This window comes from Sceloporus occidentalis, unplaced genomic scaffold (genome assembly GCF_023333645.1).
Source record: "Sceloporus occidentalis isolate IW3139 unplaced genomic scaffold, rSceOcc1.0.p SCAF_8, whole genome shotgun sequence".
In the NCBI taxonomy this organism is placed as follows: domain Eukaryota; kingdom Metazoa; phylum Chordata; class Lepidosauria; order Squamata; family Phrynosomatidae; genus Sceloporus; species Sceloporus occidentalis.
Genome location: NW_028316988.1, coordinates 19281592 through 19342539, shown reverse-complemented (window position 1 = coordinate 19342539; position 60948 = coordinate 19281592). Strand labels below are relative to the sequence as shown.

The 60948-nt window shown below is 44.0% G+C and overlaps 4 protein-coding genes, 1 long non-coding RNA gene and 2 other non-coding genes across 10 annotated transcripts; 2 read left to right on the top strand and 5 right to left on the bottom strand.

The window, feature by feature from the left end:
• The first annotated feature begins 281 nt into the window (after positions 1–281).
• LOC149308115 (divergent protein kinase domain 1B-like) lies at positions 282–9631 on the top strand. 3 transcript variants are annotated; one of them, XM_089535104.1, is made up of 6 exons: positions 309–353; positions 1239–1439; positions 5528–5662; positions 6446–6553; positions 7513–7689; positions 8260–9631. In XM_089535104.1, the coding sequence occupies exons 2-6, from the start codon at positions 1386–1388 to the stop codon at positions 9070–9072; spliced, it is 1287 nt and encodes a 428-aa protein (XP_089391230.1). In that variant the 5' UTR covers positions 309–353; positions 1239–1385; the 3' UTR covers positions 9073–9631. The 3 variants fall into 3 exon arrangements, with proteins under 3 accessions (XP_089391234.1, XP_089391230.1, XP_089391233.1); XM_089535108.1 differs by lacking the exon at positions 1239–1439 and having other exon boundaries at positions 282–353; XM_089535107.1 differs by lacking the exons at positions 309–353; positions 1239–1439 and adding an exon at positions 2725–2982.
• Positions 9632–10043: 412 nt separating this feature from the next.
• On the bottom strand, positions 10044–17554 carry LOC149308112 (uncharacterized). The gene is made up of 6 exons (XR_016282122.1): positions 17485–17554; positions 16110–16168; positions 15180–15285; positions 14657–14720; positions 13395–13444; positions 10044–10857 (listed from the first exon to the last, which is right to left on the bottom strand). It is a non-coding gene; the product is annotated as an uncharacterized LOC149308112 (long non-coding RNA).
• LOC149308114 (small nucleolar RNA SNORA17) lies at positions 14380–14518 on the bottom strand. Its single transcript, XR_016282263.1, has one exon. It is a non-coding gene; the product is annotated as a small nucleolar RNA SNORA17 (small nucleolar RNA).
• On the bottom strand, positions 15948–16080 carry LOC149308113 (small nucleolar RNA SNORA17). The gene has a single exon (XR_016282264.1). It is a non-coding gene; the product is annotated as a small nucleolar RNA SNORA17 (small nucleolar RNA).
• Positions 17555–18827: 1273 nt separating the features above from the next.
• On the bottom strand, positions 18828–24503 carry LOC149308111 (small ribosomal subunit protein uS2m-like). Its single transcript, XM_089535103.1, has 4 exons — positions 24444–24503; positions 22601–22720; positions 21524–21653; positions 18828–20492 (listed from the first exon to the last, which is right to left on the bottom strand). The coding sequence occupies exons 1-4, from the start codon at positions 24469–24471 to the stop codon at positions 19949–19951; spliced, it is 822 nt and encodes a 273-aa protein (XP_089391229.1). The 5' UTR covers positions 24472–24503; the 3' UTR covers positions 18828–19948.
• Positions 24504–25777: 1274 nt separating this feature from the next.
• LOC149308110 (uncharacterized) lies at positions 25778–29480 on the top strand. Its single transcript, XM_089537021.1, has 3 exons — positions 25778–26385; positions 27267–27345; positions 29060–29480. The coding sequence occupies exons 1-3, from the start codon at positions 25877–25879 to the stop codon at positions 29246–29248; spliced, it is 777 nt and encodes a 258-aa protein (XP_089393147.1). The 5' UTR covers positions 25778–25876; the 3' UTR covers positions 29249–29480.
• A 245-nt stretch (positions 29481–29725) lies between these two features.
• LOC149308109 (protein phosphatase 1 regulatory subunit 26-like) lies at positions 29726–37816 on the bottom strand. Of its 2 annotated transcripts, none has more exons than XM_089535101.1 (2): positions 37477–37816; positions 29726–35547 (listed from the first exon to the last, which is right to left on the bottom strand). In XM_089535101.1, exon 2 carries the CDS (start codon positions 35491–35493, stop codon positions 31846–31848), a length of 3648 nt encoding a protein of 1215 aa, XP_089391227.1. In that variant the 5' UTR covers positions 35494–35547; positions 37477–37816; the 3' UTR covers positions 29726–31845. The 2 variants fall into 2 exon arrangements, with proteins under 2 accessions (XP_089391227.1, XP_089391228.1); XM_089535102.1 differs by lacking the exon at positions 37477–37816 and adding an exon at positions 37284–37365.
• Between the last annotated feature and the right edge of the window lie 23132 nt (positions 37817–60948).

The window sequence follows — 60948 nt, the reverse complement described above, 5'->3', positions numbered from 1 at the left end:
CCAAAATGACTTGGAGGCGCACAATATGTGACAAAATGACTTGGGATTTCCTTTCAACCACCCCCTGGAAGATTATTGTTTGGCCAAAATGGGTGCCTTCTCCCAGTCTCAGCCATTGGGCCTCCTCCTCTGCAGACTTTGGAAGGCCACTTGCCAGCCAAATGGCATCTTTTTTGTTCCTTGCAACCAAGCCACACACAGCACAACTTTCCCACGGTTAAGAGGGGCATGTGGGAAGCTTGGCACTGGCCTCCTTCTGGAACAATGGACAGAGCCATGGGAACAAAGGCAGAGCCAGCTGGGGAACAGCTCTGTGTCAGATGGGACAGAAGGGCAGACATGATCAAACATAGGTAGGAAAGAACCAAATCTGTATGCGCACGTATGTGTGTGTATGTATACGTGCACACACATCTATACATACACATACAGGAAACCTGGCATGGCTTCTTTGCCTAATGAAGAAACCAGTAGAGCTTTGAAAGCTTGCAACATGTACTTTGTGCATTTTTGTCAGTTCAATAAAAGCATCCGTTTTGTGGATTTGGGATGTTATTGTACTAAATTGAGGCTGTCATTCATGTCTGTCTGTCTGTCTGTCTGTCTGTCTGTCTGTCTATCTATCTATCTATCTGCTCCTTTGCCTAATGAAGAAGCCAGTGGTGCTTCAAAGGCTTGCACCATGTATTTTGTGCATTTTAGTTGGCCAATAAAAACATCCCTGTTTTGTGGATTTGGGAGGAGGAGGCATGCATAGGGTCTCTCTATCGGAGGGCAGAAAAGGGGGGGAAGGCGTCTCCTTTAAGGCTTGCAACCGCTGGAGAGGCTGCTTTCCAGCCAGGCGAGGAGGGCTCTCTGGACCATGAGGCAGCAGCATCCTCAGCTGCATCCTTCTTGGATGGAGGGGGCCTTTCCTGCAGCCTGGACCAGCTCAGGAGGAGGCTGATGCTGCTGATTCTGATGCTGCTCTCCCCTCTCCATCCCTTTTTCCTCCTCCTCCTCCTCTCCATCTTCTCTTCCTTCCCTGAGCCATTGATCCAGCCTTGGCAGCATCAGCAGCAATTGAGCTAAAGCTGCATCCTTGCTTCCCTCCCCCCCCCTCTTTTTTTTGCTGCAGAACACAAAGAGGTTTTTCCTCTTTATTTTATTTTTTGGAAGGGGGGGGAACCTGGAACAAAGAGATCTCCCTCCATCTGCCTGCAAGGAGACGCCCCCTTCTCCTTCCTTCTCTGCTGCAGGCAAAGAAGAAGAAGCAGAAGCAGATTTGCTGTGTGTGTGTGTGTGGAAAGACAGCCAAGATCTCCCCAAATCTCCCTCCTCTTCCTCCTTTCCCACGCTCCCCCCTTCCATCCCATGGTTGAGGGGGGAGCCCAGCCCAGCCCAGCATGAGGAGACTGAGACGCTTGGTCCTTTTCTGCCCCTTTTCCAAGGGCCTGCAGGTAAGAAGAAGGAAGGTATTGATCATCTTGGTGGTGGTGGTGATGATGATGGTGATGATGCTGATACTGGAGGAGGCCTAAATGCAAGGGTTATTCCCAGTTAATTCAGACACTCCCCCCCCCCCCTTTTCCAGGAATGGGAATCAGGTTTTTGTGAGTGCATTTGAGTCATTTCCATAAAGAGTGGGATTGATGATATTGAAATTGATGATGATGATGATGGGGATGGAGACCTAAATGCTAGGTTTAGTCCCAGCTAATTCAGATCCCCCCCTTTGGCAGAAATGGGAATCAGGTTTTTGTTGTTGTGTGCCTTTGAGACATTTTTGTAAAGTGAGGGGGGGTTGATGATATTGATGAGGATGGGGATGATGGAGATGGTGGTAGTGGAGGCCTACATTTTAGAGTCAGCCCCAGCTGGGCAGTTCAGACCCCCACAGTCCAGACCCTCTAGGAATGGGAATCAGATTTGTTTTGTGGTGTGCCTTCAAGTCATTTCAGATGTATAGTTTAAGAGGTGGAGGGGATTGATGACATTGATGGCAATGATGTGGCTGATGATGGGAGTGGAGACCTAAATGCAAGGGTTAGTCCCAGCTGGGAAGTTCAGACCACCACAGTCCAGGCCCCTAGGAATGGGGATCAGGTGTTGGTTGTGGTGTGCCTTCAAGTCCTTTAAGATTTATGGATGAAGAGGTGGAGGGGGGGATTGATGATATTGATGGCAATGATGATGGGAGTGGAGGGCTAAATGCAGGGTTAGTCCCAGCTGGGCAATTCAGACCCCCACACTTCAGACCCCCTAGGAATGGGAATCTGTGGTGTGCCTTCAAGACATTTCTGACCTATGGAATAAGCAGGGGAGAATTGATGATATTGATGAGGATGAGGCAAACCTTATCAAGGAGTTTTCTTGGCAAGGTTTGTTCAGAGAGGGTTTGCCCTTGCCTTCCTCTGAGGCTGAGAGAGTGAGACTTGCTTAAGGTCACCCAGTTGGTTTCATGGCCCAGCCGGGATTCAAACCCAGGTCTCCAGAGTCCTAGTCCAACGCTCAGACCACTACACCATGCTGTATGGTTGTGATATAAATTGTACCCAATTAATGTGTGTGGGGGGGAAGTATATCATTAAAGCAAATGCTCATTTTTAGTGATTCCGAACTGCTGAAATCCTCTTTTCTACACAGCTAGAGCCAACATTGGTTAGATCATTGGACTGTGACTCTGGAGACCAAGGTTCGAATACTGGCTCGGACATGTAAACCCCTTGGGAGAGTCACACTCTCTCAGCCTCATAGGATGGCAATGGCATCTGAAGAAACTTGCCAAGGAAACCCCACGATAGGTTTGCACAAGCTGGAACTGACTTAAAGGCACACGGCAACAACCTTAAACGTATAGGAGCTCTGTCCTTTATTTAGCTTGGCAACTTTATTTGGAGCACGCAAAACATTCATCTGCAGCAGGGGAGCCAAATGAGAGTGTCGCCCTGTGAACAAGAATTCTGCTTTCGTAAATGACATTTCCTTTATTTGGAGTGCAAGGTAAGCTCCACCATTTTGCAGAGGACTACCAGTTTTAATGGAAGCCTTCTTTTCCATTTCCTAATAGTAAAATGGTAAAAATCATTGCCCTGGCCTTCCCGTTCCATGCAAAGATATGCAAGGGTGCTGTGTTGTTGTTGTTGTGTACCTTCAAGTCGTTTCTGATTTATGGCGACCCTAAGGCAAACCTATCACAAGGGTTTCCTGGTACGCTTTGTTCAGAGTGGGTTTGCCATTGCCTCTGAGGCTGAGAGAGTGTGACTTGCCCAAAGGGTCGGACTGGATAGTCTTTGTGGTCTCTTCCAACTCTGTGATTCAGTGCGTTTACATGGCCAAGCCAGGATTCGAACCCTGAACTCCATAATCCAAGTCCAACCCTCAAACTGCTGCACCACATTGGCTCTAGGATGCTCTTAGCTCTCAACCCAGAAAGCTTTTCTGTCATTCGCTCAGGAACTAATACCTTCAGCTTTATATTTCTCCAGATTTTTGGAGGACGGAGGATTTTGTAGTTGTGGCCAGGAATCTGAGATGAACCAGTTTTAGTTTTAAACCCTAATTATTATTATTATTATTATTATTATTATTATTATTATTTTGTTATGGAATATATTGCCCTTCTATTGGACCATGTTGTCATTTAGCAAGCTGTAAGGGGAAGACCAAAAGGTGAGGCATCCATTCAACCTGTAAAGCAAATTCAAATCAGGTTATTATTCTAATGCGGTTTAATCAATTCGATTTTGAGGAGTTGCATTTGTTTCCTGGGGTTTGAAAACCAGGCTTATAATTTCCATCAAGTAAGTCCTGATAGACCCAAAATGACCATTACATAATTCTGATATTCCAAGTATAGCCTTCCATACAGGAGGGCTAAATCTCCTCTTGGGAATAAAAAAGCCAGCTGGTCTCTTGGGGGAGATAGATACATATATGAGAATATGATATTTTATTTGTTGTGTGCCTTCAAGTTATTTCCGACTTTCTTGGCAAGATTGCTTCAGAGGGGTATTGCCATTGCCTTCTCCTGAGGCTGAGAGAATGTGACTTGTCCAAGGTCACCCAATTATATATATATACACACACACACACACACACACACGCATGCCCACTGGGGGCTACAAAAATAGCCCTATGATCCCAGGGGCACACACACACACAAAAGCCCTGGGGTCCATATGTGGTACACAGGCTGAACTTTACCCACCTCTGCTCCATATGCGCAAAGACAAAAGTCAATTCTGTGGCTATTTCAGGTCGGTCCTCGGTGACATTGGCCAATTTCCCATTGCATAACTGAGCCCATCTGATCCTCTAGTAAGCAGAATCGGAATTTGGAGCAGACGCACTGAAGTCAGTCCCTTGTCCTCCAAAGCACTCTGTTGGTCATCTTTCTCCATATCCTCTTCCAAATGCAAAGCAAAACTGTCTCTGTCTCGAGCTCTTTTTTCTAGCCAAAGCAGAGTGTTTTCACAGCAGCCCTTGAATGCAATCTTTGGCTGTGTCTGCACTGCAGAAATAATCCAGTTTGACACTGCTTTAACTGCCAGGGCTCATTGCTATGGCATTATGGCAAATGTAATCTTGTGGTCGCACAGAGAAGGCTAAATGTCTCTCAAGACTACAATTCCCAGCCTGCGAGTATGGAAAAAAAATGTGAATGGGTGAATGTATGTTGGAAGATTGACTTTGTATCTTTTAATTGTTTGTTTTCAATAAAATTATTAAAAATGAACAAAAGCCTACAATTCACACGCGTTGAGCCGTGACAGTTAAAGCGGTGTCAAACTGGATTATTTTTGCAGTGTGGATGCTGCCTTAGAAGGGAATGTGGTTCAGCAGAATATCCAGCAACTTGGGTTGTTCTGTTTGGGCATGCAGGGATTGAAATACCCCTCTCTACAAGACAACCACATTGCTCTTCATTGCCAGAATTTCCAGAGAACAGAAGGTGGGTGATCTTGGGTTGGAGTTTGGAAAAGTTACTTGAATAGGCCCAAACCACGGTTGGGAATCTTGCAGCTCTCCAGATGTGGAAGTGCAACTGTTGACGTTCCTCACTATTAGTTATGCAGGGTGGGGATGATAGAGCCAACTCATGGCGCAGTGGTTTGAATGTTGGACTATGACTCTGGAGACCAGGGTTTGATTCCCCACTTGGCCATGAAACCCACTGGGTGACTTTGGGCAAGTCACACTCTCTCAGCCTCGGAGGATGGCCATGGCAAACCTCCTCTGAACAACTCTTGCCAAGGAAAACCCATGATAGGTTCACCTTAGGGTCGCCATAAGTCGGAAATGACTTGAAGGCACATAACAACAACTGGGGCTGATGAGAGTTGCAGTCTAGCATCGCATCTGGTATGGAAGAGGCCAAAGCAATGGCAATTAGGATGGATGAAGTGCATCTCAACAGCTTCTGGGGCCAAGGCACGATGGAGTAGTGCTTGGCCGCTCTTCTCTCTCCAAGAAGCCAGATACCTTTATTTTTGTCCCCCTCCGGACATATTTGCTTGAGCCCTTAATTAATTTTTCCGTTTTGCAGAGCCGTCTTCCTGGCATCAAGGTGAAATACCTCTTCTTTGTCTGGCTGGGCATTTTCATTGGCAGCTGGGTGGTCTACATGCATTATTCGTCCTATTCGGAGCTCTGCCGGGGACACGCTTGCCAGATGATCATTGTGAGTTTTCCTCTCGTTTGTGGTTTGCAGATGCATCTGAAAATGGTGGGAACTGGCTCATTAAAGTCAATTAACTGATACATTCACTAGGAATTTTTCTAAAGGGAAGGGGTAACTTAATTACATTTATGTTTAAATCTAATGGATTGACTCAAGTTGGACTTTCAGCATTTTAGAACCGAGGTATTAATTAAGCGATTAATTAAATGACAGACAGCACTAAAGAGCTGGCAATCTTAACATTTCCCAGTTGTTACTTTTAAATAAATGCAAAAGATTATAGGAATCTTGGTTCAGGATGAGAGTAGGATAATTTAATAAATTCCAAGGCTGACGGATCTTAAAAGAAGAACTACTAAGAGCATCTTGGAAGGGGGGTGGTTCTTCTTTGAATAATAATAATAATAATAATAATAATAATAATAATAATTATTATTATTATTATTATTATTATTATTATTATTATTATTAAACAGTACAATTACAACTATTTGAATCAAGATTTCTACATTAGGTGCTGCACAGAGATTTTTTAATGTGTTTTAGGACCCTGAAATTTGAAGCTTTTAACCTCAGGACTGGGATTAATATGGGGATCAATCTATCTTTCTCTAGCCCTCCCTTGCCATCCATAAGACTTTCAGCTAGACAGAGGATGAGGACCAGAAATAAAAAAGGACACGCTGGGCATAAAAAGACGTGGTTAAAAAAAGTCTTTGCTAGACATTTGACTACAGTAGGCTTGTAATATGCTTTCTTTCTCTTCCTGTCTTTTCCTCCCAGTGCGATCAATATAATAAAGGAATAATTTCCGGATCCATTTGCAAAGACCTTTGTGAGGATCACACCTTGGTGTTCCAGCAATGCCTCTCATCCTCTCCCACCCAACAGGTAGGCGGATGGCATGGGTAGGTGGTACATGGCCTTCTGGGTGTTGTTGGATTGCAACTCCCAGCAGCCATATCCAGCATGGACATTGAGGAGTATGGGAGTTGCAATTCAGCAACATTCTGTGATCCCCAAGATTCCCAGACCTGGCAAACTAGGATGTTCGGACCGAAGTTGTCACCAGTAACATTTTATTCCACGCTGCATCTGCAATGCAGAAATAATGCAGTTTGATGCAGCTTTAACTGTCATGGCTCAGTGCGATGGAATCCTGGGAACTGTAGTTTGTTGTGACACCAGAGCTCTCTAAATATCTCTCAAAATGACACTCGCAAGACATTTAGCTTTCTCTTTAGCCACAACAAACTGCACTTCCCAGAATACTCTAGCATGGAGCCGTGGCAGTTAAAGTGGTGTCAACCTGGATTATTTCGGCAGCATGGATGCAGCCAAAGAAGAGGCACATTGTCAAGCTTTCAAAATGAGGGAAAACACCATCAGGTTTGGGAAAACATGAGAAGATGGTGCCATAGGGAAGGGGATGTGGCCGTCCGGGGAAGATGTAGAAAGGCTGGATTCAGATCCAAGGCTTGAGGTTCTCCATCCTGGTCCAAAAAGTTTGTGGAAGAGAGACCTGGACACTGAAAAGACAAATATCCATGTGGCAAGTACAGTGGGCCCTTGGTATCCACTGGGGTTTGGTTCTAGGACCTCCTGTGGATACCAAAATCTGTGGATGCTCAAGTCCCATTAAATACAGTGGCATAGTGAAATGCTGTCCCTTAAAAAGCAAGTTTTACTTTTTGGAACTTATGCTAATTTTGGACACTTTCAAACCATCGGTAATTGAATCCATGGATGAAAAATCCTTGGGTACAGAGAGCCAACTGTAATTTTAGGTAAATGTTAGCTGATTTTGGCTGTCAACCCATAACCAGCCTCCTTCCTCTTGCTCCCTGCAGGTGTACAGCGGGCTCTGGAAGGAGAAGGGAGTGATCATCAAATGTGGCATCGAAGAAGCCTTGAAAGCTGACGGCAACCCCGAGTCCGCACCCAGGAGAGACGTGGTTCTCTTCAACAAGCCGACAAGGGGCACCTCCATGGATGAGTTCCGGGAGATGCTCTTGAATTTCTTAAAAGTGAGTCCGTTTTGCTATTCTGTTGGCATGGCAGGTTGGGTTGTAGAGTGTGATGTAGAATCTCTGCCAGTGTTTTTTGTTGGTTGGTTGAATTCTGTTGTAAGCTACCTTTGAGTTCCAAAAGAAGGAAAAGGCAAGATATACAGTGGTCCCTCCACATTTGCTGGGGCTAGCGGTGAAGGACCCCCGTGAATGTGGGAAAAAATGCAAATAAAAAAACACTGTTCTTTTTAGCTGAGAAAACAGCTCTCTAGTAATCTCCAGGTCCTCCAGTGCAACTCTGTGGTCAATGTCTGCCAGACGGTGTTCACAGAATCATGCTGGAAGACCTGCAAATGCCTAGAGAAGTGTTTTCTTTAGGAACATCTAGGTTCTCCAGCACAACGCTATGGTCAGTTTCTGGTAAGAGTTGCACACCTAGCGATTCCTAGACAGAATATATTAACCAAAACTGCAAATAATCAAATCCTCAAAAATCAAAAATGCAAATGTAGAGGGTCAACTGTAAATCAATACTGTAATAATGATGATGATGATGATGTGTATGTTTTGCTTTGTTTATTTCCACAGTCCACTCTTGGTGATCAGACCTCCTTGGGAAACCTGGTGAACAAAATCATTTCTGTGGCCGATGTCAGTCACGATGGGAAATTATCTCTTGCAGAAGCCAAGTCCATCTGGGCTCTTCTTCAGCTGAATGATTTTTTATTGACCCTCTCTTTGCATGAGAAAGAACACACTTCCAGACTCCTGGGGCATTGTGGGGACCTGTACATCACCGAGAAGATCCCGCACACTTCCCTCTACACCATGGACATCCCTCAGTTTCTGCAGCCGCTGTTGCCTTCCGCCGTTCACCGTGTTGTCCACCAGTGGTTCTCTCCAGCCTGGCCACGACGGGCCAAAATCGCCATCGGCCTTTTGGAATTCGTAGAGGAGATCTTTCACGGGACATATGGGAACTTCTACATCTGCGACGCAGGCTTCAAGAACGTGGGCTACAACGAGAAGTTTGACTTCAAGATGGTGGACCTCAGGAAGGTAGCCACCGAGATGACAATCCAGGGGTTCCTCAAGGGGAGGCACTGCGAGCAGAACGTGGACTGTACCTACGGGAAGGATTGCATGGCGCCTTGTGACAAGCTCATGAAGCAGTGTAAGAGTGATGTGGTCCAACCCAACCTGGCCAAAGTCTGTGCATTCCTGCAGGAGTACTTACTCCATGGGGTGCCAACAGACCTGAAAGATGAACTGCAGAAGCAGCTGAAAACCTGCACGACTCTCAGCGGCCTGGCAAGCCAAATGGAGGTGCACCACTCGCTTGTGTTGAACAATCTCAAGACGCTGTTATGGAAGAAAATTTCAAATACCAAATATTCATAGGGATGCAATCAGGAAAGCATAGGGATAGGTGGGGTAGAGAACTGGGTGAACAAGGATGCTGATGGATACACACAAAGACCAACAGCTCCTCTCATTCTCTTCTTGCTGCTTGGCAAAACAATCAGACCCATGAAAGGATCAAGGAACAGGAATAGGGCCAGAAAACAAGGTCCAAAAGAGTTGGCATACAAGACAACTGTAGTAGGATGGTCAAGCCACAGGCTGACTTTGGATGGACAATTGGTTGGGCTGTGCAAGGCATCTGCCTGTTTAACGGGTGCTTCTTGTCTTGGATAGACTTTATGATGTCAATAAACAGTTTCACTCACTGTTCTTCCTACTCAAAATTACTCTACGGCTACTTATGCTTCTTTGCAGCCTTCCAGGGGCACAATGATAGCAAAGCAAAGCATGTTTACCTTACAGTAATTCAGACCTAATTGCAAATGTTTTTATCCCTAAACATTAGGGATAGACTGAAGTGATCTATTCCTATAGGCCTCAATTTGTGGTTTGCTGTTTTCTGTCGAATGTCAGGGAGCAGGGGAGATGACTGCTTTGGGTCCCATTTTGGGTGCATGGATGGTTTGCCAATGACCTCCCTGAGAAGTCAAAGATATAGCTGTGTTACTTGTAGAATCAGTATGCAGACATCTTGTACCATCTTTGAGACTAACTGAAACAAGTTGGCAGCATGAGCTTTTGTAGACTTTAAGTCTACTTTCTTAGATGCATTTAGAGCAGCGGTTCTCAACCTGTGGGTTGTGACCCCTTTGGGGGTCGAATGACTTTCACAGGGGTCGCCTAAGACCATTGGAAAACTAGATACTAGAGGCAGAAATTATATGGAAACAATAGTGATAGTCTCCTACACCCTCAAAGGAAGAACAGTCCAATGTGTTTCAGGAGTTTTTATTCAAAACTAACAATACGCACATGTGAAATGAAATCACCAGTCAGGAAAACCTTGCATAAGTAAATGAAAATTTATTTATGGTACTCTGGAGACTGCTTGATGGTTTCTTCCAAAATGCATCTGGGGTGACTTTTGCTTTTATGATTCCCATTCTGTTGGCCAACCTTACAGATCTATGCTGCTTTAACATCCTGGAGGCAGCTGGTGAGGAAAGCTTACCTGTTCTCCCCACCTGTTTTACTGTTCAAGCATGCTCAATAAAGAATTGTGGTGGCAGGTGCTATTTACCTGGCTATGGTAGGATCAGAGAGAGTAAAATCCTGCTTTTCCCCCAGTTTAGGCACTATTTTTTGCCTGGTTTACTGCAGGCATACTGCTGCAGCCTGACACTAAAGGTATGTTTTCCCCAGGACTACTTCAACCACCCTCCTAATGCATTGCTGCCCTCCAAAAATTCAAGTTGACAGAGGAAAAGGATGCAGAGACAAGCAAGTACTGGGCAGGTATGAGAAGACTTTATAAAGAGGGAATCATCATCATAAGGGGCTTTATTGACTGAGGCATACCAATTGTTAGGTTACTCCACATCTGGAGCTGGGAAACTGCCGTTTTTTGGGGATGGGGGTATCTTCCAAAATTTATGAATGGCCATGGTCACCAGTGTTCTGGGAGGTTAAAAAACAAAAAGCAGCTTTTTTCTAAACATCAGATTAATCTTAAAACGTGTCCAAAGGTAAGACATAAAACTGCTGTTGCAGAGTTAACACCATCAGAAATGCAACACAAGCACAGTTTCATTGCAGAAGACCGTCCATAATTCAGTGGCTGCGCCTGTTTGCTCATTGCAGATCATCTTGCCCGTGTCATGCCTGCAAAGAAAACCAGGTCCTTAGCTGTACCAAGAGGCCAACTGCTGATTTCCCTTAAGGGGATATTTAAAGCAATAAATGAAATGAACACAGGCTCTGGGGAATTTTCCCATCATCTTGAAAGCACATTTGCTGACAAATTGGAGGTTAAACTTCCAGCTTTTTACAATATATGCAAGCACTCAAGAAGATTGGATAAAGCCTCCTGTTCCATTTGCCAAGCGTTTTTTTTTAACTGTCTCTGCTCTTAGCATTTACAAATAGTTTAATCTCCCATGGGCTTATGTGAATCTCATGGATGTTCTCTGGGGAAGCTTGCATACAAATTCAGGACCCAAACACTACCAAGTCCTCCTTGGCACTAAAAGTGTGTCGTGCCTAGCCAAATATGTCAACTTAAGATGCTTCTCATAAACATTAGGATTAAAAAGACAGTACAAATGGCTCAGGAGTAATCCTCTCACTTCAACCGTGCAAATCTATTACAAGCAGTGACAGTTCACAAAGAACAAGAGTGGGTGGTCTACATACTGCTGGGATCTACATACAAGACCCCCAAAATATGGAGTCTATATCCACGGATTCAATCATTCATGGCTTGGAAAATACACATACAAAAAGCAAACCCTGATTTTGCCATAAGTGACACTTATATTCCATCATAATGGAACTTGAGCATCCAGATTTTGGTATCCACACTGGGTCCTGGAACCAAATTCCAGGGGATACCATGGGCCCACTGTACGTCTATATATTAATTAGTACTTATAAAATAGCCTAAAAGGGTACCAAAAAACCCTGTTCCTACCCAGATAAATATCCTGGAGTGCTAAGACTTGAAGATATTTAAGTGGAGTGTTGATGTTAATGTGGCCTGTCTGGTTTAACCGCTATCATTTGGGAGCTTTGGTTACCAGACATTGATAAAGCTGACCCCAGATAAGACCCAGAATTAGCTGATAAGCAGCAAGGACCCTCGGTTACTTGGCCTGAGAGATAGGGGTGGAGAGTCAAACCTGTTTCAACACTATTTCTAAGATTCAATGGTACAACACAAACAAAAGTGATTCTTTTGTGAGCAGAAGCTGACTTGGTGTTTATACACCTGACTAATAATTGCATCTGGAACATCTCCCTTCGAAAGACAGAAAACTCACACAGCCTTTTAAACTGTCAAAAGTGTTTAAAAACTCACCCCCATTTATTCCAAGAGGCCTCTGTGGCATTCATGTGTATTTAATTTAAGCTTAGCACATTTATTTATTTAAATGAAGTTGTGAGCATAAAGGAACATACAGACACAGAATAGGAGTCACAGGAACCTATGCACATTACACAACACATTCGTATGGGAAACTGAGCCAAATCAATTGCCTGATTCCCTCTAAGAAAGCTGTTTTCAAATTCATTTGCCAAAGAGAGTTATGTGTATGTGTTGGTGTGCAGGGGAGGAGAGAAAGTCTTTGCTTGCCCATTCTTGTTCCCAAGCTGCTGTGAGCTGCTATCATTATCTATCATCCATTCTTCTTAAGGATGAAGACCAGTATGCAGTTTCCACATTTGCTGTCTGCCTCCTTCTGGCATAAAAACGACACCGTAGTCGTAGTTACGTCTCATTGGGGCAATTTACCATCAGTGGGAGCAATACATTCCTGGATAAGATACTCAAAACACCCACGCTCCAACCCCATACCTTCACAATCTTACCCAAGTTTTCCCTCCTCGACGCACACTTATATGGAGACTCATAGGCCTGTTACAGACTGCCAAAATAAAGCTGCTTCAGGTCTCTTTGGAGGTATGCTATTTAAATGATGCATGGGTCCTAAGAGTCCGGAGGTCGCGCCAAAGCCACACTCCAATCCTAAGCACTGGAGGGCAGCTTTGGTGCAGCTTCCGGATTCTTAGGGTGTATGCATCATTTAAACAGCATACCTCCAAAGAGACCCGAAGCAGCTTTATTTTGGCAGTCTGTAACAGGCCATAAATTCAATTTGGAGCTCAAGATAGTTTGCAATGTAATGCCTTCCAGGTGTTCTTGGGTTCCAACTCTCAGCAATAGCGAAAGACACTTTGAATTGTTATTATTTACTCATTTGTACCCTATTTCTCCCAAAACTGGGACTCAACACACTGCCTACCCTAGATGTATTATTGTGTCAAATATTCTGTCCTGACAACAACTGTGTTACAATGGACAGTGTTAATTTTAAATGTTTTTATATTGCCTTTTCAAAACAAGCTGTGCAAGGCCATTTAGAATGAAGTTTTAATATAAGCCACATATATGGTCTTTAAGTTGATCGGTTGATGGACAGATTGCCCAGAGAAAGGGCATAGATAAGCAACAGTGGCAAGAACACAAATTCTTAGTAACGATGGGTTGCAAAGGAAAGCAAACTCTTTATGGGAAACTGACACTTCTCAACCAAACAAAGATATTTTATCCTGAAAGTGTATCTTTCCTAAAGCTGTTAGTGTTCACCAACCCATGTTTGGAGGATTTGTCCCCCAAAACTGCTCAATATTATTCTTACCTTCAACAATACGCATTAAAATATCTGCTAAAAAATCCATCAGCAAGCTCCTGTGAATAGAAAAACAAAATAGCTCATAAATATACAATTTGCAAAAGATGCATTTTGAGCCACTCTAATGCTGTAGATGAGGCAAAAAAACCTAGCTCAATCTTCCTCTATGCTTTCCCTTATGACACCGGATTCCAAATTTCTAAAGCTGTAAAGCCAATGGATACCAAATAAATCTGTTAAATTCCATGTTTTTTTTCTTCTGGGGAGCAGAAAACATCTTTTGTGAAACCTCTTGGACATCCTGAGATGCCATAGCTGTGAATTTATTTTCTTTTGGGAGGCCTTTTAGGACTTATTTTATCTTAGAGGCAGCAATTCAAAGTTAACAGTAATTCAGAGCAAAACTGGTCTAAAGTAGGGGTGGCAAAAGTGTGGTCTCCTCCAGCTATACTTTTTGCCACCTTTAACTCCTGCAGACGTCTCAGCATGGTCTTTTTCAGACCAAAAAGGCTGAAGTTCACTTTTTAAACAGGTTAAAAGTCTCCCTGCATGAATTTAGAAAAACCCACAACAACCCATTTTTGAAAAGCAGAAGCAAGCCATAACTCAGGAGAGCCACAACCAAAAAAGCTCCTATCTCTTCACCGTCCTCTGAACCTAACTCAGAGGGTCTCAGATTAAGAGCTTGGGTTACAGGCAGATTCATGACGGAAGCAGTGTTAAGTACAGTACTGGGAGTTTACAAGCTGTCTGAAGTTTTACAGACTCCCACCAGCACCAACTGAAACTCATCCAACAAATGAGAACAAAACAGCACTCTGGATACCACACTAAATTTAACTGCTATTAACATTGGGGTCTAAATCTTGGCTGTCTTGACAACAAATAACAAGAAACCTCTGATTTGCTTCCTACCGGCCAACTAACTCTGAAGTCTTCAAGTAAAACCTAGGGATTTGTGTGACATGATCTTGGCAGGGAACAAGTTTGTTTTGTCAGGCTACAAATCATTCTGAGTGCCCACGGTTTGTTTTTCAGAGCACTGAGCGTAGACATAGCCTTTTCCTCTTTGCCACCTAATGACGCAAACACAGCACTGCAGCTGCATTTGCAACGCCTCTAGGGGCAAGGATTGGGTCCTCTAGCATTGCACCCTTTACTGCAGCCCATATATTAAACATGTTCCATAAATGCCTAATTATTCTAGTTTCAGAGACAAGCTGTGGACCTGAGTACTTGTAAAGAAATCAAACCAAGCCAAGACTTACCATGGTCTCCTACTTCTTGCTGGTCCAATAGTTTGCCCCTTAATAGGAACAGGAACCCTTTAACCTAAGTATACAAAAGATGGAGAGATTGAAATCCGTATTTTAAGGCTAACCCCATACTGTTGGCATCAGCGTAAAGAAATTCTACTGTTGTATTGCTGGGTGTAGTAAATACAATGCTGAATTTTGATCAATGAGGTGGTGTTTGAGGTCACCTAGGAAGCTCAACACTACTTTTCTCACCTTGCCTACTTCATAGGGCTGTTAGGAGGATTTTAAAAAGGGTTTATTAGATGCTGAGCCCAGTCTCTTGGAGGATGGACAAAGAGAAGATATGATCAACAGACAGAGCTTGGCATAATGACACCACACTCAGTTAATGAATTAGAAGATTTAATTTAAATTGAGTAAATGAATTAAATATACGCTAATGGGATGTTCTGCAGGACTGGAATAAGTTCAGTTTCAACAGGAATACTGCAAGCCATTCAAGAGACATAGGAAGGGCATATTTTTGACCCACCTCTCGTGCACAAGTTGTTGCGACGGATTGTTGTGATCCTTCCTCTGGGCTTCCACATTTGTTCTGCTGCTACATGTTTCCTGTACTTTAGTACAGTCTCCTTTTTCTGCAAACCAAAGACACGTAAGATCTGAAAAGGCCAAATTATGATCAAACCACCCTTCCCAAGATACAGTATATCCAGATAGTGATATGTGTTGCACATGAAATATTCACACTTGCAATTTTAGGAGCAGCTAACTAAGGAAGTGAGCCTATAAACAGAAGGGATGGAACCCAGTATTTTTAAAAGATTACACTGATAAGACTAGATAGAAATCAGGTAAATATATGTGCAAATGGATCATTGATTAATTTAATATAAACAAAACCTGTTTATTAGCCTTAGGAGAGATGATTTAATCCTTTAGAATTGGAGCAGGGATGTAAAAAAGCTGAGGAACCACCAGATGATAATGCAACGGGGAAGAAAGTGTTTAGAAGGATGGATTCAGCCATCAGATCTGGAGAACACAACCTCTCCTTTTGTCCCAGCAAAGAACATGCAAACTCCCCAGCAACGCCCATTATTCAAATAAAGTCAAGCTAGTTTTGTACTTTGAACCTGTCCCAAGAACTACTAAAGTCAATGTTCTGCTGAGCAGCTTACTGTATTCACCCCAACATGGAGTTTTTTCCAAGTTCACTCTTAAAACCTTCAACACTGAGTGTGCTCTGTTTGCAAGAGTTTTACTACCACACTCCCACCTCTGCTTTGAGAAGGACACAGATGTCAAGCTACTAATCATTCCAAGTGCTCACAGCCACAGAACATGGAACGTAGACGTAGCCCGTTTCTCTCTGCCAACTACTGACACAAACACAGCCCAGCAGCCATGTCTGCAACGCCTGTAGGGGCAAGGCAGGGAAAGCGCCGGAGGCCAGACTCACCACAGTTCAAGGGGGGAACCTTCTTGGTCTGGAAGGGCGAGGCATGTAATTGCACATTTCTGCAACGGAACCAAGGACAGGAGAGAAAATATTTTAATCAAGCTTAAAAACCCCACAGTATTTCCCCAGATTACCTTTGGCTAGTAGCATCATAGAATCATAGAGCTGGAAGAGACCGCAAGGGCCATCCAGCCCAATTCCATTCTGCCATGCAGGAAATCCCAATCAAAGCATCCCTGATAGATGGCCATCCAGCCTCTGTTTAAAGACCTCCAAGGAAGAAGACTCCAGTACACTCCGAGGGAGTGTCTTCCACTCGGAGTTTACTCTCAGCCTTTACTCTCAGGAAGTTCCTCCTAATGTTGAGGTGGAATCTCTTTTCCTGGAGCTTGTATCCATTGCTTTGGGTCCTGTTCTCTGAAGCAGCAGAAAACAAGTTTGCTCCCTCCTCAATAAGACATCCCTTCCAATATTTAAACAGGGCTATCATATCCCCTCTTAACCTTCTCTTCTCCAGACTAAACATCCCCGGCTCCCTAAGTCCTTCCTCATAGGGCTCCATGGTTTCCAGACCCTTCACCATTTTAGTCGCCCTCCTTTGGACACATGGCTCCAGTTTCTTCATGTCCTTTTTGAATTGTGGTGCCCGGAACTGGACACAATATTCCAGGTGAGGCCTGACCAAAGCAGAATAGAATGGCACTATTGCTTCCCTTGATCTAGACACTATACTTTTATTGATTGCATTGGCCTTTTTAGCTGCCACATCGCACTGTTGGCTCATGTTCAATATGATCTTTCTCTGTACAATGGGGCAGATAATCCTGAGAATGTGAATCTGACCTGTATGCAAGAAATATTAAGTCTATAGGGGAATTTTTTTAAAAAAATCACCTTGTTTTGGTGCTCAATGCATCATTAGCTATAGGTTTACAAGTCAAACTTAGCTTGCAGCATGTCCAGAGGAGGGCAACTAAAATGGTGAAGGGTCTGGAAATCATGCCTTATGAGAGAGCTAGGTATATTTAGCCTGGAGAAGAGAAGAGTAAGAGGTAATATGATAGCCCTGTTTAAATATTGGAAGGGATGTCATATTGAGGAGGGAGCAAGCTTGTTTTCTGCTGCTCCAGAGAACAGGACCCAATGGAGCAATGGATGCAAGCTCCAGGAAAAGAGGTTCCAGCTCAACATTAGGAAGAACTTCCTGACAGTTATTATTAAATAATAGATAAATAAACATGTAAATAAGTAAATCAAAAACAGGAATGCAATAAAAGGAAGACTTTCAATTTATGGCAGTCCAGCCCCAGCCTGTTAGAACGAAGCCCTACCAACCCAACATAAAGAAAGCGCCTTCCAAGAAACCAACTCTCACCTCCTTCTCACTGCGCCTCCACTCGCCAAAAGGCTGAGCCAGCCCCAGGCACGAGCTTATATAGACTCGGTGGGCGGGGCTTGCCGCTGAAGGGAGGCCTTCTGCGCTACGACGGGAAGCCCCGAAGGTCAAGAGAGTTCAGTAAGCGCTTTAAAAAAAACCCCACTTACACACACTTCCTCTTCGTTCGGAAAACATAGAGAGTAGAAAGGAAAGAGTGATACTGCTAAGCTTTCTACAGGGGACTTCCGAGACTCGCGTGGTTGATTGGTTGGCTGGGCAGCCATTTTGTAATTCTTTCTTTTGTAAACAGAAGAGTAGTCCATAGAGATGTAATGGCAGCATCTGCACTGCGGAAATAACCCACTTTGACACCACATTTAACTGCCCCTTGCTCAATGCTATAAAATTCTGGGAATTGTACTTGTGGGAGACATTTAGCCTTTTCTATGAAAGGGCTCTAATGTTACAATAAACTACACTTCCCAGAATTCCATAGCACTGAGCCGTGTCAGTTAAAAGCGGTGTCAAACTGGATTATTTCTCTGGTGTGGATGCAGCCAGTGTGAGAAATTCAACATTTCAGGCCCATAATTAATAACCCTTCCCTCGATTATATGGAAATAAAACATGGAATAAAAACATCTTTTTCTTCAACACTTTTAATTATATTTTTAAGGTGCTGGATTCGGAAAACGTATTAAAAAAAGCCATAGTTCACACCCATGATGCATCTACACTGGAGAAATAATGCAGTTTGACACCACTTTCAACTGATTTTTATGTTTCCTATGAGCGAATTAAAGCTTTTTGAATGTCTATGAGAAGACTTTAACAAACTTTGGTCCTCCAGGTGTTTTGGACTTCAGCTCCCAGAATCCCCAGCTTGGCCAGCAGTCAGGAATTCTGGGAACTACAGTCCAAAACATCTGGAAGACCAAAGTTTGGGGACCACTGCTTTAACCCTTTGCTAAGGGTGCATCTACACGGTAGATATAATGCAGTCTGACACCAGTTTACCGCCCAGAACATACTTTGCCTTACCGTTAGCGTATCTTTAAAGAAGCGTCGATCTCTAATGGATGTATTTTTGGAAGACGTAGTTTGCAGGCAAACCTCTTCTGAGCCAGTCTTTCCGAGAAAAGTCTATGAAAGGCCCACTATAGGGTAGCCCCAAATCAGAAATGACCCGAAGGCAGACAACATCAATGAAGGTTGTATCCACACTGCAGAATTAAAGCAGTTTGACATCACTTTAACTGCCACGAATCTGACCTGCAAAATCCTGGGATTTGTAGTTTGGTGAGGCAGCAGAGCTCTGAGACAGACCAGGCTGAATACAGTGGAGATTAATTGCTTTTTATTAGATATTAGGGAAGCAAAAACATATTGTTTCCAAAGCCATTGGCAATCTGAGGCAGCATCCACACTGCAGAAAAAATCTGGTCTGACACCACTTTACCTGCCACGGCACAATGCTATGCAATTCTGGGAAGCAAACCTCTGGTGCCACAACAAACCACAATTCTGAGAATCCCATAGCACTGAGCCGTGACAATTAAAGTGATGTCAAACCGTATTATTACCGTAATGTGGATGCAGCCTGTAGGCCACAAAAACTGCCCTGGGGGCCATAGGTAGCCCCTCAGGCCACATATATCTAATCTGCATTGCAGAAATAATGCAGATTTGACACCACTTTAACTCCATGCTATAAAATACTGGGAATATGGAACATGGCTCCATGCTATGGAATACTGGAATTTGTAGTTTGCCGGAGCACCAGAGCTCTCTGAGAGAGAAGGCTATATAGCTCACCAAACTAACAATCCTAGAATTCCATAGCATTGAGCTATGACATTTAAAGCAGTGTCAAATTGCATTAATTCAGCAGTGCAGATTAGACCAGGATTCTCACCCATGCTTTAAAAATAATGTTTATCTCCAAATCACTCCAAAGCACCATCTTCCACTTTCTGCCTCCACCCCCAAAACATGGAATTTAAAAGCACAATGACAGAGGTCAGCTGAGAAGTTGGCCACCTTATTGCCCAAAGCATACTTCACCAAGCACGAAATGGGGCCAGAGTGAAATATCAAAATAAAGAGGTAGTGAAACTGGAAGGTGTGTAAGGAGGTTGAAAAGTGGGGTTACAAAACAGTTTAGATTTCCTGTGCTTGCAGCATTCGAGAGAAGACGCAACTAGCTTCCCTAACTTCCCATTCTTCCTCACATTGTGACATGGTCTTGGGGAAAAAACCATGCTCTGCTAACTTATCTACCCTGATCGTGATAGGAAATGATAGGAAAAGTTGGTTTTCAGGACTGCAGCTCCCAGAATCCCCCACCCGGCTTGACCATTTGGGGAGTTGGAGGCCACAAAAGGTAGTATTTTTTCAAGCTCCAGCTGAGACAAGCTGATGACGATTGTCATTTCAAGGGAAACACTTCACAATGTTCCTTTTAACCACTTGCCGGATTGCTCTGCAGTCCATATAAGACCTCCATTTGTTTCCTCTTGTCCTTGGCTCTCATGATGGTCATCTTGAAGAGCCGGAGGTATAAATCGACGGCTGAGGGGCTGTCGTCGTTCCCCGGGATCGGATACGAGATCAGGGCAGGGTTGCAGTTGGTATCCACAATGCCCACCGTCGGGATGTTCATCTTGGCGGCGTCTCGGACAGCTAGGTGTGGCTCGAAGACGTTGTTGAGGGTGCTGAGGAAGATGATAAGGTCTGGGAGACGGACCCCGACTCCATATTGGATGTGGGCATTCGTTAACAAGCCCCCCTGCCAGTAGCGCGTGTGGGCATACTCGCCGCACTCCTTGGCCACCATCTCCACCCGATGGGAAAACTGCCGGTTGCGGCTGACAAAAAGGATGATGCCTTTCCGATATGCCACGTGGGCGGTGAAGTTGAGGGCTGCTTGGAGGTGCGCCATGGTCTGGTCGAGGTCAATAATGTCTTGGTCCAGGCGGCAACCAAAGATATATGGATCCATGAATCTGTGGAGACAAAAGGGTCAGGTCTGCTTGTTTAATAAACTCCATGGGAAAACACAAGGCACCTCAAAATCCCCGGGTGTGTCTGCACAGCACAATTATAGCAGTCTGATAGCACTTTAACTGCCATGGGTCCATCTAAATCCCTGGGTTTGTAGTTTGGTGAAGGATGTGTGAATTCTCTAAACAAAATAAAGATAATAATAATACAGTGGGCCCTTGTTATCCGCTGGGGTTTGGTTCTAAGTTAACAAAATTCACGGATGTTTGAGTCCCATAAAATACAACAGCATACGAAAATGGTGTCCCTAATATAAAATGGAAAATCAAAGTTTGCTATTTGGAATTTATACTTGTTTGGAATATTTTCAAGCAGCGGTTGCTTGAATCCGTGGATAAGGAGGGCCGACTGTAATATGTGTGAGTTCTCTAAATAAAATCGTCATCATGGCATAATGGTTTGAGCAATCATCTAGTCCAAACTGGGCTATAACATTAGGAAAACACACTTCCAGGTGGGTTTGAAATTTCTGAACACCCGTTTTTCTATGACTTTCATGAAAATATTAACAATACTCAAGTTAAATTGTCTGCTTTTGTTTTTAAAAGGAAACACAGTCAAAGATGATAGTAACCAGTGTTAAACTCTAGGGATGATTAAGGAGATGGAAGTGAGCCAGCATGGCATAGTGGTTTGAGTGTGACTATGACTCTGGAGACCAGGGTTTGATTGTCTGCTCAGCCATGAAACCCACAAGGGGACCTTGGGCAAGTCACATACTCTCAGCCTCTGGGAAGACAATGGCAAAGCTCCTTTGAACAAATCTTGCCAAGGAAACCACAGGATAGGTTTATCTTAGGGTCGCCATAAGTCAGGAATGATTTGAAGGCACACAACAACGGTGTAGATGGGTAGAGTTCCAAGATTAATTGTGACAATATCCTACTACGAAATTCTTAAACTACCACTTTATAACTAGTTTGCAAAGCATCATGATGCACGATGTACCCTAGAGTCCCATGAAATAACTCACTTGTGACGGCAACCCTTCTTGTGGCCCAGGTGGACGCGGGCATTGAAAAGGTCCCTGAGAGAGAAGAGCTCTTGCACATTGAAGAAATCGGCATGTTTCAATGGCTCAGCCAGCAACCTTTCATTCATATCTGAAAGAGGAAAAGAAACTACAGGCTGAGGGTTCCTTATCAGGAATTCCAAAATCCAAAATACTCCAAGATTCGAAACATTTTTCATGAGTGGCTGAGATAGTGAATTCTTTGCTTTCTGATGGGTCTCTGTAGCCAGACTTTGTTGCATATGCAAAATTATATTATTCCACTTTTAACTGCAATGGCTGCATCCTATGGAATCCTTCAATTTGTAGTTTGGTGAATCTCTGGAGCACTTCTAAATGTCCCTCCCTAAACTGCAAGTCCTATACGCCTAGAGTTGGAAGAGACCCTGAGGGCCATCCAGTCTAACCCCATTCTGCCATGCAGGAATACACAAGCAAAGCGATCCTGAGAGATGGCCATTCAGCCTCTGTTTAAAAACCTCCAAAGAGGGAAACTCCACCACACTTGGAGGCAGCATCTTCCACTGCTGAACAGCTCTTACTGTCCTTCTGCCTCAAGCCCATTGCCTAACGTATTTGCTGTTCCCTTCCAAAAAATGAGCCCTGCACTTACTGTCAGAAAGTCCTTCCTAATGTTGAGGTGGAATCTCTTTTCCTATAGCTTGCATTCATTGTTCGGGGTCCTATTCTCTGCAGCTGCAGAAAACAAGCTTGTTCCATCCTCAATATGACATCCCCTCAAATATTTAAACAGGGCTATCATATCACCTCTTAACCTTCTCTTTCCCAGGCTAAACATATCTAGCTCCCTAAGTTGTTCCTCATAGGGCATGGTTTCCAGATCCTTCACCATTCTGGTTGCCCTCCTCTGGTCATGCTCCAGCTTCTCAACATCCTTTCTGAAAGTACCTTGCAGGGACTTGAGACTCGACTTGAACTAAAAGACTTGAATGCATCACTGCCTCGTGCACTATGCAGCCAAATTCAACATTGGCTCTTTTCTGCTCTCTCTCCAGCCTCTTCCAAGGAAACACTTACCAATAGGGGATGCTCCCTGCAGACTTGCGGCTGGAGCAAGAAGGGCTTCATGATGCCGAGGAAGGGCGGAAGACATCCTTGCCCAAGCCCTGTAGCTGCTGAGCTTGGGGACAGCTGCTCCTAGATAACATGAAAAAGTAGGAAAGACAGCATAAACACTCACACACACACACACACACACACACGGAGAGCCAGTGTGGTGTAGTGGTTTGAGCACTGGACTAAGACTATGGCGACCTGGGTTCAAACCCCAGCTCGGCCGTGGAAACTCACTGGATGACCTAGGGCAAGTCACATGCTCTCAGCTTCAGAGAATGGCAATGCCATATAATGTTTTTGCATTTATTTGCTTGCATTTCATAGATCCTTCTACTGTAGTGGTTTGAGTGTTGGACTGCGACTCTGAAGGCCAGGGATCGAATCCTGGCTTGGCCATGGAAACCCACAAAGGTCACACTCTCAAAGCCTCAGATGAAATCTGCCAAGAAAACCCCATGATAGTCTTTCCTTAGGGTCTCCAAGAGTCAGAAATGACTTGAACGAGGTTGTAGTAAAACAAACAACAGTACCTGCCCATAGAGAATCATTGCAGAAGACTTGCCTATAGGGAATCAATGGGAATTACTTGCCCATAGAGAATCATTGGCGAATACTTGCAAATAGAGAACAATAAGAGAATATTTGCCCATAGGGAAACATTGGGAATTACTTGGCCATAGAGAATAATAATAGAATATTTGCCCATAGGGAAACATTGGAATACTTGCCCATAGGGAACCATAGGAGAATACTTGCCCATTGGGAAACATTGGGAATTACTTGCCCATAGAGAATAACAGGAGAATATTTGCCCATAGGGAAACATTGGAATACTTGCCCATAGGGAACCATAGGAGAATACTTGCCCATTGGGAAACATTGGGAATTACTTGCCCATAGAGAATAACAGGAGAATATTTGCCCATAGGGAAACATTGGGAATTACTTGCCCATAGAGAATAACAGGAGAATATTTGCCCATAGGGAAACATTGGAATACTTGCCCATAGGGAACCATAGGAGAATACTTGCCCATTGGGAAACATTGGGAATTACTTGCCCATAGAGAATAACAGGAGAATATTTGCCCATAGGGAAACATTGGGAATTACTTGCCCATAGAGAATAATAGGAGAATATTTGCCCATAGGGAAACATTGGAATACTTGCCCATAGAGAAACATAGGAGAATACTTGCCCATAGGGAAACATTGGAATACTTGCCCATAGGGAACCATAGGAGAATACTTGCCCATTGGGAAACATTGGGAATTACTTGCCCATAGAGAATAATAACAGAATATTTGCCCATAGGGAAACATTGGAATACTTGCCCATAGAGAAACATAGGAGAATACTTGCCCATAGGGAAACATTGGAATACTTGCCCATAGGGAACCATAGGAGAATACTTGCCCATTGGGAAACATTGGGAATTACTTGCCCATAGAGAATAATAACAGAATATTTGCCCATAGGGAAACATTGGAATACTTGCCCATAGAGAAACATAGGAGAATACATGACCATGCAGAATATAGAAGCTGGGTTTCTAAAACATTCAACACCAAAAAAGGAATCCATAAGTGATTCTCTATAGGCAAGTATTCTCCTATGTTTCCCTATGGGCAAGGACTGTCATTTGTTTCAGTAGGTCGCACTTGCAGGCACACAGCACTTTTGCAAACTCCAGAGTCCTGGGTTTATCATCATGCAAACCAGCCTTCTCCCAGTCCTCCCTTTGCAAAGAAAGGAGGCTCCATACAGGTCCCTAGGCCATCCCTGGGGCTTCTGCTCTGCTTACCTGCCCTCCAAATCCCTGCAGCCGCCATGCTGCCTCTACCAAAAGGAAGGGGAAAAAGAAACTATCCGTCGCAGCGCCCTCTGCTGTTCCCTCCAAGTACTGCAGCTGGTGGAAAAGGCGGTAGTAACGCCTATGTCCGCCAGAGGGCGCGCTGCAGATTTTTCTATTACTTTTGTAATAGGACACTATAAATAATAGCAGAAGTCATTCAGGAGCTGCAACAGTTAATAAGGAAGGTCAAAGACGAAAGTGCAAAGGCAAGTCTGATGCTGAACATAAAGAAAACAACAAATAATGACCACAGAGGAAATGCACAGATTCAATCTAGACAAGGAGGAAATTGAGATAGTTAAAGAATCCCCACATCTAGGGTCAAGCATTGACCAGAATGGAGACTGCAGTCAAGAAATAAGAAGAAGGCTAGGAATGGGAAGGGCAGCTAGGAAAGAACTGGAAAAGATACTGAAGAGCAAAAGCATGTAACTGAGCACTAAAGTCAGAATCATCCAGGCCATTGTATTCACCATCAACCACAAACCAGATGGATAGACTCGATCAGGGCATTATGGGCAAGGGCTTGTAGGATCTGGGCAGGGCAATGGAGGATAGGGATTCTTGGAGATGTCTCATCCATGAGATCACCATGAGCTGGAACTGACTCGAGGGCACCTAACAACAAAAACAATTACTTTTGTTTGTCGGGGATGATGGGTGTTGCAGTAGACCCACCCACCTAGGCAGGCTTCATCTCTGCTGCAGATTTAAGGCATCTGGACACCGCTTTAATTGCTCTGGCTCCATACTATTGGATTCTGGGCTTTGCAGTTTGGCTGAGTTCTTTATTTTAGCTGTTTTGTTCAAGCTGGTTGTTGTTGTTTTGTCTGCCTTCAGTTCGTTTCTGACTTATGACACCGCTTTAAGTGCTGCAGTTCCATCCTATAGAATCCCAGGGATCTGTAGTTTTACAAGGATTTTTTAGCCATTTCTGCCACAGTGTGCTGATGCTTCACCAAACTACAAATCATTTTGTGGTGCCTTGTGCTCCTTTTGTGGTTAGGACACCTGGGCACCCTGGGTTGGTTCAATAAAAATATATCTGTCTTGTGGATTTTGGGTGTTATTGTACTTTGCTACATGACCAACTCGGCTAGCCGGGCCCAATAGATATCCCTGCTTTGTGGATTTGGGGTGTTATTGTACTTTGCCACATGGCCAACCTATGTTTCCAATAATGCAGATGTCCTATGGCTTTGCATCTTAGAGTGATGGTTCCTTTAAGAGGGTCTGTTGTTACAACAAACTGGTTTCCTAGCAACAGAAATGCATTGTTTCTACCCAACAGCCAATCGCCATTCTCCTGGTTGGCACTTTCATCTCTGTCCAGTTCATCCCTGGATCCTTCCTCCAGGGCAGGCAGAAAAGAGGTCTCCATCATGTCTCTCCTTTCAAACCCACAACCCCTGGCTGCTCTTCCAAAGAAAGATGTCCCCATGATGTCCCAGGAAGACCCTCTTTCGCACCCACAACCACTGGCTGCTCTTCCAAAGAAAGAAGATGTCCCTATGATGTCTCAGGAAGACCCTCTTTCGCACCCACAACCGCTGGCTGCTCTTCCAAAGAAAGAAGATGCCCCCATCATGGCCCAGGAAGAACCTCTTTCGAACCCACAACCACTGGATGCTGTTCCAAAGAATGAAGGTGTCCCCATCATGGCCGCGGAAGAACCTCTTTCGAGCCCACAACCACTGGCTGTTCTTCCAAAGAAAGAAGATGCCCCCATCATGGCCCAGGAAGAACCTGTTTCGAACCCACAACCGCTGGCTGCCCTTCCAAAGAAAGAAGATGGGATCCAGGCAGGCCAAGAGAAGACCAGCGACTACTACCGAGTTGATCCGAATTTACCCTCTCGCTTCAACCATCCAGAATGGTTTCGGGGTTACAGGTGAACACGTTGCACCTCTTCTGTGACGATTATTTATTGATGATGATTATTCTGGGATTTATTTATATTGGGGGATTCTGGGTGTGATAGTCCACCCTGCAGATTTTGAAGCACTTCCATTCCCTTTCTCCGAGATGATGGGTGTTGTGGTACACTGCCTAGGCTGTATTTGCACTGCAGAATGGAGGAATATGGACAAACACATGATGGCTAGGGGGGATACTGGGAGTGATAGTCCACCCTGCAGATTTTGATGTGCTCCCATTCCCTTTGTCTGGGATGATGCCTTTTCATTCCCTTTGGGCTTTTGCAAACTCTTGGGTCACCATAGGGAAGGTATAGAAACACACAGTCAGATGCCAGTTTCTTCCTCTGAGGCTGAGAGAGTGTGACTTGCATAAGGTCACCCAGTTGGGTTTCCATGGCTCAGCCTTGAATGGGTCCAGTAGATTAAAAGGCCCTGGACTTTTGTGCAACAGAATGAAGTGTATAAGATATTGGTTTCCTTAATACTCTCTTGTGGGACCGGCGTCCCAAAGAATAAAAATGTGACCCACATCATTGTTAGAAGAGCCAGTGTAGTGCAGTGGTTTGAGCGCTGGACTTTGACTCTGGAGACCAGGGTTCGAATCTTGCCTTGGCCATGAAAACTCAGTGAGTCAACTTGGGCCTCAGAGGATGGCAACGGCAAACCCTCTCTGAAGAAACCTGCCAAGAAAATGCCATGATAGGGTCGCCTTAGGGTTGCTGTAAATCGAAAATGATGAAGGCACACCACCATGACAACATTACTAGTTTATGATGGATAGACTGTGGCTGTAATAGGGAGGGAGGAAGAATTTTACGTTTTGATTAAATAAATTTGAATTCTTCTCTTTCAGAATGAAAGAGCGCAACCCATTGTTCAGGACAACCAACATGGACTATGGTGGAAAACCACCCACTGTACATGAGATGCCGGTAGGTAAAGAGATCAGAGTACCTTAATATGATCAACCCGTTTAATCACCGCTTGACAAACTCTCCAAAGCGCCCCAGATTTATTCCTGGCTTCTTTTCGTGTTTACTTTGTTAACTAACGCTAAGCCAGAGTTCTCCAGATTGGATGTAACAGGGAACACTGGCTTAATGTTAGTTAACAAAGTAAACACGAAAAGAAGCCAGGAATAAATCTGGGGCTCTTTGGAGAGTTTGTCAAGCGGTGATAGACAGTGGCTCCAGTGGCTCCGATCCTACCTCTCGGGCAGGTTCCAGATGGTGAGGCTGGGGGACAGTTGCTCTTCTAGAAAAGAGCTGACATCTGGCGTCCCTCAAGGCGCCATTCTGTCCCCCATGCTATTTAACATTTACATGAAACCGCTGGGAGAGATCATCCAGAGACATGGGGCGCGGGGTTATCAGTACACTGATGACACCCAAATATGCTTCTCTGTGCCCCCGACTGCTAGTGACTAAGGATGACTTCTCCCCTCTGAATCCCTGCCTTGAGTCACTAATGGGCTGGATGAGGAAAAACAAACTCAGGCTGAATCCAGAGAAAACGGAGGTACTTGCCATAGGTTCCTTAGGTCCAGGGAGGGAAATTTGTCCACCACTCCTTGATGGGGTCACACTTCCCTTGAAGTTTGCAGTTTGGGAATACTTCTGGATCTGTCTCTATGTTTGTCATCTCAAGTGGATGCGACGGCCAGAAGTGCTTGGTACCAACTTCAGTTGATACGCCAACTGTGACCCTACCTCAACTGAAAGGACCTTGAAGCTGTAGTGCATGCCCTGGTAATCTCTCGTCTTGACTTCTGCAATGCGCTCTACATGGGGCTACCCTTGTATCAAGTTTGGAAGCTTCAATTAGTGCAAAACGCAGCAGCCAGGCTGGTCACTAACTCTTCGAGACTTGACCATATAACACCTATCTTGAAAGATCTACACTGGCTCCCAATTAGCTTCCGGGCACAGTACAAGGTGTTGGTTATTACCTTTAAAGCCCTACATGGCTTGGGTCCGGGTTACTTACGGGAACGCATCTCCCTATACAATCCGCCCCGCACTCTTAGAACAAGTGGGAAGAATTTGTTGGAAATACCATCATCCAAACATGTTTCAACTTCCCTGAAGGCATTTAGTATAGCTGCCCCCAGACTTTGGAATGGACTCTCAGAGACCTGCCTTATTACATCTCTAGAAATCTTTAAGAAGGGGGTAAAGACAGAACTCTTTCGCCTTGCTTATCCTCCTGACCTCCTATGAAGATCATTAGTATGGACGAGGCCAGCTGACCCCTTGATTGATGGATGCTACTGTTTTTAGATTCTGATGTTTTTTAGGTTTTTATGTTTTTATTTTATTGTGGTTTTAATGCTGTTGTAATTTTAACTTTGTGATTTTAACCTTGTTGTGATCCTGCTTCGATCCATCGGGAGAGGCGGGAAGACAGAAATAAAAAATTATTATTATTATTATTATTAATGCAAGCCAAGATCTTTTCAATAACTACTCTTTGAGGGAGCAATGGCTTCATTTTGTCCTCCCTCCCATTGCTACAACTCTCTTACAGCATGAGAAATGTACAGTCAAGCTCTCTGTATCCATGATCAGGCCCCAGGCTCAGGCCACAAGGTTCTTGGGTCAGCACCAGGTAGCTAACACTAACCTCCTTGCTTTTTCTCCTTAACAGACCTCCTTCCACGTCAGTTCGCATACCTTCACAGACACTCGCCTAAAGTTTGGCAAGTATATAAACCATGGCATCAACACAGCCCTAGAGAAGAGTTATGTGACCGGTCCAGATAACCGCATCACTGCCTTTGATACTTTTGACTTCCATCCCAGTTACAGAACTGGGGGACCATCTTTTTGTGAATAGCAGGCCCTGGTGCTCACAAAACTTTCTGCCAACTTGTTCCCAAGTGATAAAATAATACTGCTGCCAATATATATATATATATGTATTTATTTGCCATGTTCATTCCTTTCTGAATATTTATTGGTATGATGTTTATTGTATACTTATGTGCTCCAGAGTCATTCTGAAATCTTCTTGTAAACTTCCAGGAGGTTGCTCTGGAGTAAGTGGTTCATGGTTTGTATTCTGGAGGAGCAGCTATGTTTGCAAAAATAAAATAAAAAGTAGTTATGTTAAAGACAACCGTGTAACAATATGTGTGTGTATCTGTCTTCACGTTGCCCATTGATTTATGCTGACCATGTGAATTTCCAAGGGTTTTCTAAGCCAAGAAATACTCAAAGGTGATCAAGCATCCTAAGATGGTGAACACAACTGCTCTGAAAAAAGATCTGCACACACAGGAGACGCAACATAAAAACCCATCTTGGCTTCACGGTTTATAATCTGAACCCGGTTTATTAAATCTTATAAATGTATGAATGTACACTATTTCTTATGTACAAAAAACACAAAACAAGACCCTAACACCAAACTTTAATTTAAAAAGTGCTTCTTCAATCAGACAGCATTTTGAATGTCACAAGTTATTATTGTGATTATTGTAACTCAACAGAAAATGAATCATTTCAAAGGGGTTCGATGTACAGTCAGCCCTCCCTCCGTCGCACAAGGGCATTCCCTGTAGTCTTTAAACATTCAGGTTCTTTTAATGAGGGTTTAAATGAAAGGAATGTCTAACCAAGGCTATACAGAGAAGGGACAGACTAATAGGATATTCATAGGATATTTTAATCTTTGAAAGGGAGAATTTAGATAAAGAAAATGCTACTTGAAATAAAACAAGCTGAGCCTCAATTCTGAACCAAGGCTGCTCTTTTGATAGGACATTGCCCTTCTAGAAATAATGTCAGGGTGTATCCACCAGAATTAAATCAGTTTGACATCACTTCAACTGCTATGACTCTATGCTACAGAATCCTGGGATTTGTAGTTTGGTGAGGCACCACAGCTCTTTGACAGACCAGGCTGAATACCTCACCAAACTACAAATCCTGGGATTCTGTGGGCTAGTCATGTCAGTTAGAGGTGTCAAACTGCCTTAATTGTGCAGTGTGGATACACCCTCAGATTACTTTCTCTGGAAAAAGGATGCACTTCCAAGTCATGCTTCTAACAGCATTTCTGTAATGCCCCCTGTCTCAATTTATTCACCCCGCACTGCAAACTGCAATGCTTCTCCTCATTCGGATCCAGAAGAAACTCCCAAAAGCTTCAAATGGCAAATGAAGGAAGCGAGACGGTAATAATGACTCAACTCCAATTGTTCCAAAAGGAGAAGTTTCAAGATCTACGCAGAGCCCTGCATGGCCCACTATCCAACTTAAAATGATGGCAACCTTCCCATGGGTCACTTTCATGTGTGAGACAACTGCAATAACTGGGCAGTGCAGGTTTTGAAGGCTGTTCATGTGCTCAGGAGTGTGTGCCCTCATCTCTCTGGAATGAGGTGAATTAACTATGGCCTATGCCATAAAATCAAGTGTGGTCTTTTGCAGCAGGGGCCTTTTGAAGCTCACCCCAAAGGCATTGCTCCAACCACCATTTATTTATATATTGCCCCCAAAGTCCATGTTTGCTCCCAGAAATTTCCAGGAGTGGCAATTTTGCAATAGCTCCGCTCCTCCCCAACCATAGATATCTGGTCTCTTCCTGTTTCATTTTCAATATTTATTTGTTCCTTGTAATTTTAGGGCAGGTGTCATCCTAGAACCTGCCTATCCCTGCCATAAATAAATAGCAAGGGAGGATAGGACAAAAGAGAAGAAGACGGAGAAGAGGAGGCCTCACATCTGCTTCTGTTTTATGATATGCCAAAGAGTGTACTCCTGTAATTTACTCATTTAAATCACTTCCGCCTTTTTTGCAAGACTCTCTTTGTGACTGACTGATTTTGTGTTAATGTTTTATGTCTAGGTGCGTCATCGTTTCAATCATCACAGACCACGGTTATGTTAATCATCTGGTACAATAAACACAACGGCTACAAAACTCTGCAGTTAGACATGGCCTATAAACTGTTATTAAAAAAGAAATCCCTAAAGCACTTTTTAAACAATGGGGGAAAAAAATCTTGCCATCAATGCAAAAACCCCCAAAACATATACTGTAACTGGAGACACATTTCTTCACATTGGTATATTCCACAGTTCCCTTTCTATTTCAAGTGCTCTGGAGACACTGGGCCTCTTTACAAGCATCATTTTTTCCCCTGGCACAGAGATTCATCTCCATGACAGATGAAAGCACCTGCCTTTTATAAGCACAAACTTTGTCCCATGGGTAAATGATTGAAAACTGCTGTGAAGACAAATTGCTCTATCCTTGTACACAAGGATGGCACCAGAAAAATCATGTTTGCACCTATTTTCATATGCTGTCCAAACCACCTCTACCCCCTAAAGAAACCCTTACTTCTTCCGACATGGAGATTCATCACGATGCCAGGAAAGTTAACTTACGATGCAGAAGTACTTACAAACTGGAGGCATTGCTTTCTACTCAACATGTGTACACTGCATGACAGGTACCTCTGTAACCTCTGCAGAAACTCCCTCTGAAACTTTTGGGGTTTGTTCTTCAGAGGCCCTATCTTGTTTTATCAACAACTTCTCTCTTGGTGGCAAGTTATAAGTGCTGCTGGTGATGTTCCCTTCTTCATGACCAGTGTTGTGTTCTTCCCCTTTCCTGCTGGGGATCTCAACATGCAATAGTCCTGCACTGACTCTGACCCCTAGTCTTATATTTTGCCTACTGGGCTCCTGAAAATGAGACCCTTGGTTGGCAACCAAGCTGCAGCAGGCTTTTTGGTCTGCTAAAACTGTACCTTTTGCTACATTATCAAAGGATGTGGCAACCTGCGTTTTCCCACTGCTTTCTGATATGCACGGATGCAACCTTTTTGCAGTGTCCCTTGTAGGTAAATCTGCCTCTCTCATTTCTGCCTCGCTCTTGGAACCTAGTGCTCCTCTTTTCAGAGTCATTTCACACCGCTCACCGGGAAAATTTGGCACTGAAACGCCCGCCTGCCTTTTGAACAAGAATACTTCTGTGCTCTGTCTCTTCCCCAAAAGCACAGGCTTCTTCTTGTTCCGAGTACTTTTTAGACCTGCAATAAAATTGCTGGAAATTTTGAATTCATATGAGTTTTTGTGTTTGAACAGAGACAAAGGCTTCAAGCAATTTGGCACTTTAAGGTTCTTGGCTTTGTCCTTCCCGGGTGGTAGGTTTCTTTGGTTCAGCTTACCATCAAATATAACCTTTCTTTCTTCTGCAGTTCTTTTTAGAGGTAAACCAGGACGCTCAGACAGCACAATTCCTTGGTTTTCCTGTGAGTTCGCCACAGTGCAACGGCACAGATCTTCTGTATATGATGTTGCTTGCTCACTATTATGAGAAGCACTTCCTGCAGTCTCTTTTTCAGGTCTCAAAGAATGCTGCAAGTCGATCACTGGTGGACCTTCTTTCTTCGCTCTTTTCCTCTGTTTTGAGAGGGCATTGCTTTGACCCTGGCACTTTGCTTTAGATAGAGCAGTACAGTGTTTATCGACTCCCAGATTCTCAACAATTCCATTGGAGACTGGAATCACTGTACTGATTGTGGACTCTTTAGATTTCTCTGCTAAAAACCTCTGAATTTCTTGCTCAATGCTGTCATCGCTATCAACAGAACTGCTGTCGTCTGTCAAGGAGGTGGCAGTCCAAAGATTCTGATTGTTTTTTGATGTCTCCTGGATGTCTGGGCCAGAACCTGGCTTGGTCTGGCATTCTTTTTTAAATTCAAACTGTACAATTTTTTCACCTTTTAGCTTCCCCTTGACAACGTTCTGAGTCTCTGTATTTTCCACTCTAATATCTCTTTGGGAATTCATAAGGCAACTTTTTAGCAAGGTGGGTTTTTTGGATTTACAATCTCTTTCTTTCTCCTCAAGAACATGCATTTCTGAGTCACCAAACCGGACTTTCTTCTTGCACTGAGCTTTTTGGTCTTTGGATTTTTTCTTCAGCTTCCGCTTAGACCTCAAAAGCTCTTTGATAGCTGTATCCAGATCCTCATCACTGTCCAAAGAACTGCTCTTGTCATCTACCCCACATTTTTGGGGCCTCTGTGTTGCATTTTTTCCAAAACCAAGAAACCTTTGTGGTGGAGGGTTTGCAAAATCCACAAAACTGTGAGTGGTCAGAGTATCTTGTGGGCACCTAGCCACCCTTCCAGCTACTCTATTTTGTGGTATTGTGAAATCATCTTCTGCTTGGGATGCAGAGATTTTTGAATGGTTATTACCCACAGAGCAATAACCCATCTCTGACAGTCTCTGCTGTGTGTGCTTGGTTCCTGTGACCATTCTGCTCTCTCCCTTAAGTTTCCTTTTATGACTTAGTGAGTGTTTTAATGGTTTAGGGGATATATGCTTGAGGCTCTGGATCTGCTCAGCAGGTTGCCCTGAGGAGGGAGGAATTTGGACAGAATGCAAGGCCACTTTGGATTTTGTTATCAAGTGTTCTGTCTGTGCTTTGACAGCCAAAAAAGCTCTTATCTCCTGTTCAATGCTGTCATCACTGTCCACAGTACTACTGTCACTCTCATGTTGAGAAGCTGATGTATTGTGGGAATAGAAGACAGGGTTTGTCGTGAATGATCGGCTGTCGCTTCCTACAGGAGGAGGCAGGATGGTCTTGGAGATGTCCAAGATGGCTTCTGCGCACATCAGTTCAGCAGCAGAGTCTGCCCGACAAGAGGCCTGGAGTGTAACTGCACATGTGGCAACATTGCTTTCTGCAGGGGCCTGAATTGTGCCATTGTCCATACTATAATGGGTGCCACACATCCTCCTTAGTTCCTCTGGTTTTGAGGTGACCTGTTTCCTCTTGCTACTTAGAACTTTCTTAGGGGCCTCTGGCAAGGCACTTTTTACTGAATGGATCACCAGATGTGCAGATAGATCTTCAAACCTGCTAGCCCTTAACTCTTCTTTTTCAAAAGGAACACGGGCAGTTTGGGAGTCTGCTGCTTTCCTGATTTTCTCAAGCTGGTAAAGCTGAATAGCCTCCTCGATACCATCATCACTACTTGAATCAGATATATCTTTGCTTTCATATCTTTGTTCTTCTCTGGCTTTCCAAAGCTTTTGCTTTTTCTCAGCTTCTCTGCTTTGTTCCAGGAAGAGGGCATGAGCAGCCAAAGGTCTTTTAATCTGTGTCTGTCTTGTTTTGAAGCCTGCAGGCTCTTCATCAGTTTTTGACTTCAAACACTGAGGAGTGCTGGTGTCTTGTAGATCAGGATGTCGTCTTAAGAAGAGTGCCTTGTCCCCTCGCTTTTGGGAGCTTGGGCTCACTCTGTTAGTACCTTCTTTCTGACTTCTGATGGCCAGCTTCTCTTGGGTCTCCTTCTGATCCAGTCGCTTATTCCCCCCAGCTGTAGCCTCCTTTCTTGCCTGCTGCTTCTTCTCATTTAAGAACTGTTCTATCTCCGCTTTTATACTCTGCTCAAAAGAATCATCACTACTCACGCTGCAAGGAGAGGCTGCCCACTGGACGTCGTCGTCGTCTCCCAAGTCATCAGGAGCAAGGTGTTGCTGTACCACATTGGCCTTAACATTTGCAGGGAACACATTGGCAGCTGCGTCAGGCCATGGACATTCACGATGGACCTGTTTCTCTCCATCCAAACCCCTGGCATTGCTTGGCAATGGTTGAACGTTCTGGCCTTTGTTTTTCAGGAACTCTTGAATGGCTTCTTCTATATCTCTATCAACTGAATCATCGCTGTCAGAGTGCAACAAGAGGGGCCCAAATTCTGAACTCTCTTCCACTTCCATACCATCAGAGTCGGCCGGACAGTCATGCTCAGGGTATGAAACGCACTCCTGGAGTACTCTCCCACTTCGTCGAAGCTTGTGGCCTCGGCCTTTCGCTCCTTTCTGTTTCTTCTGCATAATGCAGCCATATTCGCTGCCGCTGTGCAAAGACGACTCGTCGCTTTGCAGGTTGTTGATGATCACCTGGACTTTGGCGCTCACAGTCGATCTGGCAATGTCGTCTTCAGACTCGGAGAAGCAGACGGGATATCTGCAGCTCCTGGACTGGGCAAACGGCTCCCACTTCCGCTGAAGGGCCACCAAAGTGGAGGTGTTCATGAGAAACATCCTAGCAGCTTGTCAGAGAAATGTACAGCTTGTCAGGGAAACGGCCCTTCCTTCCTGAGAGAAGAAAATAAATACATATATTAGTGTATACTGTTTTTCTATTACACAGAAGCAGCAGGAAGAACTTCACGAATCTTCTCCCACATTGTGTTTTATCCTATCATCATTTAAAGTTAAAACTGTAAGCACCGACTAAAGTTGCCAACCAATACCTTTTTATTAAGAAACTTGGTCACAACTAACTAATAATTACATTAAACAAACAAATTAAGAGTTCTAGAGAACTCTATTATTATTAACCTTTATTTATAAAGCGCTGTAAATTTACACAGCGCTGTACATACAATCTTTTTAATCAGACGGTTCCCTGCCCTGGGGCTTACAATCTAAAAGACACGACACAAAAGGGAGAAGGGAGTGGTTCTAATAGAGAACTCTGTAGAGTTCTATTTACAATTCTATATAGAACTCTATAGTGTTCTATTTATTTGTAACCCAACCTGAGCGAGTCCCATTTGTGCAAGAATAACAGGTTGCTTATCAAATAAAGAAGTAAATTAAATCCTATAACCTTCCCAACGAAGGGTCTATGAAATACAATTAAGAAAAGAAATGCAAATCGATAAAAGCAGAGATGGGTAATACTCATGTGAATCTTCAATAGTGTAAATGGCAATATATACATTTACAGATGCCCTTGGGTCAGAAAATCTAACATGGTCAGGGTTTGTTAGAAAATACAGCAAGACAATGCATATACATTACCTTAGTATTACTATTCTATACTATGGCCCCATACAGACAGGTCAAAATAAAGCTGCTTCGGGTCACTTTGGAGGTATGCTCTTTAAATGATGCATGTGTACTAAGAGGCCGGAAGCCGCATCAAAGCCACGATCCAGTGCTAAGGACCGCAGCTTCTGGACTCTTAGGAGGCATGCATCATTTAAAGAGCATACCTCCAAAGTGACCCAAAGCAGCTTTATTTTGGCCTGTCTGTATGGGGCCTATATTACAGCACTTTTGAGACTATCTGAGAGAAAGAAGTTGATAGCATACAACTGAGTCACTCTCTCTCAGCCTCAGAGGAAGGCCATGGCATTATCACCTAGCTATGGTCTTCCTCACTATATTAAGGTGTATGTATATATAAATAACAACGAGGAGAACCAGTGTGGTTTGAGTAATAAACTACAATTCTAGATACCAGAGTTCAAATTCCTGCTTATTACGTTCATTTATATTATTATATTATTTATTTATGTGGTTATATTTATGTTATTGCTATTATTACTATATTTACATGCTGCTGTTATTGCTATCATTCTATTTATATTATTCTATTTATTTATGTTACTGCTATTATTATTACATTTGTTTACATGTTGTTGTTATTCCTATCATTCTATTTATTTACATTATTCTATTTATTTATGTTATGGCTATTATTATTACATTTGTTTACAGGCTGTTGTTATTGCTATCATTCTATTTATTTATATCGCTGCCATTATTATTATAGATGACTATTTATGTTATCGCTATTGTTATTATTATTATTAGATTTATTTACACGCTGTTGTGACTGTTGTCATTCTATTTATTTATATGGTGATATTTACTTATGTCGTTGCTATTAATATATTTATTTACATGCTGCTGTTGTTATGGCTATTATTCTATTTATATGATTATATTTATTTATGTGATTGCTATTATCATTATATTTATTTACATGCTGTTGTTACTGATATATATATATATATATATATATATATACACACACACACCCCAAAATTGGGACTCAGAGGGGCTTCCAATTGAACAGAAGCGTGCCATTAAGAAAAGACAGACATGAGCCTTCCCCCTTTTGGGGGTCCTCCTTCGCCCCAGCAGCCCCCCTTGAACCCCACTATCTGCCAGCAGCCCTGACCCAGGGCCATTGCTCCCCACTAATATCTCCCTGTTTCCCCGCCCACTCACCCGCCAGGCCTCTCTACTGCGACTAGGCCGCGTTGCCCTGGCAACCGCCGGGGCCTACTGCGCCTCCGAAGCCTGCGTTGGTCACTCGAGCCGAGACCAGGGCTCCTCTTCCGTCCAGCCGGGACCCCAGCTGAGGGACGGCGACGACTACAGGCGGACAGCTACTAGGCCCCGGCCGAGCAACCGCCTTCCTTGGCCGGAGGCGGGGCCTGTCTCGCCGCGGGAAGAAGAGGGCGACGCCGCCGCCTGGCCAAGGGCGGGACCCGGGAGGAAGCAGAAGCAGCAGCCACCGCCATGCTCCTCGGCCCCGAGGAAGGAAGGAAGGAAGGTCCAACCAAGGAGGCAGGCCTCGGGGGTCCGCCCACCCGAAGGCCAGCAGCGATTAAGCAGCCTCGGCTCCGAGCGCATATAGGACACAGAGAGAGAGAGAGAGAGAGAGAGAGAGAGAGAGAGATTATATATATATATATATAGAGAGAGAGAGATTATATATATATATATATATATATATATACACATATATACAGAGAGAGATTATATATATATAGAACATATATATATATATAGAATATATATATATAGAATATATATATATATGACAGAGAATATATATATATATGACAGAGAATATACATATATGTGTGTATGTATATATACAAATATGAGAGAATATATATATATGTATGTATATATATATATATAGAGAGAGAGAGAATGTGTATGTATATATATAAATAGAGTGAATATATATGTGTGTGTATGTATATATATAAATAAATAGAGTGAATATATATAAATATATATATGTATGTATGAGAGAGAATATATATATATGTGTGTGTATGTATATAAATATGAGAATATATATATATATATGAGAGAATATATCTATGTGTGTGCATACATACATGTATGTAGAGAGACAGAATTTACATATGTATATACACACACACATATATAGAATATATATGTGTGTGTGTGTATATATATATAGAGAGAGAATATATTCTACATATACATACAGTGAGATAATGTGTGTGTGTGCGCGTGTATATATATATATATATATATATAGGTTATACAAGCTTTGTTGTACTAGTATTGTCTGTTGTATTGTACTCATACTCTTACATATATTATTTTTATGTTCTTTTATTTCACATTTGATGTAGCATTTTCATATAGAGTCCTATTTAGCTTTCTGGTCTGTTGAGATGGCCCTTGGGCTAATCAATAAACATGGATTGTGATTGTCAAGAATATATATATATATATATAGAGAGAGAGAGAGAGAAAGAGAGGGAGGGAGGGAGGGCATGGGGGGGACTAAATGTCCCAGAATCCTCTTCCAATGTTGGCTGGGGGAGTCTGGGAGTTGGAATCTCCCAAAGGAACTTTCCCTCAGTTGGGGCCTGAGGTCTTTGGGGGCTGATTAAATCCAAGACCTTTGGGAAGTTACTTTGTATGGAGGAGGGACTACTCCAGTGTTGGCTGGGGATTCTGGGCCTTGGAATCCCATAGAAGCATTTCCCCTGAGTTGAGGTCAGAGACCATTGGCTGCCAGTGCAGGAGAGAAAGAGTGAAAGGGAATACGGCAGGAGGGAACTTTGCCAGACCTTTTTCTCCCAAAGGAGGCCAATCTGTTGCCTGGGTCCAATTATGTTTCCCCTTCTGCCTCTTTGAAAGCACTTGTTGCTTCAGATTGTCTTTAAGGAGTCTCCAACACTTCCTTCTGTCTGCTGGATAGGTCCCATTGCATGCTGGAGGGCAGAACATGTCAAGAGCAAAAGGAACCAAGTGCAGTGGCTTCTTCTCCCAAGACGGCTGCAGTGACGATCTCCAGGACCCATTTCATCATCCTTGGGATGTTGAAAAGTTCCCGCTTGGGAGAGCTCTGCAGATTCTGCAGAACCAAAAGTAAACAATTGGACAGTGCATGCCAACCTAGTCTAGAAATGGTTTTGGAAACCATCTTTCTGACTTCCTGGGAAGCCTTATATTAAAAATGTTTTGTCCCGGGCTTTATCTTTAAAAGCCTCCACAGTCTAAATCCTTACTTTGCAGGCCACAGAGTCTCTGCAAAATTAGGTCTACATGGTTTACCAGCCCTCCAAAACTTTTATTCCTTTTGGGAAGGGTGCAGAATGCCATGGCCATTCTCTGAGACTGAGAGAACGTGACTTGACCAGGGTCGTCCCGTGGGTTTACATGGCCGAGCCGGCATTTGAACCCTGGTCTCACAGAATCATAGAGTTGGAAGAGACCCCAAGGGCCATCCAGTTCAACCCCCTGCCATACAGGAACTCTCAATCAAAGCATCCCCGACAGATGGCCATCAAGCCTCTTTTTAAAGACCAATGCGGAAACCACTGTGCCATGCTTTTTTGTTGTCAGCTGCCCTCGAGTCAGTTCCAACTCATGGTGACCCTGTGGATGATGAAACATCTCCAAGAATCCCTATCCTCCATTGCCCTGCCCAGATCCTGCAAGCCCTTGCCCAAAAGCCCCTTTATTGAGTCTATCCATCTGGTTTGTGGTCTTCCTCACTTTCTTCTATCCTCTTTCATCTTTGACCTTCCTTATTAACTGTTCCAATTCCTGAATTCCTTCTGCTAATATTGTGGTGTCATCCGCATATCTTAGGTTAATATCTTATTAACCGTTCCAATTCCTGAATATCTTCTGCTAATATTATGGTGTCATCCGCCATAAGCTGGGAATGCCATGCTAGCCGCTGCCAAATTGGAATAGTTGGAGGTTATGGGATTCTGGAAGCGGTGGTCCCCAAAAAGGAACTTTTCTTAGCTTTGCCCTTGGATTGTTTGGTGAAGTGTCTGAAAACACTGAAGGCAAGTTTCTCCGTTTCCTTGTCTCTCTGCCATTGACAGTTCTCCGAAATCTTCCTCTTGAGTTCTCAGACAGTTAATCAGGTTTTCTCCCTGCCATGTTAAGAGAGGCGGAGGGGTGTGGGTTTGTAGTCGATAAATGCTGAAGAACAGCAATCTTATGCACACTTAACTAGTCCGATCTATGGCAACGTATTAGATTTCTGAGCCCAAGTATTCCCAATAGCAGGAAAATGGGTCTTGATGCTCAGCAGTGCTGACACAGCCTTCCACGCTTTGCAAGACGAAGTTAAACGAAATCAAAACCGTGCCATGGCTGACCTTGTGCTAATTCTCTTTTTACCCCTCAGTCTCTGTGCTCTTCAATTATAAAACTTGAGTATAAATTAGTTGCTTTCTTTCAGGTTTTTCTTTTTTGACTTTCTAAAAAACCTCTTGGCCATGGTTCTGTATACTTTACATATACTATATATGTAACTAAGTCCTTGGAAATCCACTCGGCCGTGGAAACTTAGTGGGTGGACCTTGGGCAAGTCACACTTTCACAGCCTCAGAGGAAGGCCAAGGCAAACTTATTACAGGGTTATCTGGGGTCTGTGACTCACGCAAGGTCACATTTCCATGGCTGTGGGAGAAATCGAACCCTGGTCTCCAGAGCTATAGTCCAGTGTTCAAACCACCATATCCCACTAGCTCTCACATATGTTATGCACCTTCAAGTCTATCATTTTTAAGCCAGCTTGGGTTCCTTGGCAGAGAAAGGAGGTCTATAAATTGAATGAACGAATAGTAAATATAACTGGGACCTGAGGCAGCTTACAACATTTAAAACCAATACTAATAAAAGCATCTATAAGGTATAAGAAAAAGTATCCACAGAAGTATTACGTAGAAATGAATGGTCTTGTTTTAGCTTGTCAGATTGTTTAATATGCTTCTTAATTCATTCAAATTATTACTTATTTTGAGATTTTAAATTGGTTAAATTTGCATTTGTGTTTCATTGCCCCAGGATCCATTGAGAGGAGGCGGGCGATAAATATTTTAGTACAATAAAAATAAATGAAACGTGCGCACTGATACACACACTAATGTATTTGGGAACATTGTCTATTCAGGCAAGAAGACCTCACTGCATATTTCCCCCCCTCTCTTTCAATTTGCAGTATTTCTTCTGGCCACTTGATGTCAGGCGTTTAACACCAGAAAGGAGCTGTGGCATTCCGAAAGCTGCTATTGAGTGGGATTTAGACAACATGAAACAGCTTGCAAGGTTTGGTGAAAACCCAGGTGTTTGTGGCCAAACAACATCAGAATGTGGTCAAGACGGCAAAAGTTTTAACTGCGGAAAAACACACAAACTAGTAGAGGCTTGAGCAGTCTGCTTTTGCCTGGGTTTACCAGCAAGGGCACTTTGTACTCAGTTTGCAGCAACTGAAAGTAAGATGAGGACAAAGGTGGAAGGTGGGAAGGAGAGATAGATACTGGGACATTTTAACATCAGCTAAACAAGTGGGAAGAGAGAGGATCAATCAGGACTGTCACTGCCAAATTCATACAGTTGGGGTGTGTGGAACTGATCTATATGTGTGTTCAGACACCAGTGCTGTTTGAACCAATGTGAATTGATATCAAGAGTATGACACCTCTTTTGGAAGATGCAGAGGCAGTCCTAGTAGGCACTTGATCTTTCATTTCCCACCCAGTACCGTTTGGGTGCTTTCTGAGTCAGACTGCAGGAAACAGTGTTTGCGCTGCGTACCTTCAAGTTGTTTCCAACTTATGGCAAACCTAGGTTGAATTTATCATGGGGTTTTCTTGGCAACAGTTCTACAGAGGAGGTTTGCCATTGCCTTCCCCTGAGGCTGAGAGAAGGTGACTTGCCCAAAGTCACCCGGTGTGGTTTCATGGCTGAGCGGGGAATTGAACCCTGGTCTCCAGCATTGCAGTCCAACCCTCAAACCACTATGCCACACTAAGGCCTGTTACAGACGGCCAAAATAATGCTGCTTCCGGTCTCTTGGGAGGTATGCTATTTAAATGATGCATGGGTACTAAGAGTCCGGAGGTCGCGCCAAAGCCACACTCCATTCCTAAGCACTGGAGTGCACTTTTGGTGCAGCTTCCGGATTCTTAGGATGCATGCATCATTTAAATAGCATACCTCCAAAGAGTCCCGAAGCAGCTTTATTTTGGCAGTCTGTAACAGGCCTAAGAGACCAAAATTACTTGGTCTCTGTGTGTGTGAACCTTCAAGTCATCTGCTGATTTATGGTAACCCCATGAATTTCATAGGGTTTTCTTAGGCAAGGAATACTCAGAGGTGGGTTTTTGCAATTCCTCCCTTTGAAATATAGCCCACAGCACCTGGCATTTTCTGGTGGTCTTGTCCAAGTACTCATCAGGACTGACCTTGCTTAGCATCCAAGATCAGACAGTATTTGGTACCTCTAGGGTATGTACTCTCCCCAAAATTGGCCACAGAAGAGTGTTTTGGAAGGGCTGTTACAGATTTGTAGGTGCTCATATTAGAATTAGGAGCTTTCTGAGCTGTCCAAAGAATGTGACTTCATTGCTGTGTACTTTCAAGTCATTTCTGACTTATGGCGACCCTAATTCAAACTATCACAGGGCTTTCCTGGCAAGATTTGTTCAGAGGGGGTTTGCCATTGCCCTCCTCTGAGGCTGAGAGAGTGGGCCTTGCCCAAGGTCATTCAGCGAATTTCCATGGTTGAGCAATGATTTGAACCCTGGCCTTCCCTAGATCTTAGACCTAGTCCAGCACTCAAACCACTACACCGTGCTGCCTCTCAGGATTTATTCACAGTGGTATAGCTGGAGGCTGACTAGCTCAATAAAGCTGCTCTCAGAACCGATACTATCTCTTCTGGAGCAATTTGGTGGTCCACTTGCTTCCTCCATCAGTACTTCACAAAATGAGAAGTTGGAAAAGTTACTTTTCTGAACCACAGCCAGGGGATGATAGTGGCGGCAGTTCCCTTGCACTGCAGCATGGTGAGCGGGGAGCTTTAACCTCCCTTTAAGTCTGCTGCTATTTTGATTTTTCTCTTCTTGCCTCCCCTACAGCTGCTGACAGCATAAGGGAGACTGGGGAAAGAAAAAATCCTTTCTCACTGTTAATGTCACATTTTGTTTGGTCCTGAACCATGTCTCTTTGTTTCACCTTGGCTGGTGCAGGGGCATGAATAATTGAATACCTAAATATTGCACTCAAGGTGGAGGCTGAGTTTCTCCACACGCACAGGCCGGATGGTGAGCTTGGAGATAAAGCCTCATTCAGTCCGATGGAGGGCTCTTTGAGCATGTGCAGAATGCTTTTCTTGTACAGAGGAATAACAACAGCAACCTCTTTTTGTTTCTGGACACCCCTTTTTATAATAGGTCAGCTTTTAGAAGAGAGGTAGGGACGTTTGGTCTTTGGGGGGGCAATGGTCACCCTTTCCAAATAATAATAATAACAATAATAATAATCTCCCAAAACTGGGACTCAAAGTGGCATACAGTCTAAAAACACAGTTCCAAACACACAAGGCCAAAAAGTGGCCCAAAACACTCCCTAGATTGGAAGGAGCGGGAATCAGAATCAGACGCAACTAGATATCACTGATAATTGACAATAAGAGCCAAAGAGTAAGAGGTTGCAAGTCATTTGATTGCTTTTTCTGTTTATTTATGTAGGTTTAAAATATCTTTTGTATAAATCTTATGTATTTCTTTATGGTTTTGTGATATTTTTGCTGTTAGTGTCTGGTTGCTTCCTCTTACTATGTTAAAATAAACATATTTATGCAAAACAAAACAAAAAACTTCCAACAACCAGAAATCTGTTTTTGATTCTGACGTATTTCCTGAGCTGAAAAAGGGCTGCACCACAGTTACGAACCACAGCTCAGAAAATAAAACCCAACCACGTTTCTTTGCTGTATATTTTTGGTATGGGGGAGCTCTATAGGGGGCTTATAAACAACCTGAGGAGGTCCAGATGTGGCCCATGGGCCACTTTTCTGAAGCCAGAAGTCACGGCTTCCAGATTTTCTCATGTCCAGACCTCTCTCAAGTTAAAGCCTTTGGGGATGATGGCGGGTGGGCAGTAAAGATCCTTCGAAGGCTGGCGCTTATGTGCCCTTTCATCGGTGCAGCGTTCTTGGCCGAATTCCAGTGCCGTGCGGAATATCTTTATTACCCAGAGAGATGGGAGCCCATGCTGGGTAATGTGAGGGACTATTTTTAATTGCTTCTTCTTTGGTTCCACCAGGGTAATTTATATGAATGTCACCGGCACATCTGTTCAGAGGCAGGACCAAGGCAAGTCCAGCTGAGTTGCAAAATTGCATTTGGAGCTGTTTATTTCCAGCCTGGAGGGTCGGGCAACCAGCCCTTGCGCTTGAATGGAGACAAAATGCCCACCTCCATCTCTTCCAAAACAACTCATTTGGTTTGCATGTGATTATTCTTTTCTTTTCACCCCAGATCATTTTAATCGGGGCTCCAGGAACAATGTTTGATGGAGCTCTACAAGCCCAGAAGTTGCCATCTTGTCTTCCAGGACAGGGCCTGGGAACCCGGTGGGTGGTGGCCTTTTGGCTAGAAGCCCAGAGACTAAGCTACGCTGAAAGTGATGGAGACTGTATGCCTTTGCTTTTTTAAAAAGGGCATGAAGGGTGAAGGGAGGCAATACGTCAACGGAAATGAAGGCTTCTGTTGAGGGGTATACAACACAGGAGAAGTCGAAGAAAGACCTGAAGCCCCTTCTGCTTTCAGAAACAAAGGTCATCATGTTTATCTATAACAGGGTTGGGGAAAATGAGGCCTGTGGGCCACATGTGGCCCCTGGGGCCATATTTTGTGGGCCCTAAAACTCCTTAGACCAACTGCTAATATTGAAAATGAAATTGAAAATCAAGCCCTGTTGTTGTGTGCCTTCAAATCGTTTCTGACTTATGGGAACTCTAAGGTGAACTTATCATGGGGGGTTTCGTGCCCACTTCCTCTCAATCCAACCCACCTCACAGGGTTATTGTGAAGGCAAAGAGAGAGGGCATTCTTCCGGTGCCCCACTCTGAGCTCCTTAGAGGCCTGGCAGGATATAAAGGCCGTAAAGACAATACATATTGCTTTCCCCAATGTGTACCACGTTGTCTGGGTGGGATCAGGCTCTGTTCATGCGTGTTCAGAGGGGGGTGGCACATCCGAGATGTTCCAAGCTGGCCCTCTTTGCCATCTGTGGTGCCCAGCAGAAAAGTTGTACAGAGCGTTATCGCATGATGTTTCCACCTCCTCCGCTCCTGAGCAAGCGAGAGCTTTTCAGCTCACAGCCGGCGCCGTGCTTTTGTGGACCTCATGTGATAGAAATCTGCCTCCCTTGCTATTTCTGGAGTATCTGTTCTCAGCACAGCATGTCCTGGCAGGATGTTCCTGAGAAAGGCAGTTGTCATTTGGGAGAAAAAGAGGGGAGATATCAACAACACCTCCACACACACACCCCACCGCCGCCACCACCACTGCCCCTAAAGACTTACTGTAACTCACAGGAGAAGACCAATGAGCCAGTGTAGCATAGTGGTTTGAGCATTGGACTATGACTATGACAGGCTTTGATTCTTTGCTTGGCCATGACTACCAATTCTTTTTGCCCTTTGAACAGTTTGCAGCAATTGAAGTAAGCTGAGGACAAAGAGGTAAAGAGAGCAGAGGAGAGAGAAATTGGGACATTTGAAAAGCAGCTGAAAAAAGTGTCCGTCTTAAATTGGAATTGTTGGTGGGTATGGGATTCTGCATGGCATAGTGGTCTGAGCACTGGGCTACAACTCTGGAGACCATGGTCTGATTCCCAGCTGGGCCATGAAACCCGTTGGTTGACCTTGGGCAAGCCATACTCTCTCAGCCACAGAGAAGATAATGGCAAATCGTCTCTGAACAAATCTTGCCAAGAAAACCTCATGATAGGTTTGCCTTAGGGTTGCCATAATTCGGAAACGACTTGAAGGCACACAACATCAACAACAACAAACAATGGGATTCTGGGAGTGGTGGTCCCCCAAAAAGGAAATTTTCTCAGCCTTGCCCTCATTGGATCATTTGGTGAAATGTCTGGAAACACTGGAAGCAAGTCTCCCTCTTACCTTGTCTCTCTCTCTGCCATTGACAGTTCTCCGAATTTTTCCTCTCCTCTTGCGTTCTCCTTGGGGGATGGGAGAATTTTTTAGTATGCTACACCATAACTCATGCTTTGCAAGCATTCCAATAATTAGGACAGAAGAGGGACTAATTTAAACCTTAATTATGCAAATATATCTTGACAGGAATCTCAATGGAAGAGAGGTGGCTGGATTCGTCACACCTCTCCCCCTTCCACCCTCCCTCCCTCTCCTTTCCTGCCACCTCTGCGATGCCTCCTCCAATTTGCATCTCGAAAATCACTTCTGCCATTAGTGATTTGATGGATCGCTCCCACCAGGCGCACCTGGATGACAAAACCACCTGCAGTTGTGATGTGGGTGCTGGCCTCCCCCCTTCCTTCTGCAGCAGTACCAGATGGGTGGGCAATGTGTGTGTGTCTCTGTTCAGGCCACTGCTTGGAAGAGAGGCTTTAAAAAATGCCATTTGATCTCGTGGATCTAATTTCCCCACCGTGATCTAGTCTTGTTTATTTTTCTTTCTCCTGTATGATTTCTGTAACCATTGCCTGATGAAAATCTTTCACTGTGGATTTTGTGCATTTTGGTCGGTGTCACTGTTTTGTGGATTCTGGATCTTACCATATTTTGCTTCAGAGGCACTCCACACCTTCAAGGAGTTCTCCAAGGTGCTGATCTCCAGCCTCAAAATAGCTTCAATACCTTGGACAGCTCTTTCACAGCTATTCCAAACTTTGGTGTGGACTCATTGCCCCCCCCCCCCCCCTGTTATCCTCCCCTGGCTTCATTCATCCTGCTTTTTACTTTGCCTGATTCTTTTCTGGGGCTGACTGAGCAATTGGTCCATTTCTCTGCGCTTCCTAGTTTACTATACACTTGATTTCTCTTTAGATCAGGAGGTTATTTGGCCTGGAGGGCCTGTAATCTGATCCTTCCTTTGCTTCTGTTGCCTTGAGAACAATGGCTGGGCAGATAACAAAAGGATGCCAGGCTCTGTTGAGGCTTGAATAAAAAGATTATGCTGGAGGAGAGGCTCTGCAAACCAGAGGGATGTGGCCAAGAGCGGGGGTCATAATCCTGACAAAGAGACAATGGCTGAGCTCCTGCAGTAGGGCTGCATGCAGAGCGTAAAATCTGTGTATGTAGAGATATGCATTAATTGTGCATCTGCACCAAATGTCAATGCTGTAAAACCGGATCCAGACACTAAACATGGGTGCTTATCCATGCCCATTATGACACACCTCAAAGCCTAGTTGTTTAGCCAGTCAATGCCCCAACCGAAGGTTTTTAGGTGCTACAGACTGAGGAGCTGTGGAGTGATGGCTACAGTGCTCTCCTGGTCATGGGGCATGTTGAAATAGGCAGCTGGAGATACCCTTTGGTTTTGTTGTTGTGTTGTTGTTGCTGCAAATGCATCTCTCAGTGCGTCACTCAACTGGGAGAGGACATTGTTTTCATGGAGTTTTCTTGGCAAGTTTCTTCAAAGGGGGTTTACCATTGCCATCCTGTGGGGCTGAGAGTGTGTGACTCGCCCTGCTTTCCAGAGTCATGGTCCAATGCTCAAGTCATTACGCCAATATTTCACAGAGGAAAACTAGGACACATTTGACCAAGCAATATCTGAGTGTGGCCAAGACTGCAAAGTCATTAATGAAGACAAGACACACAAACCAAGTCATTTCCTTCGGGTCACCGTAAATTGGAAATGACTTGAAGGCCCACAATGACAACAATGTACTGTTATAGCCTTGAGGAGGTCTGAATCGGTCAGAACAAGTTAGAATATCCATTGTTTATGAGTTCCAGCTTCACTTCTCCCTCCGGATTGGGATTTTGGAAGACGTTCTTTGGGTACAGCATAACAGTGCACTGTTGATGTTTCCTCCAAAATCTCCTGGCGGCTCCCACTGCCTCCTGTTCATTCGGGTGCTAGGAGCAGCGAGAGAAGAGCCTGGAGGCCTCTTGATCAGGGAGAATGAAGCGCCAGGGATTCAAAGTGGTTCATGAGTGGCATTAGATTTCTAATTATCCCTCTTTAATGAGCACCCAGCCTGTTTCGAGGGTCTCCTCTGGGGCTAAACACATATCCAGGAAGCTTTAATTACTTCTCACACATCCACCCTCTGACTGCATTAATCCTTTCTATTTCTCCCAACCAATTCCTGCCCGGTTGCAGGGAGAGGGAAGTTATGATTATTATTATCAGGAGCGGAATCTAATTCTCTCATCATCCTCATTTGCAGTCTGATCACATCTTGGGCAAAGCAGAGAAAGCTGAAATATAAACTCAGAACGATGTGGGTGTAGCTTGCTTGCTTTTCGGATTCGGGGAGAACACGTCCCTGTGGACATTGGCAGACTGGAAATCTTTGCAGGGACTTTCATGGCATTGGGGATCAGTGTGGCTTTTTCAGCTATGTGACTAGCTCAGAGCTCATGGCTGAGATCTCACACCAAGGTGGCATAGCATTAATCTCTGCATGTGGCATTATGCATTGATTGTGTATCTGCAACCCTTGTGTTGAATGGCAATGTTGCAAAACTGAATTTACAGCCCAATGCAATGGCTGGAGAGACCTCTTGGGAGCCTGTCCCAACCGCTTCTTTGAACATGTTCTGTGACTGGGAGGCCATGCTTGGAAAAGTTACTTGTTGGGATGACACCTCCTAGAACCTTCCCAGCCAGCATGACCATCTTGACTGAGATATTCTGAGATTTTGTGGTCCCTGGAAATTAGGGAAATTAGGACACTAGGAAAAATAGACTGCTGATTTCCCCCAACACAGACCTTGAGGGCTCTAGGATTCTCACCTGCAAGCTAAGCATAAGCATACACAATGAGCAGAACAGATTGTTCACAAAGCCAGAAACAAGCCATCACTTGCTCTTACTTATAAGGTGACTCTTCTCTCATTTTCTAATGCCACACATTTTAAGCAAATGCATTCCAAACTCTTGCAAAAATACATGCTTTATTTTTTTTTGTTGGAGATCACCGCCGCCATCACCGAGAAAGCCTGCCTCTCATAGCAACTGGCCTCAGTGAGACGATTTTTTAAAAAGTTGTGTTGTTTACTGCACAAAGATGAAACAAGTCAGAATTGACATCTCTCACTGTAGGGTTTTTGGTGAGGAGGCGTGGTAGACAAATGTCCCTGCAAAAAGAATGGGTCCGTCACCACCCACACATCTTCTGCCATCTGCAGTTATGGAGAAGAGTTAGTGGCTGGAATCCTATTACAATGTGCATGTATATATTTCCTATGGAAGCATTTGGTCATCAGCAGTCAGTTTATTGCCATAGAAGTGGAGTTGTGCATGCAGTACCATTGCACATGGACATGGAACCACAGAGTTGGAAGGGACCACAAGGGCCACCAAATCCAACCCCCTTCCGTGCAGAAATGCACAACTCCTAAGAGATAGCTATCCAATCTTTATCTGAAAACCTCCAAAGAAGGAGTTCTCCAAGGAAGTCTGTTCCACTGTCAAACAGCCCTTGCAATTAATAATAGAATAATAGAGTTGGAAGAGACCACGAGGGCCATCCACTCCAACCCCCTGCCATGCAAGAACTCTCAATCAAAGCACCCCTGAGAGATTACTATCCAGGTTTCTTTAAGGCTCTTTTAAAGAAGCTCTTTCTAATACTTAGGTGGAATCTTTTTTCTTGCAATTTGAATGGGCTGATTCATGTCCTTGTGGAGCAGCAGAAAAGAGCTCATTCTGTCTTCTGCATAACTCGTCAGATATTTAAAGATGGCTATCATGTCACCCTTCAGTCTTTTTCTTCTCCAAGCTAAAAATCCCCAGCTTCCTAAGTCATTCCTCACAAAGCTTGGTTTCCCGACCTTTGATCGTCTTTATTACACTCATCAGGATGTGTTCCATTTTGTCATTAATCCTTCTTGAACTGTGGTGGCCAGAACTGGACACAGTATTACAGTATTACCAATGAAGTTTAACCAAAGCAGAATAGAGTAGTACTTACTACTTCCCTTGATCCTGGCACTATACTCTTTTTGGTGTAGCCTAGAACTGCATTGGGCTTTTGGGCTGCTGCTCCACACTGTTGACTCATGTTTATATTGTGGTCTACTAAGACTCCTCAGTCCTTTTCACCTGTACTATTTTCACCCCAGGTGTCACCCACCCTATATTTGTGCATTTCATTTTTGCTACCTAAATGTAGCACCTTAACAATGACCCCCTTTGAAGCCCATTTGTTTAGCTTTGGCCTAGCTCTCCAATCCATGCCGACTTCTGATCCTGTCTCCTCCAAATGCAGATGTGCATTCGGTTGTGTCTTTGGATGTGAATTCATTGGTGCAGTGTTGCCATTCAGCGTCAACTTTGTATAGCACAATTGGTGTGTAGCTCCATCAGATGAGATTGATATTATGCAACCCTAAGGTAGAAGAATCTCAGTTCTTGTGTTCTAGAGAAAAGGTGCGCAACTGTGGGTGAATATGGGGCACAATAGGAGACCTCCATGGAGGGCACCCCTCATGCAACCTCACCCAAATGTTGTCCTCCATTGATCTCTAGAAGCTGGGGGGCATTTTTACCATTATTTTAGCTCCCCAAGCCATTTTAGACCCAGGAGAGAATGTTTCTCAAAACAGGGCTGGAAGCAACTCCTGGTTTACTTCCGATTTTGAAAAAGCCTTTTCTAGGCCTAAAATGGCCCAGCCACTGAAGAAACCTGTCCAATGGACCCTTGATAGGATCCACCAGGGTCCTTTCAAGGCAGACTTCCATTGCAGGTTCTTTCTCAGACATTGTGGCTGACTGTGGCATATAACATCTGTAATCCTTTCTCAACGGTTAGAATTTTAACAAGATATTTGCTTTCTCGTTTATGGTTTTCCAGCCCCAGGCTAGTGAGGTAGGATGAGCTATAAATTCAAAGCAAATGAACTAAATGCTTTGGGTGGAAGGAGTAGCAAGGAAGAGCAGCCATCTAATGCGTCTCTCTGGGAATGAAATGTTCGATTTGGAAGGCCTCCTCCCGTCCTCCTCCTCCTCTAAAAGTGCTGATGGTGTAGAGAGAAAGGGATCAACCCAGTTCATGCAGGGCAGGTGGAACAGGCTTAAAAGGCTGCAAAACTGAGCTCGGTCTATGAAATACATTATAAATGACCTCTTATTTACATCTGTAAGGATACAGCTGCATCTACACATCAGAAATAATCCAGACTGACCCCACTTTAACGCCCATGGCTCAATGCCATGAAATTCTGAGAATGGTAGCTTTGTGAGATATTTAGCCTTCTCTGTTAGAGAGCACTGGTGCCATAACAAACTACAGTATTCATCATTATATAAGACTAAGCCATTGTAATTAAAGCAGTGTCAGACTGGATTGCTTCTGCAGTGTGGCTGGAGGTGCTGGAGAAGCAAAACGAAGGTTCTGTCCCACTTCAACAAGAAATCTGCTCCTCAATGAAATTTTCCTTCAGTCCCCAAATTTCCAGCATTGCAGTAACTTAAAACTTCAGCTGAGCATTTAGAAATATAGTTTAGGCAGCTGAAGCAAAGGAGCAGCAGCCACTGCAAATGATGGAGCTCTGTTCTCCTGCCAATTGGGAAACAGCAGACTGATATTTCCACCTTTTACCACCAGCGATCTCTAGTGCAACAATCAGAAGCAGGATTCCTGTTGCAATTCCTCTTTATAACAGAGGAATTTCTGAGATGGGAGTGGAAACGTTGCCTACTGCATCCCTATTAAAATGAGAACAGACCTCTGTTGCTTGTAGTGACTGCTGTCTGCTAAGTCAGTATTTGGGGAGAGTATAGGGCCAGGAGGGACTACTTAGGCCCCGTACAGACATGCCAATATAAAGCTGCTTCGGGTCACTTTGAGGTATGCTGTTTAAATGATGCATGTGTCCTAAGAGTCTGGAAGCCGCGCCAAAGCCACACTCCAGTCCTATAAGTAGCTGATCTAGAATCTTAGCAAACATTATATATTTATTTTAGGACTCAAGGGTGCTTACAACAGTTAAACAACCATAGCGAAAACTTGTTGTCGTGTCTTCAATTCATTCCCAACTTAGGGCGGCCCTATTAATGGGTTTTCTTGGCAAGATTTGTTCAGAGGAGGTTTGCCATTGTCTTCCCTGAGGCTGAGAGTGTGTGACTTGCCCAAGACCACCCAGTGGGTTTCATGGCTGAGCTGGGAATCAAACCCTAGTCTCCAGAGATGTAGTCCAGTACTCAAACCACTACAACACACTAGGTTTCATGGGGTTTTCTTGGCAAGATTGGTTAAGATTTGTTCACACCCGCCTCTGAGGCTGAGAGAGTGTGACTTGCCCAAGGACACCCAGTGGGTTTCCAGGATTGAGCGAGTGTTTGAATCCTGGTTTCCAGAGTCTAACAACATGCCAATGTTTAAAAATGTTATGAAATTGTGAAAATAAATTAAAGCCTGTTTAAAAAACAGAGCCAGTGTGGCATGGCTTTTTGAGTGTTGGGACTATTATTCTGGAGACCAGGGTTCAATTTCCAGCATGACCATGAAACTCACTGGGTGATCTTGGGAGAGTCACACACTCTCAGCCTCAGAGGAAGGCAAGGGCAAACCATCTTACCCTTACCCCAGGAAACGTGGACTGACCACTATGCATTCAGCACCTTAGACAAATCCCAACATAGGATTGAATCATGTGGCATAGTGGTTTGAGCATTGGACTACAACTCTGTTTGATGCCCAGCTCCGCCATGAAGCCCATTGGTGACCTTGGGCAAGTCACATTCTCTCAGCCTCAGAGGAAGGCAATGGCAAACCTCCTCTGAACAAATCTTGCCAAGATAATCTCATGATAGGTTTGCTTTAGGGTCACCATAAGTCAGAAATGACTTGACGGCACAACACACCAACAAGAGATTTACTGCATCCTTGACATGGAAGTCTTTGGCTGCCCCTGTCGCTCCTCCACCTTCCTGGTTCTCAGGCCCGGTGGTCTCCTCTGTGGTGTCCTTGTGAAAATGAGCCACTTGGCAAACAGCTTAATGGCAGCAATTGTTCTACATCTAAAAATATCCCAGGCATAATAGACTCTGTTCGGTAACTGTTGTCCTCAAATGTTTCAGGACAACCAATAATGTTAATAATGGAAGGAGGGGACACAGGTTTTTTTTTGCAGAGAAATACATCGTTGGTGAGATTTCAAATTAGGGTTGTGTGTATTAAACAGAAAGTAATTTTATGGGTGAGAGAGCTAGCATGGTTTAGTGGTTTGAGCGTTGAGCGTTGGACTGCGACTCTGGAGATCAGGTTCAATTCCCTGCTTGGGTATAAAAACTCACTGGGTGACCTTGGGCATGTCACACTCTCTCAGCCTCAGAGTATGGCAGTGGCAACCCCCCCCCCCCAAAAAAAAAACCAAGAAAACGCCATGATAGGTTCACCTTAGGGTTACTATAAATCAAAAATGGCTTGAAGGCAGTCAACAGCAGCAGCAACAACAAAATCTCACGGGTGCAGCAACAGCAGCTGAAAGGCAGCTTTTAAGCAACACACCAAAGATAATCATCAGCTCCACTGGCTCTTGGACCATTTTTGAGCACAATTCAAAGTGCTGGTTTTGACTTATAAAGACTCTAAGGCTCAGGTTCAGAATTTTGGAGGACTATACTCTCCCTTACCAAGCAGCTCATGCTTTGAGATTTGCCAGGCAGGCCCTCCTCTCTGTCCCACCACCTTCACCGGTACAAATAGTGGGAACATGGGAGAAGCCTTCTTGGTGGCTGCTCCTTGCCTCTGGAACTCCCTTCCCAGAGAAGTTAGATTGGCATCCCTCCTGTTTCCTTTTCCCAAACAAGTAAAGACTTTTCTGTGTGGAGAGGCATGTGACGAATTACTCTGTAAGACCTGTTTCACCTAGGTTTTGCTAGATCTTGCTAATTCTTGTGTGTATGTGCATGCATGCACACATGTTTAATGGCATATGTTTTAACTTGGTTTTAATTTTTGATTGTTCACTTTTGTTTTGACTTTTGTATCTTGTGAATTTTTTAAATTTTGCAATTTTTAATTTGTCGTAAGCCCCTTTGAATGAAAGCCAACGTGGTGCAGTGCTTTGAGTGCTGGCTTACAACTCTTGGGACTTGGGTTCGATTTCTTGCTTGGCCATGGAAACCCACTGGGTGACCTTTGGCAAGTCACATGCTCTCAGCCTCAAAGAAAGGCAATGCCAAACCTTCTCTGAACAGGTCTCGCCAAGAAAACCTCATGATAGGTTTAACTTAGGGTTGCCATAAGTGGGAAAGAAGTTGTGAAGGCACACGACAACAACAAAGCCACTTTGAGTCTTGAAATAAAAATAATCATTATCATCATTATCACCATCATCACAATAATAACAATCATCATCATCATCATCATCATCATCATCATCATCATCATCATCATCATCATCATCATTGGCTCTCTTTTTCCCCTTCTTTGTCTGAAGAGGCCTCCTCCAGGCAGGATATGGCAGATCATGCAACACTGCCATTCAAGACAAATGTAATGTAGCAGAATGCAGACATTTATATACTACAACCCTGATGTAGGATCTCATTCATAGGCCATACAAATCTAGATGAAATTCTTGGACATTTCTCCTAAGGAAAGAATATTTTCAATAGCAGTAGGAGAGGTAACAGGAACAACAGATTCTAGTTTTATGATGAAGCATTTTGAAACTGTCTCACTCCCCGTGGAGTGTCAAGAAACAAAAGCATGTGCGTCTTTCCAAAGAAAACTGTTTGTCGGCAGAAGAGGTAAACTTTTTTGGCGCACTTGTTTGGGACAAATCCAGAACATTAATTACCAGTGGCTTCTAGAATGATAGAGTACCCATAATCCACTCTGTGGCCTTGCAATTCCCCATTCTCATATGCGTTAATCCAGTCCCGGAACGGCAACCCAAATAGAGCACGCTCCAGGAATAGGATGGAAATGAATTTTCTTGATGTCTTTAGGGAACAGAAAGCCCCCTCAACCCTGTGTTTATTACAGCAGAAGGCAGCATTAAATTTGGTCAGCAGAAGCATGATCAAGAAAGTCTTTCTTACAAAAGTATGTCTTGTAAGTCTCGCTTACAAAAGAGAGGGAAAAAAAGCAATAAGAAGGAGGGATGATTTGGAAACTTCTCAGAAATTCTGCTCTCCAAGACTTCAGATTCGTTCTTTGATACGCTTCCCCCTCCCTCCTTTACCCATGTCTGTTTGCTGACTTTTCCCACTCTGTATTTTCATCTCTTTATTTATAGACTCATTTTTTTTCCCAGCCATAAAAACTGCAATGTGTTAACAACAAGAACAAATTAAAGCCAGTCACGGTTAAACTAGTGCAGAACTCTGAAACCAACAAACAAAAAGTTGGTGAGAGTTAAGTTTCAGCTGCATCAACTTTGGAAAGCCGCTTGGGGCCTTTCATTTTTTCTCCCTATTCAGGCAATATTCAGATCAAAGCAGAGTTGTCCATGTGGCACCGTTGTGCATGGTTGCAAACTGCAGATGATGCACTTTGTGCATGCAGATATCTAGGTGATGCTAGAGCAAATTACAAGGGAAAAAAAGATTCCACCTAAATGTTAACTAAATATTAGGAAGAGTGCCTTGATGCAGTGGCATTGCTAGGGTTGGTGTCACCCAATAGCAATAGCAAGTACATTTCTATACTGCTTATCAGTAACCCCCCTAAGCAGTTTACAATCTGTAAACCAATTGCCTTCAACAAACTGAGTACTCATTTTATCACTCTACAAAAGGATGGAAGGCTGAGTGGACCTTGGAGCCCTCCTCTAGGATCTAACTTACAACGTTATGGCTGCAGTACCAGCAAGTAATCACCCACATGGTTTCACTTCCATGAATGTATAGGATGACTATGTCGATGGGGAGGAGGGTCACATCCTTGGGAAACCAGCATTTCACCACTACCATGTTGTCATGCCCTGATTCCAGAACATGGAAATGGACTCTGACTCAGAGACTGAAGCAGTGGATCTGCTAAGGCCTACTGCTGAACTAGAGAAGGAGGAGGTTCCAGAACCATGTGTCTTGGAAACGGACTAAAATGCAGTACCAGCTCTGGCAGAGAGTCCTGTCCATTAAGATACTTACCCATGCCTACCTTTGCTGTGTTGTTGACTCTGGATGCACCTTACCCAACTTGGATACTGCTTAACTCTCTTGCTGGACTTGAAGCTGTTGTGACTGAACTTTGTGTCGGACTTAAAATCTGCTAAGCAAAGTAAGTGCTGGACTGTAGGCTCTGTTACTTGGTTTGCTCATTTGCTGGTGCCACATCTCTGCTATCAGCTGTGTAGCAACAAAGCTTTGGTTGATTGCCTGGACTGTGTCTGGACACATTTGCCCCCCTAGTTAAGAGTGCAAAGCTGTGATGCATCCCTAGGCAAGAATATTTTTTTAATTACAAAAGATCTGCACCTTTGCGGAACGAGAAAGTTACAATAAACAGCCCTTGCAGAGGAGAATGGCAGAAAGCAGTCAAACAGAGGCAGTGGGAGGGGGAAGCAAAGAGAAAGGTCCATAACTTCATCCCCAGTTATCATCTGCACAAAGAGGAGAGGCACTCCAAGATGAATCCCCCTTTCTTTCTGGGGAAGGGCCTTGGAACACCACACTTCTACCAGGTTTCACCCCCTTTGATAGTGTCAACCATTGTGGCCCACACTCCCTGCACTCCACACCAGTGATGTCTCTACCCTGATGGTAAGCATCAGTGAGAGGAATGGATTTGAGTGGCTTAGAGTTTTGGTGGATCCCCCTTCATTGGCGCTCTTTCAACAGAAGTTGGGAGGTCCTCTTTCTAGAATGATTGGTGTCAGTGCTGTATATGTGTCTCTCTGTATCTGTGTATACCTTCAAGTCACCCACACGTAAAGGGTTTTCTTAGACGTGGGATATTCACTGGTGGTTTTGCCACTGCCTTCCTCCAAAATGCAGCCTACAGCAGCTGTTTCTCGTTGGTGGCCTCCCATCCAAATAGTAACCAGGCCTGGCCCTGCTTGGCATCCATGATCAGTCAGGATCTGGTGCCCTTGAAGTATTTCACTTTTACTGTGATACATTTGGGGGGGGGGAGTAACCACAGTACCACCAATGGTGTCTGATGGCTTCCATCTGTGGGATGGAGAAATTGCTTTGACCTACAAAGTATTGACTCTATTGGGGGGAGATAGGATTCAGCACCGTGTAAAGTACCTCCCACCAAACTATGGAATGGATTTACCACCCACTTGCATAGAAGCCACTAGAAATCCTTGTATATCACACTGTGGAAACATGGCCTGCCTTTCACTAGTCCATCAAGAAGTATGGCATCTAGTCTAGGCTTGCACCCTTGAGTTACATGAGACGTAATGATAACCCACTATGAGATTCCAGCCAGCACCACAAGGGGACAGTACTGACTGCTCATTGCAAGTGTTTGTTGTGTTGCTGAACACACACATCCACTATCCCAGAGGTAATAGCTTAGCCTTTGTCCTGACTAAGAATATCAGTCTTGTCATTCTTCGTCCTCTTGTTCAAAGAGGAGCATTCTCTGCAGTGTTTTTCCTCTCACTGTGGAAGGAGAAAACACAGATCTCGATGCAATTCTCTAGAGGTGTTCGTATCATGCAAAGTGTTTCAGGGAACTGTTCTCTGCAGAAAGACTCATGGTATTTCAGTACCAAATGCCCACATTTTCGGCACAGGAAATAGCGGCTGGAATCCTGTGCCTAATGCATGTGCAAGGACCCTATAGCTAGCATGGGGTTAAAACAGCGACTTACCTTTCCCAAATTCAGTGCCACTTCGGGAGGCAGCTAAGTCCTATCACACAGAAATTGCCACCGAATCACTGCCTGGGTCTGTCGCGGATGCAGGCTGGGTCATTTAAGCCACTTCAGCAGGCATTTTTAGAAGTCCTTTTCAACACAAAAGCTTCCGACTTCTAAAAATGGCCACGGAAGCGGCTTACAGGATCCGGGCTGCATCTGGGATGGACCCAGGTGGTGATTTGGTGGTGATTTCTGTGTGATAGGACCCAGCTGTCTCCTGAATTAGCACTGAATTCAGGAAAGGTGAGCTGCTGTTTGAACCCCATGTGATAGGGTCCTAAGTTCCTATATGGCTTAGGTCCAGGATGTCTGAAAGATTGTTTGTCATTATATGAGCCAACCCAAGTTTTAAGATCTTTTGGGCAGGGGCTTTCTCTCAGTCCCACTACCATCCCAGGTACATCTGTTGAGGACTCAGGAGAGGGTCTTCTTGGTGGTTGCTCCCAGGCCTTAGAAATGCAAAAGTTAAAAAAAAAAATAGGAAAAAAAATAAAACTGGGTTCAAACATATATTAAAACACACACACCGCAACAGCTATTCGCAGTTGTGATATGATATGGAAGCAGAGCTGTGTGATACGTGGTGATATGATATGGAAACAGAGTTGTGGAAGCGGAGTTGTGCATGCTGTGCCATTACATATTGCCCATTGTCCTTTTGTGCCCCTCTCTTCTGTTCTGTTGTGTAACATGGCCATATTGTAGCTTGGCATGCAGAGAACTACAACCCTATTGCAGAATTTTGCCCAATGAAATGCAACATCTTCCACAGCGAACCTGATTTCTAACTGTTTTCTTTGCAGAAAACCCATGTCTGTAGTTGCACAGAATATACCTGTCTGAGCAGAATAAATCCTGGAAAGTCTTTGCGGTGCAAGGAATAACTGCTGTTTTCTTCTTCTCACCGGTGGATTTCTGAGCATTATTCTGCAACAATATGAGCAGTAATGAATATTCATCCCACCCTGTGTTTTGGCTTGTTTGCAGTGGAGAAGAGATACGTTTTTGTACCTCGTAGGGGTGGATGGTGGGTGGGATGCAACAAGTTTGCCCTTGGCAATAGCCAGCTTCTAGCAGATAGCAACATGTTCAACGGATCAACAATATAAAAGGAACAACAGGAAGAAGAGAGCAAGGAATTTTTGACTGGCAGTTTGAAATAGATAAACAGAAGAAGGCATATACCAGGTGAACCTAGGCATAATGGAAAGTGTAAGGCAGCTTTACTTACGACTGCGATTCTAGATCAGTTTCTACAGCAGCTACTTAGCTGCCTGCTTAACTAAGGCTTCATCAACACCACAGGGTTTTCTTGGCCAGTTTCTTTAGGAGGCTTTGCCATTGCCATCCTCTGAGGCTGAGAGAGTGTGACTTGCCCAAGATCACCCAGTGGGTTTACTTGGCTGAACTTAGGCTATGGGTATGATACTGTCATTTAAAGGTATAATTTTAAGTCTACTAGTTGTTTATGTCACAGATATAGCCATTACGTTTGGTAATCTACTGGAATTACGATGTATGAGTAACATGGGTACAAAAAGCATCGCCCCCTTCTTTGTTGTTACCACCAGATTCTTGAACAGAAACAACCTTAAACAGGCTTGGCTCATGCTAGCCTTCCTTCCAATTTTATCTCAGCACCCGTGTCTGAGATCACCAAGACTTAGCAATACCATTTCTATTGTATAACCGATCTCACCCAATTCCCAACATTTTATGGCAGGCAAATTGCCTATCCAACTCCTGACAGCCACTGTAATGCAAACTGGCAATAAGTGAGTATAGGATGCAACGGTTGCTACCTTTTAACACCTGGGACACTGGGTTTCCTGCTACTAAAGACCCTCAGAAGAACTCTGAAGGTCCCAGACACCACATGCCACTGAAAAACCATCCAAACTATGATTCAATTCAATTCAATAATTTATTATGGTCATAGACCAGTATACAAACTATGATGAAAACATGGTGGCTGGGGGTCGCTTGACTGTCACTCCCCTGAATCCTGGAAAAATGGCAGAAAGTGGACATTTCTGGTTTGGGTCTCTGAACCAGAAGTGATGTGATGCCACCTCCTATTGTGCCAGGAGTGACATTACGGCGCATGCGGTGGTGAGCGAATGGCCCCCTCTTTCTTCACTGTTGTCCATCTCTGAATTAAAGCGACCTTAAGGGGCTGACAAAGTCCTGCCCACTATTGTTGGAAAAGTGATTTGGAACCCAATTGCTCCCATGCCCAATGTTGAATGTTAATAGCTTTCAAACCAAATCTTTGTTTCTGGGCCTGTTCTTGCAAATTCCCTGAGCAAATCTCCAAAGAGCTTTTCTGGACTGGTAATATAACGGGGGGTGGAAGGTATTGAAAGATGAATAGCGCCGGATGCCCACAAGCAATGGGGCCCAATGGGGTACTTGCGGAAGTTTCTATTGCAGAAGATGTTCCTCCCACCCCTTCGGATAACCTCTGAGTTGCTGCAGTGCAGTAGTGCCGGCAAAAGAGCATGTGGGACCACGTGGGTCGGCCAATATCCCTCTCTCTCCCCCCCCCCTTTAATATGTAAATCTGAACTCTCTGGATAGATTTGCCATCTGTCCTTTCCCTGAGTGTTTAC

What these genes read in the sequence shown, in the direction of transcription:
- LOC149308111 (XM_089535103.1), bottom strand. Translation starts at nt 24,471, where the DNA reads ATGGCGGCTGCAGGGATTTGGAGGGCAG. An exon ending in TGCAGGGATTTGGAGGGCAG is followed by an intron (nt 22,721 to 24,443) that starts GTAAGCAGAGCA and finishes CATGTTATCTAG; the next exon opens with GAGCAGCTGTCCCCAAGCTC. An exon ending in GCAGGGAGCATCCCCTATTG is followed by an intron (nt 21,654 to 22,600) that starts GTAAGTGTTTCC and finishes TTCCTCTTTCAG; the next exon opens with ATATGAATGAAAGGTTGCTG.
- LOC149308109 (XM_089535101.1), bottom strand. Translation starts at nt 35,493, where the DNA reads ATGTTTCTCATGAACACCTCCACTTTGGTGGCCCTTCAGCGGAAGTGG.
- LOC149308115 (XM_089535104.1), top strand. Translation starts at nt 1,386, where the DNA reads ATGAGGAGACTGAGACGCTTGGTCCTTTTCTGCCCCTTTTCCAAGGGC. An exon ending in CCTTTTCCAAGGGCCTGCAG is followed by an intron (nt 1,440 to 5,527) that starts GTAAGAAGAAGG and finishes TCCGTTTTGCAG; the next exon opens with AGCCGTCTTCCTGGCATCAA. An exon ending in CATCCTCTCCCACCCAACAG is followed by an intron (nt 6,554 to 7,512) that starts GTAGGCGGATGG and finishes TGCTCCCTGCAG; the next exon opens with GTGTACAGCGGGCTCTGGAA.
- LOC149308110 (XM_089537021.1), top strand. Translation starts at nt 25,877, where the DNA reads ATGTCTCTCCTTTCAAACCCACAACCCCTGGCTGCTCTTCCAAAGAAA. An exon ending in GAATGGTTTCGGGGTTACAG is followed by an intron (nt 26,386 to 27,266) that starts GTGAACACGTTG and finishes CTTCTCTTTCAG; the next exon opens with AATGAAAGAGCGCAACCCAT. An exon ending in CCACTGTACATGAGATGCCG is followed by an intron (nt 27,346 to 29,059) that starts GTAGGTAAAGAG and finishes TCTCCTTAACAG; the next exon opens with ACCTCCTTCCACGTCAGTTC.